The following is a 71932-nucleotide window of genomic DNA, read 5'->3' on the forward strand; positions in this document are numbered from 1 at the left end:
TTCCTATCCCTGTAATAGCTACTTTTTGCTTATTTCCGAACCAAACGATACTTAAGAGAAAATATATATAATAGTTGTTTATTTATAACTTTCTTTTTCCTTTCAACCAAACCATTGTAATGATTTTTTTTTTTATAAATCAAACACTACAAAATGTTAAATTTATTTTCTTCCAAATTTTTTTTACCAATTTTTTTTTTTTTCAAAGTTTTAGAGAACCAAACAGCCCCTTGACTATAAAGAGATGAAAGTTTGGGTGGTTTTGATCAAGAATTTAAGTATCATGGCACGGGATCGTGTTGAAAACTTGTTAGCACTGTACGGCACAGTGCGTGTCAGACCGTGCAGATTCGTGTCGGTCACAAAAAATATATATGTGCCGACACGTAATGGCATGAAATATTAATTTTTTTTAGCAACAATATATATCAATTATTTATTATATACTTTTATTAAATTTTTAAAATTTTATTGAGAATATTACTAACAAATTTCAAGAATAAAAAATTTTATGTTGTGCCATCGGCACAGAAGCTGCATCGTGTTGATATTTTACTGACACGATACGATACAGTGAATACGGCTCATATTAATGGACACTTTAATTCTTGATTTTGATGCATTTAATAGATTAGTCATATTTTTCGGATTGATCAAATGTGAACTTGTGCTAGAAAATTGGATGGATTTCGGTAGACACGTCACCTTCTTTGGATTGATATGAACTTTGGGCCAGTGAGGAACTTTCTAATAATTGGTATCAAAGCCAAATGACTAAAAATGTTTGGAGGGGAATTATTGGGAGACATGTCACATACTAGTTAGTTAACAAACATTCTCTCTTTGTTTTTCTTTTTTAAGAGAGAGAGAGAAAGATAACACGTTATCAGTTTCGTTTTTTTTCAAAATAAGCTCAATTGAAAATATAAAATAATTAGATTTAAATTTTGCGTACCAATCATTAAACCTTTTTTTTTTGGAGAAAAATATAGCACGCTATCTGTTTTATTCATTAAAAGTATGAATTAACCAACATATGTGAGATAAAAAAAAAAAACTCGGCAGAAGCAAGAAAAAAAGAACCTAAAAACGTTGGCTTTTAGACAATAGAATAACCTTTTATTGGGTTTCCAAGATACTGATCTTAGCTACCGTCATCAGAGGATCTTAATAAGCATTTCTAAAAATAGCACTATTTCTTGAATCCTAGATGACCCACCGGCAAGCTATCAAAGTGATCAATCTTGTTCGAATAGGCTGTGATTTGTTCCTTAACATTCACCTATCCCACGTGCATCTCACGTTGTCCCCCAAATTCCTGTACTAAACCCCTTCTAGGGTTATCGCAATCAGGAATTTACTAACAACACATTATGTGAATAGATGATCCACTATCTCCTCTTCGACCCTAATTATTAAACTTTTATCAACCGCTTTGAGTACGATATGTTAGTTAACAATATTCTTATTAGCTAATACAGACCGGTAAAAATTTATATATAGTACCGAGTCCAGACCTAATAAATTTATTAGATTGAATGGGTTCCATTAAATATGTCATATTTTTGGGCTAATATAGATTTGAACTTGGTCAAACTCTCTAACATTACATGGAATGAATATTGTGAGATATGTTGCAATGAAACCAAAAAACCAAGATGGAAAGATTTTACTAATGAAAAATCAGACTTGTGGGAAATCAAAGAGTATAGTTTTCTGAAGCTTTTGAGTTCAAGTACAAATGTCGATTCAAAAGCTGCATAAGGTACTGAAACTCTTGTGTGAATAAAGTTGGCTCAGTCATGCAACAAAACTCTCATTTGAGTTCTGTGATGTTGACTCATCACTGATTAGTCATCTGCCATCTTAAACTTTGCCTTAAAATGCTCACCACTCAAATTTATGCAACCATGTAAGATAATAGTGAATAATAATTAAGGGATAATTGCCTATATACTCCTCAAAAATTTTGAAATATTTTATGTACCATTTTTTTTTTTTGGTTACAAATATATCCTTAGTATATTTCGCCGTTATTTAAAAATAACTCCCCTGTTAGTATCCGTTAAATTATCTCGAGTTAAATCTGAATTAAATTTCTACCCGAGTTAAAAGAAAGTCAAAATAGTTCTCGCCTCTAAAGGCAAGAAAAGTTGGTTGCGGTAGAATGATATATTTGAAAAGGCAAAAAGTCAAAACACTTCTTTTACTCCTAATTTAAGAGCAAATAAGAAAAGTTGGTGATATTAGAAGCATATATCTGAAAGGGGCAATTTCACCTGCTGTTCCTAACTCTACAAATATATTTTAAAAAATTTGAAACGTTAAAAATATATATTCTTTATATTAGCCTTCTAAATGGGTAAATAAGAAAGTCTGAAACTTCTCATATATAAGTAATTGCCCCAATAATTAACTACTTGTGATTTGTGAAAGGTTGTTGTTCACTGACAATTTTTTTTAATAATAAAATAGGTAAATTATGATAATAAATTATTATACTATAATTAAATATTTTTATATAATATATTTTAATAAATTTTTATTTATTATTATTTTTCAACTCTTTTTGTAGTATCCCTGGTGTTCAGCTTTTGAGACTTGTCGACACGCCGTGAGGGTGTCGGGACAAGTCCGAGTCTCATTGGCGCGAAATAGACGCAGAACAGACTCAGCGGGGACGCGAGAGCAGGAGTTAGCATTGAAATCTACGAAATTGCAGATTTTCTACTTGTTGTACCGGTACAACATCAGGGTTGTACCGGTACACTTTCTGTACCGGTACAGCATCGGAGGTGTACCGGTACACTTCGCCCGATTGGCGAGCAGCTGCTCTTGGGTTGCCCATTTGTACTGGTACAATCATGCGTGTACCGGTACACTTTGGTAGGTGAGAGGGTAATTCAGTCTTTTTTCACCTCGTTTGTATCACCAACCCTTCTCCCTCTCTATATATGATTGAGAGAACAGAGAGGAGAGGATTTTTACTCTCTCTCTCTCTTCTTCTTGTGCTGGACGTGAGTAGTGGAGGAGCTTGGGTGGAGTTCGGGTGTCGTCGACGTCGCGCCCCGGTGCCGTTCGAGCGGATATTCGTCGTCGTGGTGCTACGAGGAGGCCGGACGAGCGTGAATTTTCGCCGTTCTCAACGTCACACCGGTGCTAGAGTCGCCGTCGAGGTGGGTATCTAACATTCCTCCATTTATGGCCTGACCTCTCTACTTCAAGCTCACGTGCTGATTTTTACTGAATTCCAGCGTCGACCGTCGGCGTTTCGGCTCGTGCGCGACGTAGGAGTGTCGGATTGCGACAAAACTTAGTTCGTTGGATTTAAGACTTCGAGAGGAATCCACGAAGCCTAAGATTGCTGAATTTGGTGAAGGTTAGCTTGATTGAACTTCTATTTTACTCTACTGTTGTTGTATTTGGACAGAATTGACGGATTTCGATGTGTAGAGCTTGGAGATAGCTCGATTACTGGACTTGGAGGATTTCAGTTGATCCAGCAGGGATTATTATTGGTTCAAAACTCCCTTCGCTGCCAGGAGTTAACATTTGAGGTGGGTTTTCATCGGATTTACTCTTAAGTAGAGATTAGTAAAATGTATATTTTCCGATTGTTTATACTTTATACTATCTTAAATTCATTGAGTAGCATATTGGCTGAAGTTTGAATTTGAAGCATGTTTTTGAATCTAGTTAAACTATACATGTTGGATTTGAAAATTGAATTTGGAGAAAACGGGCGATTTGGACCTGTCACCTGTTTACACTATCTGATTTAACTCTAAGAGCCGTTGTAAATCTGTATCATCGCAGTATTGGTGTGATGGATACCCCAGATAGTTTAGAGTTCAGTTACGCTCATGCTTGGATGCCTAGCGTAGTTTTACAGTAGCGTTCAGACTGTTCCAAACTATTGGGTGCGGTCGGGGTTGACGGTGGACCCATATCGCCATTTTGGCGTCGGATTGTGCCGAGGGCACGTGACCTGTTGGTTGTTAGACCAGTTAGAGTCAGTTACTTGACTTAGGCTTGTGAGAGCCGGATTTAGCTTGACAAAGATACGCTGCATACTCGGTTGGGTAGCTCCCACGAGTGCCACTCCGGAGACGGGCACTGTGCTTTCCCGTTGGTGTCGTTCATGCCGATTGGACTTGCTCTCCACGGACTAGTTAGTGTGGAGGTAGGTCCCAACTGGGCGGGACGGGTGTATTCACAGTCCCTGGGACGGGTATGTTTACAGTCCCTAAAGAGATTGGGTCGGGATTGACATCACTACAATAGGTTAGTTTCGAGCATGATAGTGTAATAACTTGTAACTGTAGATTTTATTCCAACAATTATTATTATCTTTGCTCCTTTCTATAGACTTAGTGGGTGGACCAATGATGTTGAGGGCCGCACCCACTGAGGACTACTTATTTTTACAGTAGTTTTCACAACCTATTGTTACCCCGTTTTTGCAGAGCCATCGTTTTCGGCTGCTGCTGTTGCTGATCAGGATCGAGCTCAGCATCGAAGCAAGAGTGTCGCGAGTTAGAGCCCTACCAGACGAGCCGAGCTAGAGGTGCCCCTACAGCAGGTAGTTGTTTCTAATTGGAGTTCATGTACATTCAGATGTTTAACTCGCCAGTGCGAGTAGTTTGGTATCTTGGATTTGACGTATGTATATGAAACTCAGTTTGTTTTTAATTACTGGTTCTTCTGGCAGCTCTATACTACCGTTTGTAGTATTGTATGTTTTACATGTACAACTATCGCTTCGTATACAGAAAAAATTTCATTGTATACGGCGGATTTGTCAACGTGCCCGGGGAACATGTAATCCGGGGCGTGACACTTTTTAAAAAATTATTCAATCTAATCACGTGATAAAATTATTGTATATATTAGAATAATAATCCAAACTTAATTAAAATATAGTTAGAGATAAGTTTAAATTTATTATCTGATTATGATCAGAATTTGTTGTTATCCAAAGTAAAAGTTCGATTTATCATCTGTTATGACTTGATAGCTATATATAGTTAGGCATGAGTTAATTAGATAAATAAGTTACAGTAAACATGGCTACATGGGTGTTACTCAGAATATAATTATTTTTTATTAATAAAATATTAGTTTAGTTTTTTTCTTCCTTCCCTAATATTTTTTCTTCATATTATTTTGTTCTATTTTAGAACATGTGTTACATAATCGGTACTAAAGAAAATTACGCTTCCGACAGTATACACTGAATATAGGCTGCATTATTTTTTAAAACTCGGTATAAAAATTTTATTTTTGAAATTTAATTTGTTAAATGCGATCTATATATAATTTTTAAAAGGACTATATAACATAAGTTATTAATTACTTGGTTTAATCCAAACTAAATTTATTACAGTGGATTATTAATAGGTAAAACATAAATCTAACTTATAATTATGTATGAATAAGATACATCGGGTCCAAGGCTCCAAGCACCAATCTCTCTAGCTCCTCATCAACTTTTTATTTTGGATTAATTTCACACGAATCCCTACAAATATAGTAAATTATACATATATTACCACAAAGTTCAAATTTTATATATTAATTTTATAAAAATTCTAATATTTTAAAATATATCTCTCTGCTTTGTTATTGTTAAAACATATTTATTTTATAAGTGAAATGACCTTTTTGGCATCTCCCAACTATTAATTAAAGAGGGATAAAAAAATTCAATCCACTTAATTGACTAACTAAATAATTATAATAATTATACTTAATTAACTAACCCTAGATAAAATATTTTTTTAATAATTATAATGGGACGGTGAATCTAAGAGGAATAATTTGATTGATTGATGATGTTAAATCAGCAATATATCCGATGCATTTTATTTTTATTTTTTTCCAAACGGGGGAGAGCGATGAGTGTACCGTAAAGGGCGAAAACTTCTGCAGAAACATTCTTCTATTTAGTTAGAGCAAATTAAATGCCGATGCAAATTTATTTATTTAATATTAACTTGAAATCAAAATTAAAAAAATCAAGACTCCCTTAATATATGTAAAACTAAAAATTAAATAGCATTTATTTGCGAAATTAAAAATTAACAAAAATCTATTATCTTCTTCTTATACGCATATCTTACATGCCTAATTCTCCATTAAATAGCATTTATTTGCGAAAGGACCCGTGGTTTTCATGTACAATTTCCAGTGCCACAGCAATTTAATTAAGTAGCCTGTTACATTGATTTTAACAATTAATTTTATTTTCTAGGAACAAAATTAACTAGTCTCTTTATATGTATTAGGATAGAGTAGGTGGACCCAAAAAACATAGGCCCCCTTAATATCAGTGCTCATCTCAAAAGCTACTTGATCAATTTCAAAACTCTGCACATGAAAACCAACAGCTCATGACAACTCTGCATTTTATCCCTGAAAACAGAACAGTAATTATAAGTATTAAATATAAAAATATATAAAATATCGTTCTCTAACGGCTTAAGCTTTTAGAGTACAGCGATTGTTTCACATAGTATCAGGGTAGGAGGTTCTGAGTTCAATTCACGTTACTCTCCTATCATTATTAATTTTCTCCCATTTAATTCAAGTCTACATCATATAACTTGCAAAAAAGTCTCGTCCCCAGATGTAAGGGAGAGTGTTAAATATACAAATACATAAAACACTGAAAAATTAGAATATTTGAAGACATTAAAAGGGGAAAACTCCGGTGGTCCCGCGATCCCAATTTTCGGAAAATGATAAATGATACTGGCCAAGTCACACCGCACTATCAGTACGACGAATCGAGAAAACTACATATTTTTTTAGCCGATCTCAAGCAATTATTGGCGCGATAGGCAGATTCTCACTCAAGCGCGAGATCGGTCCTCCTAAAACCATGATCACAACCACCCACAACTTGGCAAATTAAATTTTATCAACCGCGATCGAGTTAGGTTCTCACGCAACACACAAGTTGGTCCTTGTTAAGAAGAGATTGATACTGATGAAATTTAGATGAGGAAATTAACAAAGTTAAACATTGTGGGGACCCTGGCACACTACATATACTTAAAGAGTTCACGTTGCGAAAGAAAAATGTCTACATGCAGATGAACTATCAGCTGCACGACTTTTAAAGAAAAAAAAATATATCGAGGACGTACGAATTATGCAGTAATATTATATTTGATAATAACAAGTTCAAAACTACTAATCGTGTTCTGATAGTTTTGCATACATATATTAATCACTTTACATCTACGTAGCTACAATATTTGGTTCTACATGTGATCACACGATTTCCACGTACATGTTCCACGGGTTTCAGCATATTTATATGGATATGTGGATTCCACGATTCGTTTCAATCTTGTCCGCTCGCGATCGGCATCAACGGCTAGTAGTGGTCCCAATTTGAACCTTAAACTGTTTAAAAAAAACTTATCATAACTCACAGCTTGGGAGTAGGGGACCAAAGCCAAATCCATTAAGACCAAAAGTTTGTGACAAAATTAAGTAGCCTCAAATAATAAGGTTTATGATATTTTTTTTTCTTCATTTATTGACATTTCAGTTTTCTTATTTCAATTTCACTAATATAGTTGAATTATCAAAAAATTATTTACATTTTAGCTGAAAATGTGCTTTTTTTTTTTTTGTTTAACTCTATGTTTTACAACTGTCTTAAAGAGTTCTAAAAATTCGAAAAAATCAACTATTTGCAGCTGAATAAAATGGGGCTGTTTTAAAAACTGTCAATTTGAATAAAAATATCAATTTAAACGAGCAAAATAATTAAATTTTACGTTAAATTATATATATATATAAGAAAAAACTCTTGCGCTTGTATCAGTGTTTTTAATTAGTTTTTATGTATAAAATATTGTGTCAATTATCTCAATAGCTCTAAAAGTTTAGAATAATTACCGAACTAATATGAGGAATAAATTGAATAAATTATCCAATAAACTGTTGATTTTATTTGGTTAATAATTGATGTCCTAAAACTGTTAATTATGAATAAAATCTCAATTTAAATGACTTATATAACTTATGTGCTAAATTACAAAACCAAAAAAAAAAACTCTTCGGCTTTTATGCTTGCTTTTAATTAATTAGTTTTTGTATAAAATTCTCTCTTAATTTGAATTGCACTTGGCCTTATTTTTCGAGAATAACTGTTGCCCAAAATTTAGAATAACTAATATGCAAAGAAAAAAAATTTGAATAAATTATCCAATGAATTGTCAAAAAAACGAAGTTCTAAACTCGGCTAATTAATTAACAACAATTTAAATCAAAATAAAGTATTAATAAAAAAAAGGAATTAATTAAGGAGGTACCAAACAGTAATTAAGATCCCAAGGAGGGCATTTTGGCAATAGTGTGAAAGTGAGGGGGTCTCCGTGCAAATGTTTAATTAGGGAGGGCGAATTGTGCGGTGGCACGTGACCGCGTCCTTTCGCATGAATCCCATTGGTGGGGCGAGCATCTTGAGAACTACGCCTGGAGCCACGTGTCCAGATCGCAGGGCCCCAACCGTACGGACGCGTCCGAGGATGCGGACCGGTCCCCAACCCTCGTACTGCGCGTGGGCCCCGCTCCTGCTCCCGGCTCGGGATTGGCCCGAGCCCAAAAAAAACCACCTCAATCGACAGCACCCTCCCCAACTAGAAAAACCATCCCCTGCGCCCGGTGTACAACCGCATCTCGTGCACCGCAATTTACCCCCCCCCCCCTCATATATGGTTGGGGCTACAAAGTCTTTTCCTTTTTCTTTTTTAACGCTTCCTCTTTTGTAGAATTATACTTAATTTTAACTAGAAATATATAGTATAAAAAAATAGTATTTACTATTTATTTTTTAGTTTTTAAATATATTTAATTTAGCAGAAGCATGTCAAATAGAATGAATCCGAGGGCTACAAAATTAATTATAAACACGATTTTTTTTTTATTAATAGTATTATTATATTAGATAATAATACTATGGAAGTAAAGAAAGGCCTCAAAAAGTCAAACAATAACCCCTATTAAAATTTGTTTATATTTTAGGTCAACTTTAAAATTATAGTATTTATATGTAAGTACCGGTCTTTGTACTATAGAGATCAAAATTGAAAGTGCACCTCTCAAAATGCTATAATAAAGGCTTTAAAAAATCAAAATTCAAATAATCAAACACGTTCTAAATTTTAGACACCTATTTCTCGTAAATCAATATAACGATTAAAACAATTTGATACTTTACTAATAGTTAGATTTTTTTTTTTAAAAAAAAAAACCTTATTTGATACTATTTTCGTTTTATATATATAGTATCATAATGGATGATAAATTGCTTGTAATTCTTTTGTTTATTCAAGATGTTTGCTCATCAACAAAAGAAAAAAAAAAAAAAANATTTCTCGTAAATCAATATAACGATTAAAACAATTTGATACTTTACTAATAGTTAGATTTTTTTTTTTAAAAAAAAAAACCTTATTTGATACTATTTTCGTTTTATATATATAGTATCATAATGGATGATAAATTGCTTGTAATTCTTTTGTTTATTCAAGATGTTTGCTCATCAACAAAAGAAAAAAAAAAAAAAACTTGAAATTTTTTTCTCCGCTTGCAATTATAACAATAAGAGGAAAGACATTCTCGCACTAGTATATCTAATAATATAGGATTAGTACTCTTAAATTTTCTCGACCTTTTATTTTATTTATGTAGGTACGTAGTACGTACATATGGTGTAGGTGGGGTGCACGAGACGTACGTATACTCCCGGCGTAAGGAATCCTACGACGCGTAGCATTATTTCTCGAGTAATTTAATAGACCCCCCCAGCCCCACATTACCCCTATCAATTACTTTTTCTTTTTTTTCTTTTTTTTCTTTTTTTTTCTGTGTGTGTGTGTGTGTGTGTTGTGTTTGCTCAATTTTTTTTCTAAGTCACTACTTTCTTTTTCTCTTTACTTCAACCGGAATGGAATGGCTCCCTTTTTTCCCCCATTACCCCTCGCCCTCTTCTTCTATTTCGACGAATAAGGAAAAAAAGGTCCCCTCTCCCTGCGCTTCCAAATAAAGAGGGCTCTTTTTGTGGGGTGAGAACAATAATACCCAGTCACTGTATCTTCTCCTCTTTTTTCTCTCTCTCTCTTTTTTCCATATTTGGTGAGGTTATCTCCTGCTCCCTCTAGCTTGCATATATATATTTGCTTCTGTACTCTATTATTATTATTATTATTATTATTATTATCATCTTCGGTTTAATTACAATTTAGTTTTTTTTCTCTCTTCGGCGTCGGCGGCGGAAGAAAAGAAGAAGAAGAAGGATGGTGAGGGGGAAGACGGAGATGAAGAGAATAGAGAACGCGACGAGCCGGCAGGTGACCTTCTCGAAGCGCCGCAACGGCCTGCTGAAGAAGGCGTTCGAGCTCTCCGTGCTCTGCGACGCCGAGGTCGCCGTCATCGTCTTCTCCCCAAAAGGAAAGCTCTACGAATTCGGCAGCGCCAGGTTCGGATCTCATTCGTTCATTCGATCGATTCTACCTCCTCCTCGCTTTTTCGATTTTTTCTTTTTTCCAAATTTTTTTTTTTTTTCGAGAAACGTACTAAATAATAGATAGATGGATAGATAGATAGAATCATCGTGGTGAAATCTAGGGTTTGGGTTTTTAAAATCTATGGGTGTTTTCCGCTCGTTGTTTTGGGCGGCCTCGAACACCGCGAATTAAGGATGGTGCTCAGTGCTCACAACAGTTTGGTTGCATGTGGAGTCTCAGAATTCTTCGTACGGTTTCAGTTCTCAGTTCGATCTCCGCATCTCTTCTCTAGAAGGATCTAGAAACATCATCTGGATCTGCAGTTTTTGATTCGTCTAACATTTACACCTTGTTTCCTTTTTTGTTTTTTTTTTTTTTTTTTTGAACCTCCTATTTCGGGAGATTATTATTCGGCGAAAGGTACATAAATTGTTGGCCTTTTCCCTCTCTTCTTGCAATTAATCAGTCTCCTTAATTATTAGACAAGTTGGAGAAATCATAGAATCACACAAAGGATTAGAGATTTAAAAGGATTACTCTTTCGGATTCGATCTAGGGTTTTTAGATAAACCTTGAGGATATATGTGTAGCAATATTGGGAGTTAAATGCTAAGTGGAGCTTAGTAATCACTGCAAGAAATGAAATAGGCCTTAAAAAAAAGAATTTCCTAAAGTTGATGGTTTTGTGTGTTTCAAGTGGTGTTTATATTGGTGAAAGAAGTACTACTGCATAAAGCATTTTTCTTCTCTATTATTTTACTTTCCTTTCCTTTGGTAAGGTACAAGAGTACCATTTCTACATTCAAAATACATGTATGTATCGGATTAGTATGTATGAGTTGCATTAAAACTGAGCTCTGGATCTTAAAAATCTGGAGTTCTTGAATAGCTCTTTGCGAAGGAACCATGAAGCCAACGCATGCGATATTGTCGGAATTTGTACGTATCGTGCATGTATATGAGATATTAATCACTCGTAACATCACAGGTAAGTAAAGAAATTTCAGTTCTTGTCCAGTAATGATGTTTTCTTTCATTGCTATATGTAGTTGTTTAGCTTGAATATGAACAGTTAGTGTACATTAACGGAAACCCAATAAATTTTCGTCTCATCCGCTACCCGACGATGTAGGGTGGTTTTATCGGGCAGCTTCTTAAGGCATATGTTAGAATTTTTGTTCCTTTGCTTTTGCATTCTTTGTCCCTCGAATAGTTGATCACTGTTGTCTTCTTAAGAAATAAGTGATTTACAGTGGTGTCTTTCGAATGATGCTTGTTTGACCGAGAACATGCATTTTTCTACGTAAACTTGTCTGTAAGTGATAATTCAGCGATACTTAGTTCCGAAAATGACAAGAATTCTCAGATGTACTGTAGCTAGTTCCGTAATCTAATCAAGACATAGTCTAATCTGCTTCCTAGTTAAGAAGTAAAGCGAGGGTTGAAAAACATAAGCTAATAAATGAATGAAAAATCCAATTTTCGGTTAAAACTATTATTTCTACACTAAATTGGTTTGTAGCTTAATCTATCTAGGTAGCTAACAGACGAGGAAAAGATTCTTACATCAGTTTATTGGCTAAAGAAGCATTTCAATGAAACAAGTTTTTTGCTGTCTATTATAGTGGATCTTGAGTTAAGTCCTCACTCTGTGAGCTTTCTCTACCTTCATTTTTCACGTCTTACTTTACGTAGAGTAGTAAACAAGATTTTTCACATATAAATACTTAAGAGTTTTGTACAAAGTGAACTGAGCTTTCTGTACTGGACCCTTTCAAAATCATGCATGTTCAAATAATGAAATGTTTACATACTGGATGAATTGCCTATCTATACTTTATAAGAATTTTATCTGGTGCAGTGATTTAAATAGCGGCCGCTATGCCCGCCATAGCGGCCGCTATAGTGGTTTTTAGGTGTTACCGCTACGCTATAATATATAAAGCGGTATATAACGCTTCGGGTTCATAGCGGCCGCTTTAGCGGCGTAGCACCTGCTAAAGCGTCCGCTATAAAGCGGTAGAAAAGTGGGCGCTATGAGTCCAAACCTTTAAAAAATACAAACGCGTTAAAATGGCTTATCGAGTCGGATCTTTAAATGAAATAAACCCCGTTTCTACGGGTTTGGAAGATAAAAAGGTAATCCGTTTTTAAAAGAGAATGATATATCGTCATCTTTTTGGTTTGCTAAATATTTTAAAGTTAATCTTAAATTCTTAATAGATAATAACATTAAATATATAGGCTTGCAATACTAAAAAAAAAATAATTAGTTGTCTTTTCTTCAAAATTATATGTATTTTATAAGAGACATGAACATATTAAATTTGCTTTTATGAAACCCGCTATGGGTTTATAGCGCCCGCTATCCGCTATTTACAACCTTGATCTAGTAAAGTGGGTTACATCCACTTTCAAGGCAAGATTTTGTTGCAAAAGTTGTTTATTGATCTTTAGGGATATATGATTATTGAAATTGAAATTCAAAATTTACAAACTTTATATTTAAATTCTATGATGATAATTCTTTTCACTCATCTTTCCTATTCTTTCCAAAATTTTCATTCATTAATTCTCTTGTTTGTATACCAATTTTCCAATATATTTTCACAAAATTTGAATTACGTTTTGTTACCATTTTTTATGGGATTGACTAATATTGAACCTCTCAAACGTAGTTGATCATTGGAAAGACGGGTTCCCCAAATTCACCCGAAATTGAGGAAGATCGTATCCTCTCTTTCATTATGTCAATCGATCAGTCAACCTCCCTATATTCCAAATTCCATCCGCTCAGTCTTGTAATTCAAGACATATTGTATATACTTTGTTTCGACCTACCTCCTCGAAGAAGCTAGCACCAAAGAAGAACTAGCTTTATGCTAACTAGATGAAAACCTTCTTGGAAGTCTCGCAGGAGGAAGGGGAAGCCACTACTTTGCAGTTATGTCTAGCATATCTGGTCTAGAAGCGTTGTTTTTTCTCTTCTTCTCTTATTGTGTCTGTTCTTGGAAAAATATCTGTTAACTCTCCTGAATTGATATTCTTATCTACACTCGTAAAAACTGTAAAATGAACTAATATCCAACAATAATACATTACGTCCACTGTATGAAGCCAGTATGCTTGCCTTTACTAACTTTTGGAAGCATTTTAATAGTATAAATAAAAGAGACAGATTCATTGATAAAATTTATAGCAAATCTAATTCCACTGCTTGGTTTGGGAGAACCTGTTATGATATGATAAGTTGGTTTCTATGTTATGACACATTCATCCACTTGGTTTGGGTGAACCTGTTATGATATGATAAGTTGGTTTCTATGTTATGACACATTCATAGTTGGTCTGATATAGCAATTGTTAACAACTGCTTGGCAAGTTTTAGATCAAATTTATAAACATAGTGCTTGGACCTTCGATAAATTGCGATATCATCTTTGAAATTTTTTTCCTTAAGTAACTTCTTGGTCTTACACTTCTTTTTTTCTTTTTTTCTTCAATGCCGTAGTACATTTCCTATCCATTTTTTTTGTTGATTGTTGTTGGCTATGCATAGCACATAACAGTTATCTTTTCAAATGATATCTTGCTCCACTTTCACTTTAGACCGAATTCCATAAAAAAAAAAAATGAACAACATCTTTATTTCATTAGTCATATTTACATAGATAGAAAATTCATTGCCTTAGCACTACTATTATTTGTGTTATATAGAGATTTGAAACATCTATAATATCATCTAACGGACGATAAACCACAACATAAAATTTCTTCTTGTTCTCTATCAAAAAGTTAAGAATAATTCACAGTTATCTTTGATTAAGAAAGGTTTGTGCTTTGAATGGGAATATGAATGATCTAGTCCGGTCTGTGCTTTGAATTGGAATATGAATGATCTATTCCTCTTTCAAATGTTTGGTTGGAGCGAACCCTATTCCGATCTCCATTCCAAAGAACATCTAATCCCACCAACGGAATTGTTCATTGCCATCCTTATTCTATTGCATTCTGAATACTTTTTTAAAAATTTATTATGACAGTGCAAACACAATCCCAAACTCATATCTTTGATACCTAAATCTAAAATATTTTGTATATTTAGTTGATTCCTAATTGTAAGCTAGATTTATTATATATTTAGAGTTAAACATTGGAGAATGAGGTATTTGTAAATGTGTTTATTTTATAAATAGACCATAAGCTGAAGGGTACTTGGAGAATATATCTATGAGATAGATTTTTGGTGGGACTTGGTGGGACTAATTCAAGGTGGATTTGGGATCGCTTGATTTTTTTTTTTCCCTCCTTCTCATGTCTCAATTTTGCTTTGATGGTAAAAATGTGCTTTGTTACTATCTCTTATCTTTCACTAGCTCCCACTCGTCGGCACATATGGCAGATTCACCAATTTTGATTTTTTTTTTTTTTTTTTTGCATCTATAATATCGAGCGACAACACCAGTGGAGCAAAACTCCTTTGACTAGTGGCAGCAATGTTTCCTTACTAGGAAACAACATGAAAACTTTGATGTACTGAGCTAAAAAAGTTGATGTGAATAGAAAGATATCTATAGATGCTGCAGTACGAGTTGTAAGAAGCTCTACTTGTTAAGGAAACGGAGCTTAACTCAAATGAAGAGTGTTCTAACAAAATAAAAAAAAAATGAAGATTTGATCTAATTTGTTCTTCATTTGATTTGAATAGTAATTTTCTATCTGATCCCAAATTAGTGTCATAATTAAATACAGTTGTCATTTCACAATTGATAAATTGCTCAAATTGCATAAACATGCCATATATCCTTTTGTTAAAAGAAAGCTTTGAATATTTTAGACGACTCTGGAATATTATGAAAACTTAAAAGAGTATTTATTTATACATTCTTATGTGAATAATTTAGATTTCTAGAATTTGCAAATGGAGGTCTTCTTTCTCCTGACCAGGCTTATTTTTCCTTGATTCGAGGTCCATTTTTTGAGTTTTACCTGCTATTGTCAACTTTTTTCATTTTCTTCTCTAGCCAAATGCCTTCTATTTTATCTTTCCGGAGCTACCATCTAATTTTCTCCATGTGTGTATCAAAATTCTTCTTTCAAAATGAATAGTAACAAATTCTATGAAATTGCTTATTCTTTCATGCTGTTGGAGTTCTTGAACTTTTTTATTCGAACTTTGGTCAGGATTAGCCATTTTGAGGTCATACACTAGTTGTGAGGCATTTGCCATGAAAACCCCAAAATGATCACTTGGGTTTTTATGAAACCCCTACAGATACAAAAGAGAATACAAAATATATATCTAAGAAAAGATTGATGAACCTCAGATAAGAATTGCAACTTCTCTTTTTGCATTTAATAGCTCCAACCCTAATTCTTTTCTTTTTCTTGTAAATCTCTCTCATTCTCTCTAGATCTCAAAATATGCCAGCACTTGCATCATTTTCCAAGGGTAGCATCACTTTTTGCCCCTTGAACCACACTAAGTGCCTTATAAAATAAGTTAAAGGTACCATTACTTGAAATTAGACTTGTTCGAAGTGTAAAGTAAAAGTCCAAGTTGTTGTCTGCTATTTTCTTTAGAAGAACCATAGCAATTAAGTTGTGGTACAGCTAGCCAAATTACAACTCTACAAGGATTGCCATGTGAGATGGCACCGCCTGGCATGGCTGGTATATGTTGCCTGTGCTACCTATGCTGACCTATAAATTAGGATGTGTGCCAAGACATGCCTGCATGCCGCGCCATGCTGATGGCCATTAACACAACCTGTGTAGCATGATAATCTTTGATACTTTGTAATTGCATACCAAAAACTCTATTTATGCTACCAAAAGAAGTCACATCATTACTAATTTTAAAGAATACATGCAATTTTTATAAACAGTATCTATGAAGAATATAGAATGTAGTAGTAATAAGGGAGTTTATATTTAGGTCTCTTACTTATAAGACAATTCTTAAAGGTCACTAAGTTTTGGTCTTTCAAATAAGCTCCTAAATTGTAAGAATTTTCTCTTATAAAAGTCCTTGTTGATCATCTTTTTAGTACAACTTTAGTCATTGAACTTGACACATTTATAAGGTTTAGAAGGGTAGAGTGCCATGTGAGGGAAAAATTCTAAAGTATGGAAGTGACACCATATTGTCTATGTCTCCAATTAATTAAATTTGCCCCCGAGGTTTACCTGTTCCATCATGATTTTTTTGAATTTTTTTTTAAAAAAAGTTAATACTTTTCTCTCAATAGAAGGGATTTAATTGGTTTGAAACACAATGACGTGGTGCCATTGCCACATAGAAGACCACCTCCTCATGTGAGGAGAGGGTGTTTTTTGTTTTTTGCTGAGAAATAGGTTAACCTAGTGTATCAAGAGAATAGGGTTAATTTCTTCTGTGCCCTCCCAGAATGTTATAATTTTATAAATGCTCCTCTAAATTGGGAGATATCATGAGTGCCCTTGTATGCATAAGAGAGCTGGGTATTGATAATAGAAGATTTAGGGTTTAGGGTATTAGTGATAGTTCTATTTGTTAAGAGGGGGACTGGTGATAAATTTGTATGTTTAGAGGGATATTGGTGATATTTCTAACTTTGAAAGGGCATCTATGTTATTTTGAAGTTTTAGAGGGGTAGGTTTGAAATTGTTGCAAAGTGAAAATAGGGAAGTATGTAGAAAAACAAAGTGTACATAATAGATATGTACAACATACCATAATTGCAAGGTCAACAATAAAAAGAAACGTAGCCCAGCTAAACTAATATGTGCAACTATCTTAAAAAAGTACATGTACATGCAGGCCAAAGTTGACAACACTTTCAAAAATTCAAAAACAAATTCAAAATTCAAATCACTTAACCCACCAAAAGAAGGTAGATTCGCCACTCCTTGGAGAATCAAATTTGACCTAAAAATTGCAAACAATAACCTACAATCACCAGAAAAAGTCGATACTAGCAAATCATCATTGGGAAGAAAGACTAATATGAGAGGGGATCATCCGGGAAGATAAACCTGCAAGCTCTTGAGATTTGGTGAAAGCTATTCTGGGGATCATCCGAGGATCGATAGGGGCTTTGGTCAGAGTGTGGTAGCTGAGGATAAGAAAGGACTATAGGGCAAGAGACAAGAAATAAAAGGACTCTAATAAAAATAGAAAAGGCAGGAAGGGAAGAAGAAAGGTAGGATGGATGTACTAAAGGAAAAAAGGCAAGATCGAAGGAAATAAGAAGAACGGGAACCAAGGGAAAAGGATCATGAATAGGAGAAAGATGAGGAGGAGGAGAAGGACGAGGAGGAGGAGGACCAAAAGAGAGCGATGGAGCACCGACACTGGAAAGTGGGAGACAGGGTTGGTAAGGAAAAACAACAACATATGAAAAGAACATAGTGTGGATCATAAGCGCTAAACTACCATTTCAAAAGCATGTGCTGGTAGAAAGGGTGCACCAATCGCATCTACGGGCTCAACCACAGTACTCACGGGCCTCGACCTAACAAAACTTATTTATTGTTGGGTCTCTTGCCATTAGATCTATTGTGGAGCATATCCCCACTCAACTTATGAGACTCAACCCGACTCGACTTATTAGTCTCCCAAGCTTATTGTTAGGAGGTAGGAATTTGACTTATTTCAACGAACACACCCTAACCCCTCAACCCCCTTCCCCTTCCGCAACCATCACCACCTACACTATTAAAGCAACATGTAAGAATCAAACATGTGTCATTAGCTTGGATACCACTTGTTGATCGTAAGTGCTAACTAATAATTCTAAAAGCGCATGATGATAGGAACGCACCCATCGTATTTAAGGGCTCAGCCATAGTACTCACGGATTTTGATCTAACTCAAGTCACCTAAACGTTGGGTCTATTGTTGGGTCTCTGACCATTAGGTCTATTGTGGACCGTAACGCCACTCAACTTGTTGGGCTCAATCTAACTAAACTTATTAATCTTTTGGGTCTATAGTTATGGGCAGAAAGTTGGACTTATTTTAATCAATACATAGAAGGAAAGCTATACCCAGCTGTTGGCAGAGAAAATGTAAAGGAAGGGGTGGCAGGAAAAGAGAAAGAGAAGGGAGGAAAGGAGACGAAAGGCCAAGAATAGCTAAGAATGTGAGGGGGGAGCATGAGCACTAGGAATCTCGCCCTGCATCCCACTGAACTGGCGAAGCTTTGCAAGGTGATCTAGGCTAAGGCATTCGAAGGCATATCATAGGCTCGCGACAAGCGACAATGCGATGACTTATGACTAGGCAATTAAAATACCTATTACGGGTGGAGAGAATGAANTAACCCACCAAAAGAAGGTAGATTCGCCACTCCTTGGAGAATCAAATTTGACCTAAAAATTGCAAACAATAACCTACAATCACCAGAAAAAGTCGTTACTAGCAAATCATCATTGGGAAGAAAGACTAATATGAGAGGGGATCATCCGGGAAGATAAAATCGCAAGCTCTTGAGATTTGGTGAAAGCTATTCTGGGGATCATCCGAGGATCGATAGGGGCTTTGGTCAGAGTGAGGCAGCTGAGGATAAGAAAGGACTAATAGGGCAAGAGACAAGAAATAAAAGGACTCTAATAAAAATAGAAAAGGCAGGAAGGGAAGAAGAAAGGTAGGATGGAGGTACTAAAGGAAAAAAGGCAAGATCGAAGGAAATAAGAGGAACGGGAACCAAGGGAAAAGGATCATGAATAGGAGGAAGATGAGGAGGAGGAGAAGGACGAGGAGGAGGAGGACCAAAAGAGAGCGATGGGGCACCGACACTGGAAAGTGGGAGATAGGGTTGGTAAGGAAAAACAACAACATATGAAAAGAAAATAGTGTGGATCATAAGCGCTAAACTACTATTTCAAAAGCATGTGTTGGTAGAAAGGGTGCACCAATCGCATCTACAGGCTCAACCACAGTACTCACGGGCTTCGACCTAACAAAACTTATTTATTGTTGGGTCTCTTGCCATTAGATCTATTGTGGAGCATATCCCCACTCAACTTATGAGGCTCAACCCGACTCGACTAATTAGTCTCCTAGGCTTATTGTTAGGAGGTAGGAATTTGACTTATTTCAACCAACACACCCTAACCCCTCAACCCCCTTCCCTTTCCGCAACCATCACCACATGCACTATTAAAGCAGCATGTAAGAATCAAACATGTGTCATTAGCTTGGATACCACTTGTTGATCGTAAGTGCTAACTAATAATTCTAAATGCACATGATGATAGGAATGTACCCATCGTATTTAAGGGCTCAGCCACAGTGCTCACGGATTTTGACCTAACTCAAGTCACCTGAACGTTGGGTCTATTGTTGGGTCTCTGACCTTTAGGTCTATTGTGGACCGTAACCCCACTCAACTTGTTGGGCTCAATCTAATTCAACTTGTTGGGTTCAATCTAACTCAACATATTAATCTTTTGGGTCTATAGTTATGGGCAAAAAGTTAGACTTATTTTAATCAATACATAGAAGGAAAGCTATACCCAGCTATTGGCAGAGAAAATGTAAAGGGTTGGTAGGAAAAGAGAAAGAGAAGGGAGGAAAGGAGATGAAAGGCCAAGAATAGCTGAGAAGGTGAGGGGGGAGCATGAGCACCAGGAATTAATCTCACCCTGCATCCTACTGAACTGGCGAAGCTTTGCAAGGTGACCTAGGCTAAGGCATTCGAAGGCATCTCTTAGGCTCGCGACAAGCGACAATGCGATGACTTATGACTAGGCAATTAAAATACCTATTATGGGTGAACAGAATAAAAGGAGGTAAGTCAAGATCGCAATTCAAAGAAGGCAAGGGGCACAACACGAAGGTATGAGGACCCCTCCAACTATATTGGCAAAGCTGCGGGGGTAGTGTCCAACGAGAAGTGCCCGGGCCCAGTATCGAAGCTTCCTCTTCCTTTCTCTCTCTCTCTCTCTCTCTCTCTCTGAGGTAAAATTTTAATAAAGGCGTGTACTTATATCATTTATACAAGTAATAAAAGGATACAAGTTAAAATTGTTAACGGAACATTTGATTCCTCATAAATATGCTCACAGGGGACTTCTATGAAAGAAGAACTGAAAACCCAGGGACTTATATAAAAGGATGAAAAGATAAGAACTTGTTTGGCCTGCATATTGATTACCTCTAGTACTACATGATGTCATTTGAATAAATAGCATCTTCAGACATTAGAAAATTGATAGGTTATATGAAGGATACTACTGAAAAGTTCTTGTAGCACTTGTTTTATTTTTGGGAATATGTTGCCCAACTTTGTGCTGAACAAAGTAGGATTAACCAATCCCCCCATTAGGAATTTGTGAATAAAGGGCTAGTTGTTGTCTTTGCTATTGAAGAAGAAAAGACCTAATTAGATAACATAAAAGAAAGTTCTTTGACTACTAATATTTAATAGTAGAAAGTATTTTTCTAAATCATTTGAGGTGTACAATCTTGAATTTAACATGTTTCTGCTGTGCTTTTGATTATTCAGCATGCAGAAAACGATCGACCGCTATAGAACATACTCAAAAAACGATTGTGATAAGGGAGCAGTAGAGCAAAATATACAGGTATGATTGCTGGCTCTGCACTTCTCACATTTCCAATATCAGTCAGATTTACATTATTTTCTACTATAATAGTTGTCTCTAACTTCTTTTGTAAAGAATTCAACACGACTGAACATTAGGGTTCAAAATCCAGATCAATGAGTGAAAAACATCATTTATATTACAAATATTGAAGAACTAAGACCTTCTTCATTGGATGAATCTGCTTGTCATTTGACGTTCAAATTATGAGTTTTCGAACTTACCAGTTAACATTGATCTAAATTTTGCTGAGGGTGAGTGATTAATAATTTGGAAAGAAATCCAAGATCCCCTCCAGTACTCAGGTCCAATTGCAAATTGCCATCCAGATATATGAAGTTAAAATTCCCTAAGGAATGATTAATCATTTCAATCTACCATCAAACCTGAATTTTCATCAAGTTCTCCAACCATCATCGGCACATGACTCTCGTTTGATAGGGATAAAATATGCTAGATCCCTTGAACTTTACGTAGGTTATAGATCATCATCCAAATCTTATACTTTTAATGCTATTAGAAAGCCTTAAAAAAAAAAATTTCTTTATTGGATAGTCATGTGCTGATGACAGCTGAAAAATATTAATGGAAACGAGGGCTGGATGGTTAATGAAAACAAATTGATTCCTCACATTTTTTTAACAAAAATCAAAATTCATGCTTTGACGTTAATTCTAGAGCTGGTGTCCAATCAAGCCTAAGTTCGAGAGGTGCGGAGTGGGTCCTAAGCATTTTCCCTTAATATTTTCTCGTGTGTTTAATTTGAGCACCTGGAGAACTTGGATGGATCAGATCAGAGGAATTCATTAAAAAACTCCAGATGACAAGCACTATTATTCTATTAATAGAATTCCTATGATGTATCTCTGAAGTTTGAAGTGCAGCTAACGAATTTCATCGGTTGTTCTCAATAGTAAGCATGAATGAAGAACATATGCATATATATTGAGAAGGCCTAATTCATCCAGGTTTCAACAGTTCAATTGTGAATTGACAATGTAAATCATTCATTATATCTCGTTATGTCAGTATGTCTTGTGCTAAATTTTTTCTGAAAAGTGAATTGGCTCTCTGCAGCAATTGAAGTTTCAAATTACAATCATGTCGAAGAAGCTTGAATCTCTTGAAGCCTCCAAAAAGTAAGAATGTTACTCGACAGCCTTCTTTTATCGTGAATTAATAGCTCTTGGACTCTATCAATTGATTCATTGAGTTGTTAAACGTAAATTGATAATCTTTCATTTTTCTCTTCTACTCTTCTTATTGCACTGTTCAAACATTTGCAAATAAAATTACATTATGAGAGCTTGGTATCTCTAATCTCGGCAAAAATGACTATTGTTGCTGCAGGAAGCTTCTAGGTGAAAATTTAGATTCGTGTTGTGTTGAAGAGCTGCATGAATTGGAAAGTACCATCGAGAAGAGCCTGCATAGAATCAGAGGAAGAAAGGTAAAGATGTGAGCTTAAATAGCACTCGAGCCATCACGAGATTGGCATTAATTTTGGTTTTGTTTTATGTTACATGAAACTACAGATAAAGTTCCTGGAAGAGCAGATTGCACAGCTTAAAGAGAAGGTATCCTTATAATTTCTTCTCTGTCATAAATCGAAGGGACGGGTAACATAATTGATTATTACATGTAATAAGTTCTTTCGATTTCATTTTGTATCTAAAGCAGGAGAAAATGTTGCAAAAGAAGAATGAAGCATTACGCGAACAGGTATAACATCTCAGCATGAATGAATATTCATTATTAATTTTCCGCCTACCTTCTACAAGGGAAACCAAGATTACTTGACAAACTGAAGCATATTCAGTTTGACGAAATGTACACCACTATGTCATGAAAAGCAAAACTAGGTTATGTCGACAACTAATTTGATCTTTTAATCTATATCAAGTGCATGTTTCAGAATCAGGTACCGTTAGCTACACTCAGGGATGTTGCCCCACACAGAGACGCCGCGAATCACCCTATGGACGTGGAGACCGAGCTGTGTATAGGATGGCCGAGAACGCGAGAGGAGCCATGAAAGACTGCGAGACTAGGTCACAAATACCACATTCACCAATGCTTCAAGAAAAAAAAAAAACAACAAAATATTGTTACAGACCGGTGCTGAATAATCAGCCAGGGTAATTCGCTAAGTTATGCTGTTGTGTAGCCTAATTAATTGTGGCAGAGGAAATGAATAACAATAATGTTGTATATGCTTACATATTCTTAGAAGATGCATGTCTTCGTTCCGCCGAATCGAGCCTGTAGCAGTTTAATTCTCATCAAAGCACTTTAATTCTAATTTATCTCTCTACAACTATTCTTTTTTCTTTTTCTTTTTTAAATGTCAATTTAGATAAGCAAATGTCCCATCTATACCTGATGTTTGCTCAGCCCCAGGATGTCATAGCCTTTTCATTCTTGAAAGTGCAGAAGCTGAATCCTGTTTCCTAGGTTTTCGCTGGTAACTTTTCTTTCCACCTCTTTTTTTGTTTTGTTTTTTGTTTTTTTTTTTCTAATCGTATTTACTTATACTATTACAAAGTAATTTCTTGGTGATCCTAAGAGGTATTGTCTCCTTACATGCATGCATACGTACGTACTACGTATACATTCATACCTATGGACGTGCATGCATGTGCACTTACACTTATATTACATGCATGCATGCACGCATATATATACATACGTGCATACATGCACACCCTTTCCTCATCCTCTTGCATGTTTAGTATTCTTATCATTATCAGAATGATGCAGTGCTTTAGCCTGTGGGCTCGATCATATCAAATTCAATTGGAAATTCTACACTGGCCGTATGCAAACTTTGACATTGGGTGAGAGCCATGTGAGGTGAAAGTCGCAAGCTTCGACGGTTACGCGACCGTAACGGAGCTTGGCGACTCCTCAAATGGTCTGTACAAAGCACAGATGCACCACAATGTTCGCGGGAAGCGGCTTCGTAGATAGGGACTATATATGGCAGTTGCAATCCACGAGCACAAGCGCACGGCTAAAGTTGTGCCTCACAGGCCATAATCAAATCGGTCGAAGCTCCAATTTCTTGGCAAATGCTCGAAAATAGGACTTTGAGTGAGATCGTGAGTCCGACTCCCGAGCTCCAATTTCTGGGCAAATGCTCGAAAATAGGACTTTGAGTGAGATCGTGAGTCCGACTCCCGAGTTTGAGCTCGAGATAACAAAACTAGCACTGCTCAGTGTTTCTGTTTTAAGCACCTGCTCCGTTTAGACGTAAACTCCAATTAAACAAAAATATGCAAGTTTTTCTATAATTGAACAAAAATATGAATTAAATTGTAAATTTAATATATAAAGTAAAAGTCTAATTTGATAGCACCAAAGGCTCGGTGCTATTAATAGTATAGTAACCAGACTCTATCTTTTTTACTCTGAAATTATCAAAATTAGCTCTGAAAATATTAATTCTCCTATTTATATACCTATCTAATGTATAAATGTATCTAATCTTATTTAAAATAGTTATCATCACAACTAAATTTAAATTTTATAATTAAATAAAATTTTAAAAATATTTGTGTGCGGCATGGAATTGCGGAATCCTAGGAAGATGGGGTGCACGTGGACCTGCGTGTGGACCGGGTGCAGCCAATATTTTTTTCACTGCGGCAATGGATACTCCCAAGTCTTTGGATTTTCACTAACAATACATTATAAGCTATTATAATTAATACAATTGTAAAATAATACAGCGGTTATAATTAATACAATTGTAAAATAATACAGCGGTTCACATTACGTGTATAAATTAGTTAAAAATTTATCAGTCGAGGAAAAATAAATTATAAGCAACATTTGTATATCATACACTACATATTAGTAATAAAGCACAAATTTTAACTACAATTAGGGCGTGTTTGGTTTGCTTCTTTTTCACCCTGGAATCGGAATTGGAATGGGTGAATCCGTTTGTGGGTGTTTGGTACGCAGGAGTTCCATTCCGATTCCGATTCCCGAGTGGAATGGAAATCCCTCAATCACCTTTTTTTTTCAATCCGGCCTAGGCCGGATTGGAAGTTGAATCCAGACGGAATGGATATTTATTCGAATTAAATTTATTTTTTCAACTTTTTTAATTAAAATATGAGTTAAATTTTAAAAATTAAATATATAATTTTAAATTTTAATTTGAACTTAAATTAAAAATTAAAATTTAATCAAGTATTTNATAAATTATAAGCAACATTTTTATATCATATATTTATCGACTATTATTTTTATCATATATTTCATTCTTACTATTTACAATGTATACAATAATTTTTGTATAAGAATTAAGAACTACCTTTCTAAATTAAAAGTGTACGTTTATGATTGACGAAAAAAGAAGATGAACTAGATGCAAGTAATATTATGTCTTTATCTATAATAAAGACTAAAATAATATTATTGTTAAAAATTAAGTTATGGATATTGAAATCATAAGTCTAAGGATCAAAATGAAACATGACTAAAAATTCAGAAAATAGAATTGCAATTTAATTATCCTTTTATAACCAATTAACATATTTGTAAAATTATGAAAAATATTATCAGTACATCCACACAGGATTGTAAATTTTACATCCTTACATCCAAAGATTTAAAAAACCTTTTTAATTTTTCAATTAAAAAAATGATTAAACAAGTGAGCCGGTTCAGACCATAAAGAGCATAGAATTTAAAATATATGCTGCTTTTGATTACATATATATAAACTAATAAATCAAAATACTTTATATTATATTTACTATTATATATATACATGCATTAATAATTTATAAGAGCAATAATATTTAGAAAAATTACCACAGTGCTCATTCTAGTTAAGCACCACATCCAAGTATGGCAGAGTAATTAGAGTGCACATTAATAATATCAACCAATCTCATCAACCAATACATACATAAAATTAGGAATAATTGCTTGAAAATATCCGATTTATCCATATTTTTTTTTTCTTTCTAAAATACCCCTCATATGTTCCACCGTTATTACAAAATACCCCCGCAGTTATCTTCTGTTAATTAAGCTAACTTGGGTTAAACGTGAGTTAAACATCTACCACAATTAAAAAAATTTAAAATACCAATTTTGTCCTTAACTTAAGGGCAAATAAGAAATGTTGGTGACGGTACAGAGGTATATTAGAAAAGACCAAAAGTCAAAATATTTTTTGTGCCCCTGACTTGAAGGACAAATAAGAAAGTCAGTGATGGTGGAAGGATATATTTGAAAGGGCAAAATAGTAATTTTACAGAGATAACAGAGTTAATTAACAGATTTTAACTGTATATTAGAAATAAGTTGAAACGTAGAAAAGATATTTTCAATATTACCCTTCTAAGAGAGGTAAATCGAAAAGTCGAAATCTTTTCAGAGGTATATAAGCAATTGCCCTATAAAACTAAAATGTAGATACAATCTATATCTCAGTTGCTATAATTCAGCGCTTATAAATTTTTTTTAAAAAATAAAAGATACAGAGACACATCATTGGTGCGTCTTAATACATTTCGAAGCGAATGGACGGCAAAATTGCCTTGTGCAAATGGAAAAAAAAAAAAAAAATTCTGCGAACTAAACTACTAGGAAGAACCTAGCAAGAGGCGCGCCTGTTATCGTGGAAACCACACCCCACCAGGCGTCTCCGGGCTCCTGCGCTGCGGCGACGTCGGCTGCAGCGGGGAGCGGCACAGCGGGCACGTGGCGCGGCCCGTCTCGGCCCACCGATCGATGCACGCCGCGTGGAACGCGTGGTCGCAGTTCCCCAGCTCCCTCACCCTGTGCTCCCCCGCAAACTCCTCCAAGCAAACCACGCAAACGGCATTTTCCTCCTCCTCCTCCTCCTCCTCCGCCGCCGCAGCGGTGAGCTGTTTGAGCTGCTGCTGCTGCTTCTTTGAGAAGATTTCGAAGTAGTGCACGACGCGGAGGGTCTCCGTAACGGCGGCGGAAGGAGAAGCGGTGGTCGCGGGGGAAGGAGGATGCGGCAGCGGCAGCAGCAGCGGCAGCGGCAGGTCGGCGGCGGTGGTGGTCGGCGATGTTGCTTGGAGGTAGAGGGCGTAGTCGTCCCAGGGAGGGAGGAGCGTTGCATGGGGGTAGGGCTTGAGGCCGAGGACGTGGAGGAGGTACGAGAATGAGAAGCTGAAGCAGTCGAGGAGGAGGAGGAACAACACCAGGGGCTTCGGGAGCATCATCACGTAGCTGGAGCAGGGGAGAAACCCCATGGAATGGAATGGAATGGAATTAATTAAACGCAATTTGCTTAATTGGAACCGTGACTGTGAGTTCTACACTACTACTTATATATATATATAGTAGGAGCTTGGAAAAGTTATTTTGTTATTACTTTTTTTCTTTTTTTCTCCTAGGTAGGTAAAAATAAAATTGCATATAAGGAGACCCCCTGTATTATGCGCAGTTCTGAAATGGCCCCTCCATAATAATATTTTGAGTTTAATCAATCAACTTATAAATTTTACTATCAATAATAGTTTAGGCATCTACTTCATTACGATCTATATAGGTGAGGGGGTTGTACATTTTTAAATACGTGTGTGTGTGTTACCGTGTCACAAGAATGTTCTATTGCTGGAGGGTCAAGCAAGTCATTGGAAAGACACGGCCGACCTGCTACAGCTTTCCTACGCTTTGTACCAGAAATAGCTGCAATTCTCCTACTAGTTAATTTGTTGCCCCAACCAACGTGAACACGCACAGAGCAACATAAAAAATAATAATAATAAGAGTCTGGCTATGGTGCTTGTAAAATTATCAAGTATTTGGTGCTTGTAAATTTTTTATCGTTAGATCTACGCCTTTGATCATTTTCACCCGTTAGATTATACTATTCAACCAACCACCCACTCAACCATAGGGGGCCCACATCATCTTAACCGCACATTCCTTAATCCAAGGGCTAAAAACTTACAAGTACCAATGACTTATATTTTTAAAAACATAGAAGCTCAATTCATAATAATAATAATAATAATAATAATAATAATAATAATATCAGGAGCTCCTCATTCAAGTTTTTTTTTTTTTTTTTTTTTTTTTTTGAGAGAGATAGATAGTACGCTATCCGTTTCGTTTATTTCATTTAGAAATAAACTTAGCTAGAAATGTAAATTAACTAGGATTCAAACTTGGATCTCGGATACCAACCACCAAGCCCTTTACCACCACTTGCTCTAGAAACGGCGGGTCTCATTCAAGTTTATTGATTCCGCTTTAAGTGGTCGTCTAATATGATGCAAAAATTTGAAGAAATTTTTTTTAGATTAGAGTAAACCTCTAAAATTTGAACGTAGAGTGAATTATACGGCTCACTTAGTTATTTTAATGGAAACTCGGTGAGAACACATCCCGTGTAACATTGTACTGATGGGTTCCATTTCTACGCATATAGCCTCTGTGGTTTTATTTTATTCAGCCACTTATTTTTAAACTACTCGTTTGATAGATAAATAATATTAAAAAATTATAAAATTTTATTTTTAAATACTTTTAGTAAGATAGATCAAGTCAAATAAAGTTGATCGTCGATTTAGAAGTCGCATCATCGAAAACAACTTGATCGCACGGTAGCTTCCGTAATATAGCAGCCGGATGCTAGAACACACTTACATTAATCATGATATGTACTGTTGAAAGTATTTAAATATTAAATTTATTAATTTGTCAACATCATTAATTTACTTAATAAATAAAAGGCTTTAAAATTAAAAATTTTAATAGCTGATGTGATAGGTTTGTAAATTTACCTATGCAAAATAATTCAAATTAAGTAAAATTTTGCTAACAAATTCTTTTCGCTATATAAAATAAAATCAATACCTTGTTTTGAATTTAGTGTTGTATATCATCATTGTTTATAAAATTTTTATTTTCCATTGTTCATTTTAAGACTATTTATTGTTTATTAAATAATTCTGAAAATTTACAAGATTTAAACTCCACATGCTTTTAATAATGTAAGTCATGCCTAAGGAAGTTAACCATCTATCATCGGAAATGAAGTAAAAATATCAAAACCTCAATACTTCCAAAGTATTGCAATTGGACTCCATATAATAATTAGTAATTGATTTATTATCATGAGTTCAGCTACTATATTATCGATAGTACCAAGCGTTTGGTATTATCGAGTTTTCCACCGTTAGATCTATTCCTTTGATTATTTTCATTCGTTAAATCATACTATTCAACCAACAACATACTTAATCTTAAGGGACCACTATCATTCTAACCACACATCCCTTCATTTAAGGCCGAAAACCTACCTTGGCTCAACTAAGAGTCGTCATACACTTTCGGCTGGTGATTGGCTCTGTCAAGATTCGAATGACAAGATGACAGACTATGGCAGGATAGACAAGTATTACATCGTCCGATGATCTTAGACTGTGTGCTTGACAGGGCTGACAAGAACGTCAGTGTTTATTATTATAATTTTCAAACATGACATTCAATTCAATAAAACATCAATTTCGAAATGCTGATTTACTCCTAAGAGTATACCTTTTATGAGGTGATCTATAACGTTGCACTTGCATTACATCCTCATGCATGATTCAGAACTTAACTGTGAGAGGTTATTTCATGCAATTTTAATAAACCACGTTCCATAAAATTGTGTTCCTTCTAAAGTTACCTATCTCGCTTTATAAAGTACTCATGCCCATATATATATATATATATATATATATATAGCAAGGCTGCTGTGCTCTCAGGAGCACGGAGGCCTCCGTGCTCCTGAGCCGTTTTCGATGATGGAATTTTCGAATCGACGATCGGCTCCGTTAGACTTGATCTAGCGCATTTGAAGTTTCTAGAAAATAATTTTTGCGATTTTTCGATATCATTTACCTAGCAATCGAAAGGATTCAAAATCAATAATTTTTAACGGCTGAAAATAAAAATCCTATAAAAAGTGGTGATATAGCATTAAAATTTTCGATCAGAAATATAGATCTTGTTGTAGATAGAATAAAGAATTTTCTACCAAAATTTCATCTGATTTGAATACTTCTACACCGTTAAATTTGAAAACGGCATATATCAATCATTAAAAATTATGGATTTTGAATCCTTTCGATCACTAGGTAAATGATATCGAAAAATCGCAAAAATTATTTTCTAGAAACTTCAAATGCGCTAGATCAAGTCTAACGGAGCCGATCGTCGATTCGAAAATTCCATCATCGAAAACGGCTCAGGAGCACGGAGGCCTCTGTGCTCCTGAGAGCACAGCAGCCATGCTCTATATATATATATATATATATATATATGTTTTGCTCCATCAGATTTAATTTTCATATATAATATTTAATTGACTAAATTTTTGTGCCATACCATACACATACCATACACTATTCCAACCAATAAAGCTACAACTACACGACTACAATTTGAGTGGTTATTGACTCGCTTATACCACTAACTCCACACTAATTAGACTAAGTAAAGAAATAAATTAAACTAAGTAAGAGACAAAGCAGTTAAGCTAAGTACAGAAATATAAGCAATTGCTTTGAGTAGGGAGTTAATAAATTAAGCAGTTACATTTTATCTATCTCTTTTTAACTACCATATCAAAAAGCAACCCTAATGCACAACAAATTAGGTAAGAAATAAGTATTAGTTGAGAACAAGGATTTGGGGAATTCGACAGCGTCAGAGGTCGCGACAGATAGAGATGGAATAGTACGAATTCACTACAAAGAGGGTCTCAAATTGCAATCATAACTCACTAATGTTTGGAAGAGAGAATTAATAGTCGCTATTTTGGTCCTCCGAATCCAGAACAAGATTGAATAGAACAAAAATAAGGAAATGGTATTGGTTAAGAGTTAGGATTTCGCGATTCAGTTAAGAAGATTGTTATCAAGAAAGATGAAAGCTCGAATGGTAAGTGACTGAAAGTTGTTTCTTGAAAAGCAATTCCCAAAAAACCAACAATGCATTGCAAACAAAAATAACAGAGAAACAAAAGAATACCTTGATTCCCCTTAACTTCACATTTTACAGGAATTATTATTATATTTAAGATCATAAATTGAACTGTAACTAAAGATGCCAGCATAATGCTCTAACATCATCAAAACCTCAACGGAAAACAGAAACTGGGTAGAAACTAGTCGAGTAAGCAAGCAAAGCATGATATTATGACATGCATGCAAACAGCAGCAACACATAAAGAGGAAAATTGCTGAGCTTCAGATATCAGAATCTTTTTACATAACTATAAAAAATGCATTTTGCTACCTCTTCAGAACAAATAACTTGCGATAACTTCCCAAGCCTAATCAATGTCTATCTCCCATAAAGATTAATCCATGCTTATATTTGCCCAAATATCGCATGCACCCAGCCATTGTATGAACAAGTGATGTTCTTATGCCCTTATTCCGATTTCTATCTTCTTCGACTCTTTTTTCTCTCTTAGGTTATTTTTATTTCTTGAACTAGTTTAATCTCGAAACGCGAACATACATCATAGTCATAGGAGAGTTTAGAATACATCTACATGAATAGCTTTTCAAATGGCCCCTTTGAATGACTACACTTCTTTTCCTCTTTCAACGAGTAACATCATTTCCTACAAATTTCTATTTTCCAAACTCAAGAAGAAGAGAAATTTTCCTTTGATCCGAAAATTCATTCCTTTGAGTTAAAGAAGAGGAAAAGAAAGATAGCAGGAAAGGACTATGCGGATAGTAAGCAAGCAGATTTAATGAAGAAAGACTCGACATTGCTGCAAAAGAAAATATATATAGAATTCTACATGCTATTGACATTACTAATTAGGTGACAAACATATAGATATGAGTGAAACTTGTCGCTGACCCATGTACACGCTATAAGACGAGAGATATCCTCCTGTTATACCGAAGAAGTATGTATATGCTATAAGTAGAGCAGCAAAAAGCAAATCGCTCTATTTATTTTTACAGCGTACGAGGTATAAAGCAAGAGAGCGATGGCGGGAATACGGTTTTTCTTTCCATGTGTATACGTATAATTTGGTCTCCTTTTTAACCTTTGTCGGTGCCTTAATGACGACAGAGTGGATAATTCATAAACAGCCGCAAATTCTGTTACTGCAGAACATGTCATACACACAGTATCAAGCAATTCCAAGCTCTCTCCAATGACTTAAATCAAATCGATGACAATTAAAATCAACAGGCAAATCCACAAACTAAGCAGGTAGACAGATTACTAGTACCTGATTCAAGAAGTATGCATGCTTCCCTGCAGTTTAGAACGTCTACTGGGCACAACAGAAGCCCTACAGCAACTTATATACGTAGTTAAAGCAACCGAACTTCTACTTTGGTAAAAAAGCATGATCCTATTGCATTTCAAGAACAAGTAGGGACAATTCTGCACCAAGATGGGCCGTAAACAATCCGATTTACAAAGCATACATTCATTGACTCCAAAGCGAAGAATCGTAAGAAGTGCGCTCCAATTCTACTACTATTCAATTCAATAACAATTCACACTCAGACGATTTAACACCTCATCCAAATAGCAATCTCATCTTAGCAGTACGAACACAATAGTTAAGTGTCCTAAGCATAAAGATGTAATATTTGGAAGGAATGAAATACCTTGTGGACGGAGATGTGGTTGTCGTTGTTGTCGTCGTCGTTGGTGGTCAGACCCTGAGCATCTGGACTTTGTTGGCGAAGGCGATGGCGATCCAGTCGGGGTGGGCGGCGGACCACTGGAGCTGGTTGATCTCGGCGCCGGCGGTGTAGAGCATGGCGGGGTCGATGGCGNGTCGTCGTCGTTGGTGGTCAGACCCTGAGCATCTGGACTTTGTTGGCGAAGGCGATGGCGATCCAGTCGGGGTGGGCGGCGGACCAGTGGCCGTCGTCGGCGGCGGAGCAGAGGGAGCGGGGGGCGGCGGGGGACCAGGCGACGGCGTTGACGGGGGCGGCGTGGCGGTGGAGGTCGGCGACGGGGACGGCGGGGGAGCGGATGTCGAGGACGACGACGCGGGCGCTGTCCATGAGGACGGCGGCCATGTAGCGGCGGTCGACCTTGTTCCAGGCGAGGCGGAGGAGCGGGGTGTCGGGGCGGGGGCTCTCGTAGATGATGGTGGAGTGCTCCTTGTCGCGGAGGTCGAAGACGCGGACGGAGCCGTCGGCGGAGACGGAGGCGAACACGGCGGCCTCGCCCCAGGCGATGTCGTACACCTCCTTGTCGTGGGCGATGAGCTGCGTCTCCACGGCGCCGCGCTCCACGTCCCACACCGTGCACGTCGTGTCGATGGAGCAGGTGCCCACGCGCCGGGGCTCGGCCTCGTTCCAGTCGAAGGACGTGAGCGGCGCGCAGAAGTCGCTCGACTTGCTGTTGCTGAGGACGCACCGGAGCTCCACGGCGGGGGATAGCGACGGCGACGACGCGGGGTCGGCGGGGAGGCGCCAGAGGCGGAGGAAGTCGGAGGAGGAGGCGAGGAGGGGTTGGGAGGGGCTGGGGTGGAAGAGGAGCTTCGTCGGCGGGTAGGGGTGCTCGAAGGAGAGGCCGGGGTCGGCGCGGAACGAGAGCGAGTCCTCGTCGAAGGAGACGATGTCGACGCGGTTGGAGTAGTCCTCGACGAAGGATCCCAGGGCGAGGCGAGGCGAGGACGACGACGAAGCAGCAGCAGCAGCGGAGGAGGAGGAGGAGGACGAGGGAGCGAAGGCCATGGCGTAGACGGGGTGGGGGGACTCGAAGGTGTAGACGAAGGGGTTGGTGGAGAGAGGGGACTCCTGGGTCGAGCTCTGCTGCTCCATGGCTCCCACGACGACGATGGGAGGAGGAGGAGGAGGAGGAGGAGGAGGAATCAAGCGAGGACGACGAGCAAATTAAGAATAAGAGCAAGGGGGGATTTTTTCTGCAAAAGCAACGCATCCGACGGTCAACGAGCCGGCTTGGTCAACCGGCACGTGCCACGGGGGAGTGGCGCCCACCATGGGTTTGCTTAAATCTCGGCCGTTCATCTGATAGGGCATTTACCTACGGATTGCGAGTTCGACTCAATATTTGGCTCACTCAAGCTCGACTCGAAATTAAATGAGCCGAGCTTGAACAAAAAAAAAGGCTCGAAATTTATTTTAAGTCGAGCTTGAGTATTACTCGACTCGTTCGAATTAGGCTCGAAAAGCTCGAATATATATATATATATATATATATATATATACACTATGTTATCGAAAGTATAGAAGATCTGGTGCTTTCGATTTTTTGATTTTTAAATCAACTAATTATTTTTTTGAATTAATACTATTATTATCTTGTAGGGACCACCCAATCTTATGGGATATTATTTAATCCTAGGGAGGATCGCAATCATCCCAATCATACAATTCTTAATCAAAGGGTCAAAAATTCCAAAACATCAAATCCTCTATATTTAATAGCATATGTAGTTCTCCACACGTATATATATATTATATACTATACTATATTATATATATATATATATATAGATATATATATTATATATATATATATATATATAAAAATATATAATATATAATTATGTTTAATTATTATAGGTGATGTGAAATATTCTGAATTTAGTTTAAAATTGGACAATATTGTTGGCCATAAAACAAACCATAGAACAATAAAAGAGCAAAATTTTACTAAATTTATGTATTTTCCTTTCTTTTTTCTTTCACATAGTTACATATGATTGGTTATGTTTAATCAAATTATCTAATAATTTAATTATTATGTTGACTGAAAATGAAAATTAAATAATGTGGAGATTGTAAGGCGGAAAAAAAAGACATGTGAGGCTGAAAGATTAGATATTCACTCATTAATTTTTTTATGATATATAACCAATATTTTATGAAAATATTTTATACCTTTGAACTATTAGCCATATTTTGATCAAATTATAGATAATCATTTTATACAATTAAAACTATGATCGGTATGATGTTGAGATTTCACGCGGCTCGAGGGCTCGAGCTCCTCCGACTCGAAATTAGTCATCGCTCGAGCTCGGCTTGAATTAAATTTAATCCCATTTGAGTTTATAATTAAACTGAATTAATTTCAAAAGTCGATATTTGAGCCTAAGATAAGCTCGCTGCGAGCTCGGCTCGTTTCCACCCACTACCTCGACCGACCTCCCTCGGAGTTTTATACGGGGGGGGGGGAGGGGGGAGAGGGGGCAATTACACTTCAACCTTCTAAGATTTTAAAATTGAAAAAATTTTAAATACCACATATGTGATTTCAATTTTTTTTCACTTTAATATCTTATAGTTTAAAATATATCACTTTAGAATCATGTGGTTTCGATTTTCTCTTTTCATTATCCTCCAAATTATTTTTTTCGTTAAATTAGCGACAAAGTTAAAATCATATTGTACTAAAATAAAATTTTGGTAAACTATAGGGTACTAAAATAAATATTCGATAAATTATAGGTGAGGTATATGAAGTTTTTTATATGTATGATTTAACAGAGAGTTAAAGAAAGTGGCGACAAAAATAAAAGAAAAAAATCAAACCATAAAATATGAAAATTATACACTTTAAACCACATAATACTAAAGTGAGAAAATATAAAACTACAGGAATGATATTTAAAGTTCAACATTTAAAATATTATGAAGACGTCTCAATACATATAAATCTATTACCAATGCTTAAGCCTTAAAAATAAGACATCTAGGTTTTTTTATTTGAAAACCATACTTCAAAATGTTCTGCTTTTTAATTTTAGTATTATTTACTTAAAAATAAATGCAACGTTATATTTGTGTTTTAACTAGTATAATTATACTATATATATAAATGAGTGAAAGACAAGATAAGTTTTGATTTCATAAAAAAAAATCCGTCCTCAAAATAATGTATTTTGTTGAGTACGGGCTTTTGTCGGTAAAGAGGAATCACAAATGATTCAAGTAAAATTTTTTGTATGAATTTTTGGATCTCTCATTATTTAATCTAAGTAAGAATTATAGATTTAATTGTACTAATTTCAAAAGTCGAGCTAGATATTATAATAAATTAAAATTTGAGGATTAAAATTAATGGTTATAATATCCAACTACTATAACTAAATGCAATAAAACTACATCTAATTGTCAAAAAATTAAAAAAAAAAAATTACAAGAAGTCAAATGACTAAAATGTAGTTGATCTTTAATTTGAGAGCACATGGGTAGACCATTTCTGGGGTTCTACTTAAAAAAAGATTGTGGCATGATCACTCTCTTTCAAAGACCTGGTATTTTGCACAAGCAAAATAAATAATTTTTTTTAGAAAAAATCATTCATGGTGAATGAAAAAAATAAGGACAAATTTTACTTTGTCTCATTGGTTTAGTTTATTTTATTATTTTATTATTTTATGGTTTATATTTAATTATTCTGTGTTTAGCTTTTTTTTTGTCATCTTGATATTCAAAAAATTATGCTTAATTATTTTGTAGTTATAAAGAAATTGTACTTTGCTATTTTATTAGTAATTGATTTTTGAATAAAAATATACACAAAATTATAAATAGTTAAGTACAACTTTTTGAATCATATAATGATAAGTACAATAAGCTAAATCATTTTGGGTGCAAATTGAAATTTACCAAAAATATATATATATTTAACTCTTTATTCCTTTTCTTTCTTTTTTTGTTGATTTCTTTTCTTTTCATTTTATGGGTGTAGAACTTTTTTTATTGAAATAATTATCTATATACCTCTCAAAACTTGGAAAATATCTTATTTACCTATAATTTTTTTTTTCTTTTCAATATACTTCTCATATGTTTCTCTGTTATTCCAAAATACTCATGCGGTACTACTTGTTAAGTTAACTTGGTTAAACATAAGTTAAATATCAACAAGAGTTAAAAATAAAAAATAAAATGTCTCTTTTGCTCTTAACTTAAGAGCAAATAAGAAATATTAGTGATGCTAAAAGAATATATTTGAAAAAATAAAAAATAAAAAAAAATTTTGTGTCCCTAACTTAAGAAGAAATAAGAAAAAAATGTGACGGTGGAAGGGTATATTCGAAAAGGTAAAATAGTAATTTTATATAGATAACGAAATTTAACTCTAAAAATATATTTAAAATATATTAAATCGTAAAAAAAATATTTTTAATATTAATTTTCTAAAAAAATAAATTAAAAAGTCGAAAATTTTTCAATTGAACGGACAACGAGCACGGAAGGTAAGTTCACAAATGGCACAGACTCTTACGGCGATAGTTTGTGACTTTGACAAAACAAATAGACAATAGACCCTTTATAGTTTAGAAGGTACTTGGCTTTTATGTTAGTTAATTCGCGAATTATTGACGAATTATCCATGATTTTTTGAAAAAATGAATTAAATGGTCGAATTCATATTTTTTGAAAAATTCGAAAAAAAACATGATTTTTTGATAAAAAATACTTGTTCGCGTATTATACGCATAAGCTGAATTATTCAGCCTAAAAAACGCGTTGCGCCCGCACGCGCTCCAGCACGCGCTGATGGGCCGGCTGGCCCAAAACAGAAAAATACAGAAAAAAAAAAAAAAAAAAAAAAAAAAAATCTTTCTGAATTTTTTACTTAATTAGCTTAATTTTGTAGCTATTTATTCTTATATTCTTAAGAAATATGAATATTTATGCTAATAGCATAAATCTTGAGAGAAAAAAAATTTAATTTAATAGCCGAATTTTTTATCCCAAATTTTTAATTGGCGAACGTATATTATCCGTATAAATCACGTATCCGAATAATTGATGAATCCATTTTTTAGCCATATTTTTCAACGAATTTAAAATTAGAAGACGAATTTTATTCGAATTATACCCGTACCGAATTTTTGCCGAATCTGAATTAACTAACTATACTTGGCTCCAAGTGCGGCTAGGATGCTTATGGAAATACGGAGGGCTCCGTGCTTTCACTTTGTTTTCGATATTCGGACTTTCGAATTGACGATCGGCTCCATTAGACTTGATCTAGAGTATTTGAAGTATCTGGAAAATAAATTTTGCGATTTTTCGATATCATTTGCCTAGTAATCGAAGTGGCTCAAAATCAACGGCTGAAAATAAAAATCTTACAAAATATGATGATATGACAATAAAATTTTAGATCAAAGTTATTGATCTTGTTTTATATAGTATAAAGAATTTTCTATCAAAATTTCATGTGATTTAGATATTTCTACACCGTTAAACTTACAACCGGCTCACCACGGCCGTTAAAATTATTGATTTTGAGCAACTTCGATCACTAGTCAAATGATATCAAAAATCACAAAATTTATTTTCTAGGTACTTCAAATATTCTAGATCAACTCTAAGGGAGCCGATCGTCGATTCGAAAATCCGAACATCGAAAATAATTTGGAAGCTTCTCTCAGCATACCAGCCCACTCCTTGGCTCCTCTAAAAGGCATGATTTTTTTTTTTCTTTTTTTTGTAACTCTTTTGAATCCATTCAATCTCGCTCGGTTGTGCCAGTAAAGCCAATAAATCGAAGGAAAAAAATGCTGATGCACAAGCTATGACTATGAGAGACCGACCGTAAGTTTACATACGATGCAAACTCGCAACTTTATTATCTATTTAGAAAAAATTAAAAGGATGTGTTTGGTTTCTCAAAAATACATAAAAATTTATTTTTTTTAAAAAAAATAAGATTTTTTTTTGAGTTTTTAAGATATAGAATTGGAAAAATAAAATTACAACTTTTGTATAAAATCTGAAGTTTTTAGAAAAAATAACATTTTTCAAAAAATGTAAACAGATAAAAAAAAAAATATTATTTCAACCAAAATTTATTTTCTAGGATAGTTTGCAATGAAACAAACACTTCCCTAGGAGAAAAGCCGATGTAAAATCGAATGATCATGTGACGTCAACACTGTTAACACTTCTGTCAAACCTGCTGTCCATATAGCAAGTAGTAAAGGATTTGATGATTGATATCCGTGGTCCCAAATTTGAATCCTAGTTGATTTATATTTCTAGCTAATTTTATTTTTAAATGAAATAAACGAAACGGATAGCGTGCTACCTATCTCTCTGAAAAAAAAAAAAAAACACTTCTATCAAAAATTTTAAGGGCTTTCTTTATGTTTAGCATCCTCAAAAAATATATATATATATATAAATAGTCCTAGTAAATTTATATTTATATATATATATAGTTCTCTCTTTGCCACGTGAGTGTCACGTTGACAATTTTAAGTTGAACGTAATGAATCAATCACCGTATTCATATTCACACTTTAATCTTTTTTTTTAACTTAAGAATAATAAAAAATATAAAAAGAATGTGGCGATTAAATCATTGTGTTCAATTTAATAACACCATTAGACACTTACATGGCAATGAAATGACTATTTATATAAATATAAATTTGTTAGGATAATACGTAAAAAAAAAAAAAAGAAAAAGTTTTGCGGGCACTAAATTAAAAAAAAATCCAAAATTTAAATTATTGGATCTTATTTAATTTTCTTTCCTCTATTTCTTAAATACTTTATCCTTTCCACTCTCCCCCCATCCTCTCTCTCTCTCTCTCTTTCTCTCTCTCTCTCTCTCTCTCTCTCTACTCCCGCGGCCACAGCCATGGCGACCCCCCTCTCCCTCCCTCACCTCTCCTCCCCCTTCTCCACCAAAACCTCGCTCTCCTCCTTCCTCCCCCGCTTCTCCTCCCCCTCCCTCTCCTCCTCTTCTTCTCCTTCGTCCACGTCTCTCCGCAGAGGACGCTCTCCCACGGCCACTCCGAGGCCCCTCACCGTCAAATCCATGGCGCCTCCGAAGCCCGGGGGGAAACCCAAGAAGGGTATCTCTCAAATGTGTTTCCTTCGTTTTCCCTGATAGCTGTTTCATCCTTGCTCCTGTTCGTGCCCTCAAGGTGTTTGTTGTTTTGTCGCAGTGGTGGGAATCGTAAAACTCGCTCTGGAGGCGGGTAAGGCGACTCCTGCGCCCCCAGTGGGGCCGGCGCTCGGGTCGAAGGGCGTGAACATCATGGCGTTTTGCAAGGAGTACAATGCCAAGACCGCGGACAAGGCCGGATACGTGATTCCGGTGGAAATCACAGTATTTGATGTGAGCTACCACTTGGTTATGAGAATTAAGGAAATTTTGCTTTTGATTTTCTCTCTAAGCATCTTGTGTAAAGATTCTAACTTTGGTAGCTTTTGTTTAAAGTTTCTTCTTTATTGCAGTAGATTTACTAATCTACGTTGTCTATGAACAGGATAAGAGCTTTACCTTCATTTTGAAGACTCCCCCTGCCTCAGTTTTGCTCCTTAAGGCTGCAGGTTTGTTTTTTTAATGAAAATATGACGGAGCTGTATATGTTCTTCTTTATAATCTTTAAAAATGTTCTGCAAATACTTGTTTTTATAAACCATTGATATGCTATTTGAAATGCGTGTTATCAACTTGTTTTAGGTTTATTATACATGTTGTGTTCCTTACCGAAAGATACTGCATATGCTCATCGGAAAGTTACGCTCTTCTATGATTTAGCATATTATTAACTAGAACAGGTTTAATGCGTTCCCGTATGTGTTAGCATCTCTTTGTCAATTCTTGCTTAACTTTGTTAGCGGATTATCGACATTCCTCACAATTTAATGCTTCAGTGACTTCCAATGTTTTATGGAGAAGGATCAAGATAACAAAAGATTAGTTTGGATTAAGGAATAAGCGCACCAAAGTTTGCAACCTGGACAGTACTATTCAGAAAGAGAAGTATATAACGTTTGATTTTCCGGTAAACCAGTTATCATCCTCTATAATTGAACGAATTCAATCCTTTGAGGATGTGAAGTAATGGAGATCTAAGGAGGCAAAACTTTTTTTTTAAGTTGGTAGTATGTGATTTTTTTCTTCTTCTTCTGATGTTTAGCTTGATTTTATGGCAGTCGATCATGGATACATAATGCATACATTAGCAATGCATCTAATTCATAATTTTTTTTCTATTCATTCTAGCATCCTTTGTATTGAATCATATGCTGAACAATGCCCTTTTAGGAAATGATAGATATCGTTAAAGGAAGTAGGAGACTAGTTTTTGCAGCATATTGGGGATTCTGTTTTGAGCTTCAGCTTGAATCCTCTGGATGGATTTAAAAGCCCGGGAGTCACTTTAAAAAGTATATTTAACCAACAATTCATCGGAAGCCCCAGTTTGCAAAACTTGCTTTCATTTCAAATTCCCGCCACAGCCAGGAATTCTAACATATTGTTTTACAAACTTCTTGTCTCTACTTCGCAATTATCATATTCCAAAATCTTGGATAAATTCTGATTAAATACGCTGTGATACATATAAATATGATTGTTACCCAAACTCTGCCATATATTAGTGAGAGATGCCATGGAAGATATGGCGCGTTCTCTGATTTCTTTTGCTGCTAATTTCTTTTGCTGTTCGAGATGCTTAATCAGGTGCTGAGAAGGGTTCAAAAGAGCCGAAGCGAGAGAAGGTTGGGAAGGTAACAATCGAGCAGCTGCGTGCGATAGCAACGGAGAAGTTGCCGGATTTGAACTGCAAGAGTATCGAGTCGGCCATGAGGATCATAGCAGGCACTGCAGCCAATATGGGCATCGACGTCGAGCCGCCAGTTCTCGAGCCAAAGAAGAAAGCTATTGTATTATAGCCTATTCGCTGCCTTGTCATTTCCTCATCAATTTTCCTATAATAGTGGATGAAACAGTAGATTGTGTATTCGAAAGTTGCGCGGTGAAGCTGCTTCATTGGTCTTCAGATATTTCATGCTGCTTATCATTTATAGAGTTGATAATCTATCAGTAGCTTATACATGGCACAGCACTATTGGGCTTGATGTACAGGCTATATGAAGAGCCTCGGTTAGCGCTTGGTGTGGAGATATCATATAACGAAAGTTATTCCCGCTATTCTTTTGTAATAAAAAGAAAAATGTTTGCGAAATGGGATTGCGGGGGATAACTGAGAACAGTTATTGCAGGTCTTGCTTAGAATAGCTGTACATCTTATTATACATAAGCTTCCAAGTTGAAGATTCAGTTTGGTTCTGTACGGTTTGATTTTTCAGATTTTTTCTTTTTACTCCATTTTGGTTCCTTTTTTTAAAAGAATAACCAGTTTTTCTTCAAAATCTGACCGGACCAAAAAGGCTCTCTAAAGCTGATCATGATATGAGACAAGGTTTTAAGTGTCCGTCGGCACGGGTCGTATTCATCATGCCAACAAGATACTGGCACGATACAGATTTTGTGCCGATGGCACATTTCATAACTCTCTATTCTTTAAATTAATAAATAATTTTTTTAATAAAGTTCAAAAAATATGATAAAAATACATAATAAATAGTTAGAATATTCTGTTGCTAAAGAAAATAAATATTTCATGTTATTATGTGTCGGCACATAAAAATTTTTTTGACCGACACGTATCGGTACGGCTCGGCACACATCGAGCTGTACTGTACCGGCAAATTTTCGGCACGATTTTGTGCCACGGCATCTAAATCTTTGATATGAGAGCATGCGCATCATAGGCGAAATTTGTTTTTATCTAATCTCTTTTTNTTATTTTGTCATAATCATATTAAAATTTATATAAAAAATGTTAAGATATCCAAAATTTCAAATAAAGAAGCTTGGAAGTTGGAACATCCTTTTCACAATCACTCTTGATAGTATGTAAAGAAAGAGTTCTATATTTTATTTTTGCCGGAATTAGAAAAATAATAAGGACCAGCCACATAACATAACCATCCAAACTAATTACTCTTGTCCTATTTTCTCATCTCTCCATGGATTAATTTCCATGCTCCCCTCCAAAAAAAAAAAAAGAAAAAAGAAAAAAGAAAAAAAAAGAAAAAGAAAAAGAAAAAGAAAAATCCTTTACCTATTCAGTGGCATCATCAACCAATCACAGCACGCCACATCAGACAGGCAAATTTGTATACCGTTATCCATTTGCGTACCAGCGATTGGTTGGGCCCTTCGGCGATTCGCCCCATCGGCCCATCCTCGCGCCGCATAAAAATAATAATTTTTAAATAAATAAATTAATTAATAAGAAAACTCACACGCAGAGCATTTTCTAGCGCGCCATGGCCTCCTCCTCCGCCGCCGCCGCCGCCGCAGCCACCTGCGCCCACCGCTCGCCGGCGTTGGCCGGCGCGAAGGCCCCCGCTCGCCGCCACGCCGCGCGACGCGTCCGCCTCCCGCCGCTTCCGCCGCCGCGCAGCGCCGCGTGCCCTGGACTCCTACAAACTGCCTCCTGCGGTGAGTGTGCCCTCCAGGTGTTCGATTCTTTGTCCCAGAGAAAATGTTGCTCGGATCGTGAACTCGGATTCGAATACGGATGCTACATTTCAAAGCACTCAATTTGTTTGCTTTTGGAGGAATCTAGTTCCAAAGTGTTTGGAGTGTGCGCATCGGGACGCCATGGCTCAAAACCTTATCTTTTCAAAATTAGTCAACAATTACATCGATTGAATGAATATCGACACATGGCACGATACTATGCCGTATTGTGCCGGCAAGTGCTCAGTATGATCCCGTACCATGACACTTAAATCCTTGTGTATTGCCTGTTTGTTTGCGATTTGCCAATAGAGCTTTTATGTAATTGCAAGTAGGGAAATAACGTCTACCCTAAGTCTCATCGCACCTCTCCCTTGCGCAATTTAGGTCATGGAAATGCAAGAAATGTCCTTGCAAAGGCAACAGGAGAATCACCGGCTGAAGCTACGACTGAGTTTCCCGAAATTGTGAAACCCGTGCAGGAATTGGTCAGTTTTTTAGGTTTTGTTTTGATTCGTAGGCATATCGACTATAATAACTCTTCTTTTTAGACAGTGGGACAAACTTGAAGATAAGTATGCCGTGGCTTCGCTAGCTGTTGCCAGTATTATCGGATTGTGGACTGCCGCTGGAGTGATTTCGGTACTAAAAAGTTTTTGATCCAATTATCAGTATGATGATGATTGCATCAGACAAGTGATGCCGAATCAAATGGTTTGATGCGGGGTTTCTTTGTTTCTGATGATCAGTAATTTTAGATTTCTTTTTTTCTCTTTTATCTTTTTCCTTCTGGGAAGAACTTTAAAGAAGGGCTAACATACGCAGGCAATTGATCGACTCCCTGTTGTCCCCGGCATTCTTGAGCTTGTTGGAATTGGTTACACAGGGGTGAGTTCTTACTTCCTGCAAATATGATCTTCTTATATATAAATTATTGTCACTAATGACTGTGCATTTTAAGTTTTTTTTTTTTGTTCCTATTATCATCTATAATCTTGCGAATAATTCAGTATCCTGCTGAATGTGTACTACATTTGTAACTTCATGAAGACAAATTATTTTGCATGATGGAAACTAAAATATATAAATTTGGAGCCTATACATCTGCATCTCATTGACAAAATGAAGTTAGAAAAGGCCGCCATTGAGAGACATACTCTAGATATCAACTTAAAAGTGGAAGCAGAAACAGAAGTCGCTCGTTGGATTATGCGCTTATGTTAACTGCTATTTGCTGTTGTCGCAGTGGTTTGCATACCAAAACCTGATCTTCACACCTGACAGGTATACTCTTAGCCCTTTTCTTCTTTCTCTTTTTTTACTTCAGATCCTTTAGTACTAATACCATATGAAGACACCTCTATGGCCACACCATGAAAAGAAATATGTCCATGATTTTGCAGCTACCTGGCATTCTGGTTTTAAATGCCCTGTATAGCTATTTTGTAAAGGAATAATTTGCTACAGAATCTTCTTTTTTTTTTTTGAGTTATGGTCGCCATATCCTTAAGGAGGATTTTCTATATGGCGGCAGCCTGTCGCATTCTCTAAATTGGAAAGCTGATATGATCAACAAAGGATAGAAGTAAACAGTTACTATCTAAAAATGAATAAATATACGGTTCTTCTGTAGTAACTATGTTGAAATTTTCATCATCTGAAACTTTGGACAAATTGTAATTGTAATCATGATTCTTATGCTGAATGGATTACAGGGAAGCTTTGATAGCAAAGATAAAGGGCGTCTATGAGAACATAATCGGGAGCAGCTAACGGATGAGCATCAATAGATTGGTGGCATCAGAAACACTAAATGCTGTCGAATGAATGCCAATTCTTATCCACTGGGAGATCATTGTGTGAGAGGGAAGGAAAAAAGTTGTAGTCTTTCATGGTTTATTCTGTTGTATGGCATAACCTTCTAAAACTATACAATCCGTTTAATGATTGTGCTATGTGCTTATTTTCCATTTCATATTGTGTTTCAGTGGCTTGGATCGGTGAAGTGAATGCTGATCTGTTTGTTAATCTTTTCATATTGTCGACAATGAATAAGAAAATAAGAATTTCTATCAAGAATAACACTGCTTGTATTTGTTGTAATTGTTCCTTCAATAGACAAAACTCTGGTGCCTTCCCCCAATAGGGACATTTCTCTGACTGATTCTACCATCCTAGAATGTGGATTTCGGAAAAAAGAAAAGATGACTTTGATTGCTTTTCCTGATCCGAAATCCTCTTCTTTTCGACACTATTCTTCCATATTTTGAGCCAAGCTAGTCTCTCTATCAGAAAATTGGTTGATCTATGTCTTCATGTGAAGACAGAGATCTGATTGCTCCCTTACATACTGGAAGAAGTTCTGAAAACTCAAAAGCCTTAATTCAAGAGATGTAAGCAAATTAATCTCAAATATACCGTCGACAATCTGATAAGGTTGGCTACATCTCTTCTAAAGTGGAAATGCCACTAATGAAACTTGCAGATACTGTTTAATTCGAAGCGCAATGTACACAAAACATTTAATAGGAATTAGGTCAATGAAAAATCAAGCTATTTTTTGTGAGGTGGAGAATGAGCCTAGTTCTTAGATTATAAAGATAGATATGTCTGCATGGTCAATCAAAGCAAGCACACTTCTTTGACATCTATTATTTATAAAACAATCTACATGTGAAGAAATATGATAACTAGTAATATACATTATAGATTGTAAAATCACATTTAGGCAATGAAGATCATGCTCTTTGCTGCAGCTACAGTAAACAGCATTAAAATCACATTTAGGCAATGAAGATTATGCTCTTTGCTGCAGCTACAGTAAACAGCATTAGCATACACAATCATGTGAGTTAGATACTCAAATTGTGGCAAGAAAATTGCCACAGTGGCTACTTTGCAAAGCCATTGATGAACCACTCCTTTTGTGAGAAAAAAGCCGCATGCTTATGAAAAGGAGTGTATGTACTATGTCTTATTAAGTAGAGCATATGGAAATTGTTAAAAATTTAGAACCATTTTAATATGATGTTAATGAGCTTCACCTATAATGCCAGTCTATTAGTTTACTTTCAAAGCTATCCATAAACTCACCGTTCCTAGCGCAAGTGGTAAGGATTTGGTGATTGGTACCCGAGGTCCCAAATTCAAATTCTAGTTGATTCATATTTCCAATTAAGTTTATTTATAAATAAAACAAATGAAGTAGATACCATACAACCTATCTCTAAAAAAAAAAAAAAAAAAAAAACTGCCCATAAAACAAAGAACACTAAAACAACACGGTAAATTATAGCAAAAAAAAGCTTTTTATGATATAAAACCTCCTTTTTGACACCTATAATGTACATACGCTATAGTGTTTCATTCAACTTTAGTTAGTGTAGGAGTTTTTTTATTAAATCAAATATTATGTGGTATAATTGGTGATTGATTGAATTATTTGATGTATGATTGATCTGCGACATGTAGGGACATGATATATCCCAACTGTTTCAATTCTGACCACCACTACAACTTAAATCATGCAGTTGCTTACCTTCCTTACAGCCTATTTAAATTTTTATTTTTTAATTTAAATATTTACAACACTAAGAAAGTTCTGCGAGAAGCTTACTTTTCGTTACTTCTGTGAAATTATTGACGTTTAAGTTGCTAGACAACCATGTCTCATTAAGTGACCTGATTAAATAGGTATAGATTTTATTTTATTTTATTTTTTTTGCCAGATTAAAATTCCAATGCTTCTGCTGCATCATGAAGCAGAAGTGAGATCTCGAGTGAGAGGTCCCAATTTGCTTCTTCTAATTCTATAAAGAAAGAAGTTAGCGGTGTCATCTGTAATATTTCTCGTCGTAACACAAGTCAAATAGCACTCTCGTCGAACAATACTAAACAGATTGCTAATTTAGTTCTAAATTAATTTCGCGTTTGAGAGAACACATTTCCCTTCATACGTTCAAAAATGACCGAAGTGAACGGTATTCAGAAGCTTTTGCATTAACGCCACAAATTCATGATAGCAACAACGTCACGTGCCAAGGTGGCCTCGCGAGTCTCTTCTCAGCCACGAGTTCCCCCCGCCACGTCACCCCCCGCGCGGGTCCCACCTCGACAACGGGGCGGGTTTGTGGGTGCGCTTTCGCACGCCCGCTTCGCGCCTCCACAGCCTCAAATTCCAAAAAGCCGCTTCTGTGGCTAAGAAAAGCGCTTCCCAAAAAGCGCGAGAGCCCCAGAGCCCACCACTATCCTTCCGCCACGTGTCACCCCCTCCCCACCTCCCTGGCCCCTTCCCAGCCCCAAGTTCGCAGGGGTCCTGGGGACCCTCCCCACTGTTTCCCCCCCTCGTAGTATTTATGACCCCGAATTTGATTCGCGACACTTTCCCTTCGCGGCAAGAACACGAGGCTGAGCAAACTCGTGGCTGTGATCGCTCGAGCTTCTCCAAGCAAGAGAGAGAGAGAGAGAGAGAGAGAGAGTTGAGGTGGAGAGTACGCGAGGTGCTCTAGGGTTTAGGTTTTGCCGAATCAGTTAGGCCACCGTCTCCTCCCTACATCCATATGAATACCCCCTGCGAAACCCTAGCCATCGACGTTCCTCGGCTCTTCGACGCCGAGTGAGAAGAGCTCGCTCCCGAAGGTGCGCTTTTTTGCCTCGGTTCAATTCCCGCTCGTTCTTGCTACTGTTGAACTGTGCTATTGTGCTGTGCGGCGCTCTATGCAGTGCGTGCGAGAAGAGAAATGAGGTGTTGTTGTCGCGTTATCGAACGATCGGTCGTGGATAAGAACGCGGCGGCTGCGCTCTCTTTCGATGATTTCGAGTTAAAAGAAGTTGAATTTGAGAGGGGACTTATTTCCTAACTTGATGAATCGCGGCGATGGAGACGTGCTCTGCCGGGGAGGACATAACCGCAAAGGTCTTCTTTGTAACCATGGTTATTAGTGTGTGATTTGGTTTGTTTTGATGTTTTTATTTGGTTTTTGTTGATAGAGGAGGAAGCCGTACACGATTACGAAGCAGCGGGAGAAGTGGACAGAGGAGGAGCACAACAAGTTTCTGAAAGCCCTGAAACTTTATGGCAGGGCGTGGCAGCGCATACAAGGTAAATTTCGAAAAGAATTTCATGTATCATATAATAAACTCTGTTTGTGCTTCGCAAGTTCTTTTTTTTGCTACAAGAATTGAAGGCATCATGTTAGAACTTGTAGATTGTAAAGAGGAGGATCAGATAAACTGACGAGAGTACTTCGCTACAGGAGAGTTAAAATATGTGATTCATTCCTAATCTTTTTTTTCGCATTATTTTATCGATAACAACTGGCATAGCTGATTCGTGGAAAAATTTACATCGATACATTGTGCATGTACAGTTTCTGCTGTCACATAAATCACGAGTTATTGTGTTTCTTAGTAAAATCCCAAAAGAACTGATATATGAGCTTTTAATCATCAAAAGGAAATTGAAAAACTTCCCGACACTTGCTGCTAGGGTTTACGTTGCGAGGGATTGTCTTGCCTTGTCTAACCTTGCAGTATCCCAGATGCAAATGACCAATTATAGTTTCCTTCCGTTTATATGGATTTAGCATGTAGGTTTATCTTAATACCTAACTATTATTCACATCTGCACACTGCCGGGTTCGTACTAACATGCTGTGGGTACGCGGTGTGCCGTGAGTTCAAAGTGTGACAAGGCGCGTGTTTGGTGGAGCTTGCCTAATCACATGTTCACGACCAGGTAGTTCACACCAAATTTTTCCATGTTAAGAGCTTATCTCTATATAACGATCTCTGAAACCCTGTTTAAGAGAAAGGTCTGCCCATATTGTGTGGTTTATAGTGGACATACTAATTAAAGAACCGGCAAAATGAAATAAGTTAACAAAGTAGTAATTTTGAGCCAAGATTTTGGCAAATCGCAGTGTGTTTCTGCCTAGTCTGTTTTAGTCAAAACTAGCGAGACTTAGCTAAGCTAAAATTTGGAATCAAGAAAAGCATATGTTTTGTTTCCCTAGCATGGTAATTCACTATGTGGAAGAGGATATAAACCTCAAAGAAGAGATTTGAAGATCTTTAACATTTGAAACACTCCTTTAGAGCTTAATTAGTCATTTTTACAAATTTATTTCATATTGCAAAATTTTCTCAACTTCTTTTACTTGATTTGTACACTGTTGCCTCCTTTTCAATGTAAGTACCATGTAGTCGTAATTGATCTTCACGTAATGGAATTCTTATTTTAAACATCACATTCTACAAGTTTGTGCTGTGTTTACGCTTACATAAGCGACCAATATTCTCTCTATGTGGCCTTTGAGCTAAAATTAAATTTGTCAGGCTGCTAACGTGTAATATAATTTATGCAAACGGGGATAAATAGAGTGTAACAAATCCATATGGATAGAGGTAATATAATATCTATGAAGAAACCCCAGGCACCAGGCCTCAGGTTTAATATATTAGGTTCTTGGATGGGTTGTTTCCAGGGTGTGTGGCCTACAGGGAAGTTTAAAAAACAAAGGACAGGGAAGTTTAAAAAACAAAGGACAAAAAAAGACTGATAGTCAAATATATTAAGAATCCTAGTGAATTACAAGATTAGAGTATTTGTACTCAACTATCAACTGTGTTTTCATATTTGTGGTGTCTAGAATTTTTGTATTGACAACAAAATATGCAAGCCTCTAAATGCAACAAAGTTTGTTGTTTTTCTTTTGATATTCCTCTCTTTTTTATTTTGTTTCTTTCATATTTTTGGTCTTCGGGAAAAATGCCGAAACCAATCTGAAATTGTTAAAATTGTTGAAATTGTCAAAAAGTGATATACACTACTCTCGGCTGAAACTGCTAGAGAAACCATACCCCACTTTGGCCCATTAATTGCTTCTTTTCTCTTTGGTTTTACCTTTAAATTGTTTAGATATATAGTTTCTTTAAAAAAAAAAAGAAAAAAGACATACATCCTCTCTATATCTTGTTTGATAGAGAATGTTTTTATCGACGATCAGTAAATTGAAATATTAGATTTTCAGGCTTCATTGTTTTATATTTGTCCTGCAGTTGCTTGCTATACTATATTGGTAACTTAGTTTTACTGTTTTGTATCTTGATGTCCACTTTACAGAACACATTGGTACAAAGACGGCTGTCCAAATCAGGAGTCATGCACAAAAGTTTTTCTCAAAGGTTAGAAAGAAATTTCCTCTTGCTTACACTGCATTTACTTCAGAGTTTGTTTACTTGTTTATACCTTGACCAAAAATATAATTTAATTTCAATTATTTCACTGTTGTTATTTGTTGTTATTTCTAGTTTACTGTTTTTTATTGTCTCACAATTAGAATAGTGAAGAACAAGTTACATGTTTGCTATCTTTGACGATTCTGAAACTATACTCATTTGTTTACTTGTTTATACCTTGACCAAAAATATAATTTAATTTCAATTATTTCACTGTTGTTATTTGTTGTTATTTCTAGTTTACTGTTTTTTATTGTCTCACAATTAGAATAGTGAAGAACAAGTTACATGTTTGCTATCTTTGACAACTGTGAATGAATTGATATCTTGATAAATCAAGTTACAAATGAGTATAGTTTCAGAATCTTATCTAGGCAGCTTAGAAGTTGGGTTTAGATCAGCTTACTCTGCAACGAGACTGATGAAACCCCATTTTAAAGTCTATCTCATAAATTAACTGAACTCAAACAAGTGGTTATATAGAGGACTTAGTTCAGCTCACCCAAAAATATTGGCTCGTGTCAAGTGCTATGCTACCCTCACTTAAACATGTTGTTTACGGCTTAAACGCAATCAGAGACTAAAAGCTGATCCTGCTGATTTGAGCCTGAGCAGCCTGAGATTTGGTTTTCGTTTTTAGACCTGGCAGAGCATACCTCCACTTTGGAAAGCAGAAAATAATGCTGCACTGTTCCAAAATATCTGTAAATGGATGAAATATTAAATTAAAGTATTTTTCCTTGAAAAACAAAATTAGTTAAACAGATTAAGAAGCAACTTTATTTCATTTACAAATTAGAGATTAATTCTTACAGAATATTGAGATGAACAGCATACTTAAGGGGCTGCTTGGTTGGACAGATTTAGTAAAGTTGGCTCTCTACACATTCTTAAATGAGTTTTATCAAATTACTCCATGCATTCTTCTCATCAAGCCATTCTTAATGAGCTCCATGAAGTTGTTGTATAACGAAACATTATGTCCTCGTTAGTAAAGATGATTTAATTGAGCTGCAGTTGGAGAAAGAAGCTCTAACAAAAGGAACTCCTGTGGGGCAAAGTCATGACATAGAAATCCCTCCTCCACGCCCCAAAAGGAAATCAACTTGCCCGTATCCTCGAAATACTGCTGCAGGTTCCCTCTCTCCACTTGAAGAAGCAAATGATGGAAAAGCATTACATTCCACTCCTCTCAGAAGTGGCAAACAGGTGCTTTGTGTTGACGTCGATACTTCTCATGAGGTAAATTTCTCCAGATTTAGACTTTTTTGTCCCTTTTTTTCTGGAATAATATTAATGCTGATACATCTTAATCATAACTAGAAGCTTCCTGCGACAGAAGCACACCAAAGGAAAAAACAGCCATCTGAAGCTGGCAGCAGCTCAGAAGTATTTCACCTTTGCCAGGTATTGAAAATATTACCTTTTGTAAACGCTTGGACTAGAAAAATATGGTTTTTTAACATTGGTTTAGTTATGATTATTCCTTCAAGTTCGATCAACATTAGATTTCAGCTGCATAGTAGCTGCATAGTTCAATTGCGACAATTTATCGTCCAAAGAATGTTTTGCGTAACAATAAAGTCCTATTAATACTGTCTAAAAAATGTGACACAACAACACCATCATTAGATTTTGCTTTGTTAGAGTTGACACTTTTGACAATGAAATTGAAATCGAGGTCAAACTTCATTGACGAGTTAACTTTGAAATTGGAGTCATACTTTGAGGATGAGTTGTGATAATTGTGACTTTAAGAGTAGGCTCAAGATTATTAGTATTCCCAAGACACGTTCTTTGAATTAAATGGGTGGAGGTTTTCTTTTAGATGTGGGTGTGTTTGGTTCCACGTAAAACTGTGGAAAAAAAAATTTCGGTGGAAAATTTTTTTTATGTCGTTTAGGGCATGTTTGTGTCAGCGAAAGTGGACTTTGGGTTGAAGTGGAGTTCGGTGAAAACTACTTCTCCACTGTTTGTTTTGTAGTTATGGAAGTGAAATTTATTAGTTCTGCTGTTTGTTTGATAGGAAGTGTATGATATAAAATTATAATTTATGTATAAATAAGAAATAATTTAATAAATAAAAATAATATACTTATATTTTTATATAATTAAAATTTAATTTAAAGCAACTAAATTTTTTTATATATATAAATTATAGTAATACAACAATAAAATTATAAAGTAAAAAAATATTAATATTTAATTAATCAATTTTTATTATATTTTAATTGTACAAATTAAATTAAAAATATTAAAACTTGACTAATCAATTTTTATCATATTTTAAATATGCCAAATGAATAAAAGAATAATTAGAACCATAATTAAATATATTTAAATATAACTACTATCTTTACCTTTAATATTATTTTAGTTTTTTTTTTTCACCTTCCTTCACCATAATTGACTTCGACCCACGATAGGCCGAAGTCAATTACGCCGTTTTAGGTTAACCGGAGTTTTGGCTGTAATTGTTTTACAGCGAACCAAACAACGGAAGTGGTCAGTTTTCACCGAAAATCACCTCCTCCCTCCCACTTCCACCCTACTTCCTTGCAAACAAACAGACCCTTAGTGTTTGGTTTGTAGGAAAAGAAAAATACTTTTCCATGACGGTTGTTTGGTTAAAAGGAAAAAAATAGATGAAAGACTATTCAATATATTTTTTTTATTGTAAATATTATTAATATATAATAATTAATATACGATATATATTATTATTATTATTATTTTTATAGATTAAATATATTTAAAATTATAAAATATATATTACATAAAATATAAGAATTATATATTTAGAAATATTAATAAATAATTATAAATTTATAAATAAAATATTATATAATTATACCTCTATATAAAAATAAAATACTATATATATATATATATATATATATATATATAGGTCGTGGCTACTATACTATTATGAGTATTGGAGACCTTGTACTCATAAGTTGTTTTCAATGGACAATGGAGCTTCCGAATCGACAATCCACTCCGTTAAATATGATCTAGACTATTTGAAACTTTTAGAAAATAAATTTCGTAAATTTTCAAAATCATAATAAAATCCGTCAAGTGGGCATAAAATGAACGGTCAAAATCAAACGACGTTCTAAAAAAGGATGATCGGATCGTTCAATTCAAGATCGGAGTTATTGATCTTTATATATGTAGTGAATAGAATTTTCTATCAAAAATTCAACAAATTTCGATTCTTTTACACCGTTAAACTAGCAAGTATCCCATACCGACCGTTAAAAATTGTCACATTTGTGACCTCTTGATCGTAAGGTAAATGATGTCGAAAAATTATAAAATTTGATTTCTAGAAGTTTTAAATGCTGTAAATAACGTTTAACGGTGTGGATCGTCGATTCGGACGCTCTATCATCGAAAACAACTTATGAGTACGAGGGCGATCGTACTCATAATAGTATAGTAGCCGGACCCTCTCTATATATATATATAGAATTAGGCTACTATACTATTTATAGTACCGGAGCTCCGGTACTATAGTCTTATTTTCGATCTTAGGGTGTTCAAATTAACGATCCACACTGTTAAATATGATCTAGGGTATATGAAGTTCTTAAGAATAAAATTTTAGTTTTTTTTTACATTGTTTATTTAGTAAATAAATTATGTCAAAATGGACGGTGGAAATTGAATAATCTTTAAAATTTGAGCATAGAACTTTTAAATTCAAGATCAAGAATGTTAACCTTAATCTAGATAGTTTAAAGTATTTTCTATCAAAATTTGAAGAAATTTAGATTCTTCTACACCGTTAAACTCCAAACTCGCCATAGTAGCCGATGAAAATTGACAATTTTGAAATGGTTTGATCATAAAGTAAACTATGTTGCAAAAGTATAAAATTTTATTTCTAAAAACTTTAAATACCCTAGATCAGTTTTAACAGTGTGGATCGTTGATTTGAACACCCTAAGATCGAAAACGAGACTATAGTATCTGAGCCCCAGTATTATAGATAGTATAGGAGACTAGCTCTATATATATATATATATATATATATAATGAGAGGGAGGTCTACAGTGGACCTCCCTTTCACGCGGTCCACGAGGCCGAAGTGGCCTAGTGGACCGCGACGAGGCCGAAGTGGTCTCGTGGATTGCGCAAAAACGTGGCCATGAGCCGCGCTTTTTCCTTCGCCCTTTTCGTTTTCCGTCGCTCGCCCGCGGAAAACGAAATGGAGGATTTTCTCCAAATATGTAAAACTAGGTTTCACCGAAATTTTTTTTTACATCCAACAAAACACTTGGAAAACATTTTTCAACTGAAAAATTGTTTTCAGCCTATTTTAACATGGAACCAAACATAGCCTAAGTGCACCAGAAAACTATAACCAGTCCCATCTCTCTCCAAACCTAATGCAACTTCCTAGGAAGAGAGTGATTGAGAGTAGATGTGCCTCATGGCATTCGGACTCGGAATTATTTGATTTGTTATTATGTGAGACAACCAATTTTTCCTAAAAGTTTAAGCTACAAGAGAGTAGTGTTTTAATATAATTATATTAATACACTCCACACAGGTTGCTCCGGGTGCTTCCATCTCCTCAGCGAACAAGAGCTCATCAAACACTTGTACTTTTAAGCACTATATTCCCCTTGTGGAAGGAGGAGATGAGAAAACCGCTCAAAGCGAAACGTCTCAGAACTTCCAAGAAAAGCAGGAACAGGTGAAGAGTGCTTCCTACACAGATGCTGATAATCATGGTCAAAACGGAGTTTACGTGAACTGGAAGGAGAAATTAACTTACAAAAAGAAGCTGGACGTGAGAGAGCAGCGAACAATTCGTGGCCCACTTCTGAACAACGATCTGCGAGGAGCTCAATGCTACTCGAAGCATGTCCCGGAGCAATTCATGAGCCGCAAGAACAATGAGAGCAGCAAGCAATCTAATTTTTCTGGTAACTATGCTCCTACGAAAACCGACGTTCAAGTTAACACATCTCAAACAAATCCTACTACCGTGCCTGAGCATAATCACAACATGAACTCTACTACGATGCCTTCTGCTGATCAACCATGTTCAGTATTTGTGCCTTTTACACAATCGGGCAGCAACCAAGATGCTTCTAGAACCTTTCTGTCGCCCTCATCTTCGAGTCTCATGGTATCTAACTTGCTGCATAATCCAGCAATTCATGCAGTAGCCAGCCTCGCAGCTTCATATTGGTCGTCGAACAACTCAAATGCCTCAAGCAGTTCAACCCTAGAAAATAATGGGGCAGTGCCAAATGCACAAGTGAACTCGTCCCCGAGCATGGTGGCAATGGCTGCCGCCACCGTGGCAGCGGCATCTGCCTGGTGGACGAGTAATGGTCTGTTGCCGCTCTTCCCTCCTGTTCAGCCTGCCTTCATTTTTCCTCCAATGCAAACTATGCCAATCTCCGCAATGGACATGACTCGAGCTCCAGAGCATAAAGAGGAAAAGAAGGATGATAGAGGTCACAAGCTTACACAGCACAATGCGGTTTCTAAAGCATTATCATCAGAGTCAGATGAAAGTAGAAGAGATGAAACATTGCGGCAAGCTGCGCTGAAATCTATGATAACTAATAAGCCTAAATCCAGACTTCACGACTCCGATAAAGCGGCGTTAAGGACTCCAATTCGCTCTTCTAATGGTTCTAACACGCCTTCAAGCGGTGATGTAGAAACTGACGGTATGAAAAGGAAACTGCAAAGGGAGGTCAAGGACAAAGATGAGCAAATACATCTTGTTAAAAATCATCTCCCTGAGGAGACGAGCAATTACCAGAATTCTAGCAAAGAAATGCTTGATGATTCACGCAAGGTCTCTGGATAAGTTTTCTATATTTCTGATTGTTCCTCATTCTTTGGTTGAAAACCTGTGTTCAACACTAATCCTCCAATATCCTCTTCCTTTTCCCAGGGTCGACCTGCCTCTCTGGAGCTGTTTACTGGCGAAAACTTGCGAAAAATTCCTTCACTGCCGCCACAGAGCGAAGATAAAGAAGCCACTGCCTTGATGGTGGACCTCATTGGGGAAGCATTTCGATTGAGTACTAAAGTTACGGCCGAACCTGAAGAGCATTCTAAAATGAACGAAATTGAACGCGTGAAGCTGAAGTCGAGTCGAAGAGCATTCAAGCCTTACAAGAGATGTTCGGTGGAAGTAGACAACCAAGCAACAACAAATGAAGATAGCTCTGACAAGAGATTACGTCTGGGGGGATAAACATTACGACGACGGTTTGCATGCGAAAATATGCATTATTTGTAGTTTGGGTTCTTCTCTACAAATAATAATTTGTGTTAGATTTTTAGAAATAATTTGCGTTATATTGTAGTTTAATTTAGTTGTTCTATCTTTGGTGCTTCCTTTCGACTGATCATAATTACAATCCTTTTTGGAGATATTGAACATAACATGATTGCTGAGGGGGGCAAACTCTTGCCTTTTAGGACTATTTGTGCACGTCGTAACGAAGTTTGCATAACCTCTTTAATCATAACAATACATCATATTGTTTTGCATTTCCTTTTTTCTCACTTTGCCTGTGTACTCCTATGACAAATTCTTTTTAAAAAAAAAAAATTAAAGAAACAAAAAAAAAAATTATTTGTTGTCAAATAAACAGCTTGAAGTATTGTAAGTAATTCATCATCTACTCCTACGCTGTTTTACGTATTAAATTTTATTATAATATATATAAAAAAAGAAAGCAATGCCAAATGGGATATTGATTTTCGAGAATAGCATAACCTCCTAACCATGGTAATGGTAATGTAACATTTCCGTTAGTTGAGAATCCATAGTGATTTCACAAATTCCTCAAGAACTTTAATCACTTTGCAACTTGCATTCAAGATAATAATCTAAAATTTTAAAACAAAAAGAATCACAAATTCTGAACAGAACGACCCTAAATGGATAAACTGAAGGCAATTTCAAAAGTTTAATTTTACTGTGCAACCCTTTAGTTTGATTAATTTGAATTAGTCAATGATATTTTCACTCCAAAATTTAAACTAATTATTTATTTTAATAATTTTATAATTATCAGAATGGTATGAAATATACTAACTTGTAAAAATAAAAAAAATTTATTTAAATTTTAAAGCAAAAATATTATTGACCAATTCAAATCAATTAAACTGAAATGTTGGATAATAAAATTAAAATGGTAGAACGTCAAAAGTCGTGTCAAAATAATTTATAATTTAAATAAATTTTATACATTTATTTTTTTTAATATTTGCATGCTAAATTTACGGTATAAAATATTATTTATTAAAAAAAAGGAAAAGAATGTTGGTTGGAGTTGCGCTGAAAATGCATTTTTTCTTGTAGCGTAAGAAAAACCCCGCGATGGACAAGAATTGCAGAAGAAGTCCTGAGACTGTCCGCAGTCCCCTCGCAAAGTCGCAGCTGCCAGCCCTCCCCTGTCAAAAAGAAATCCGACAGACATCCTTAAATTCGGGGGATGCGATCCTGCCCTCCTCGGCGAAACACAAAACAGCGAATCCAACAGCCATACATACTCCTTTGTGGGGCCCACCAACCACCGCTAATTAGCGACTGTGCTGCCAACAAAAAAAAAATATGGGTGAAAAACAATTTTCAAAGCACGATCATTTTATTCGTCATCCTTTATTATATAGGCGACATAAGTTTAAAATTACGTAAACGACGTATAAGGTAATCTCCGGACGGACCGTTTCTTTGACTGCATGATAAGGCTAACAATCTAACTCGATCTTTGACGGCATGATAAGGCTAGCAATCCAACTCGGCAATCGCAAGCTAGCTACTGCTCGAAATGAGATCAAAATGGATTGCTCGTTTAATAAATGAGTCGAATGCTAAGCTAAATTTTTCAGCTCGAAATCTTAACGGCCCGAATATGAGCTAGGGCAAGTTTGCTTATGTTCAACTCAATATAGCTCATAGTCTCGTTCATCTGTAATTCAGGTTGTAATCTTTGAAGTTGAACACGAGTTGAGGGGGTGGCAGGAGAGAATTTCCTAGCCTCGCGCGAAGCTGCCGCCGCTCCCTCTATTTCTACTTCGCCCATGGAGGGTCGGGGCAGTGGGGCGAGGCGGTGGTGGCGGCGTAGATCTAAGATGGAGGGTGAGGGAGGAGGAAGGGGTTGGAATGGAAAAGGAGGAGCTCTGATGGGGAAAGGACAAAAGAAAGAAAAAAGAGAAAAACGGGGACTGCTTCTAACGTAGCAGTCCGTTACATCTCTCCTCCATTAAATCTGACACGAATCTCAGAGCAGATCTGATGAAGGAGAACTAATGACTAGTGCAGCTACTATACTCATAAGAGTATAGTAACTGCACTCTATATCTATAATAGTCTTATGTGTTATTAGGAGTATGAATGTTTTCGTACTACTAAGCCATTTTCGATGATGGGACTTCTGAATCGACGATCAACTCCGTTAGACTTGATTTAGCATATTTAAATTACTTAGAAAATAAATTTTGTGATTCTTTGATATTATTTATTTTGTGATTAAAATGACTGAGAATCAATGGTTGAAAATAAAATTTCACAAAAAGATATAAGATAGTACTAAAATTTTTATCAGAGATATTAATCTTGTTGTAAGTAGTATATAAAAAATTTTTATTAAAATTTCATCTGATTTGAATACTTCTGTTAATTAAACTTGCAAACGGCACAAATCAACCATTAAAAATTGTTGATTGTGAAACTTTTTGATCTCTATATAAATGATATCAAAAAATCGTAAATTTTTTTTTTCTAGATAGTTCAAATATACTAGATCAAGTTTAATGGAATCGATTGTTGATTCGAAAACTCCATCATCAAAAACGGCTTAGAACCACGCCTTTATACTCCTAATAGTATACAAAACCTACTCTCTCTCTCTCTCTCTCTATATATATATATAAGCTAGGGCTACTATACTTGTATGAGTATAGGTCCCTTTATACTCATAAGATTTCGATCATTGGATAAAGGGATGTGTGGTTAGGATGATAGTGGTATCCGGCTAGGATAATAATGATTCCCTAAGGTTGAGTGGGTTGTTTGTTGAATAATATAATTTAACGGGTGTAAATGGTCAAAGAAGTAGATCTAATGACTAAAAATTTATGAGTACAAAAGGGTCTATATTTATAAAAGTATAGTAGCCGAACTCTCTCTCTATATATCTATATATATAGAGAACTAGGCTGGTATACTATAGGTAGTACGGAGGTCTTCGAGCTACTAAGTTGTTTTCGATGATACGGCTTTTAAATCAATGATTGAATTCATTAAATTTGATCTGCACTATTAAAAATATTTAGAAACTAAATTTCATAATTTTTTGATATTATTTTCAGCCATTCATTTTAAGACTAATCATTTACTAGGCAAATGAAGTCAAACAGTTATAAAATTTGATTTCTATAGTTCTAATAATTATTTAGATCATGCCTAATAGAGCCGATCGTCAAATCGGATGTCCCATCATTAAAAACAACTTACAAGCACGAAAACCTCCATACTTTCGAATGCGCAGGACTCTCTCTCTATATATATATATTACGACTTCTACTATTTGAATTTTAGTGCACCTAAAATATAAAAACACCTATATTTTGTGAATTTTATTTATTAGGTTCAAATTTTAATTTTTCAAAATTTATATTCAATTTTTTGCTCAGTAGTAAGGCCGGCAATGTAGCTTCCTGTTCGCGAGCCATTTAACTTGTTAATAAACAAGCGAATACAAAACTATATCTTTTTAGTTCGATATTTTATTAAGCCGGCTCTAGCTCGCTCGTGTTCGGCTCGTTGTCGACCGAAGAAGAGTTAGAAATTTTTGGTGGAGAAATATGTTTGCTGTGTGGGTCAGCAGAGCATTTTCCTGACAACAAAAATGCCTCAAAACTTGCATCGCCAGCCCAGCAGTCGCAGCACGCAGTCGCGCATCTGAAACGACCTCCAACATTCAATGCCCCCTCAATCACCGTACGTAAGGGACAAAAAAATAAATAAATACATAATCGTACCATGTGTACTACTCTGGTTTCTAATCTTTTATTTTTTATTTAAAATTAATTATATATATATACCTTTCAAAAATTTTAAAATATTTTATATATTTTAATTTTTTTAAATATATGTTTCGTGTATTTCTTTGTTATTCATAAATAACTCTACACTGTAAATACGGTTAAGTTATCTCGGATTAAATTCAAATTAAATTTCTATCAGAATTAAAAATAAATTAAAATAATTTTTTATCTATAATTAAAAGATAAATAAAAAAATTAGTGATAATAGAAAGGTATATTTGAAATGACAAAAAGTCAAAATATTTTTTTTTTCACTACTTAAAGGACAAATAAGAAAAATTGATAACCGTAAAAATATATATTTAAAAGAGCAAAATAATAATTTTATAAAAATAATGATTAATTCTAACAGTTCACTAATAAAATATAACTGTAGAAATATATTTGAAAGAAAGCGTACGTTTTATATTAGCCTTTTAAATAGGGAAGAAAATAATAAAGTTTGAAACTTTTCGGTGGATATAAGCAATTGCCTCTTTCTTAATTCAAAATTTATAATCTTTGAAATTAATTGTACAAACGATTCCTATTATTTTTTATTTTTTTTGAAGTTTGGTCTCAAATCCCTTCTTTAATATTCGTGTGCCCATTGTACCAAACTCAATCTCATTAAAATTTTTTTATGTATTGTTTTCCTTTTAAAACATGCGCTATTCGTGAGTGAATCGTAATTAGTATCGAACTTTTTCATAAAACTAAAAAGTTAAGAGATTGATATAAATTTGGAAGGTTAGGATTTAATTAAAATAAAATACAAAGGATAGGAATCCAACTATCCAAGCCTGGAAAAAGAAAAACAAAAGTAGGGGCTAAAGTGAAAAATGGTTAAGGTTAGCGGCGCGTGGTGCAATTAACCAAAAGATCCTCAGGTATCAAGAAATTGTTGGATGTACCAGGTGCACCACGTCATTCGTGAACCATCCAAAATTAATTCTTGTACCTAGCCCGTGTGGTCGTGGAATTTAATATATATTTTTTAAATGACATAACGCTTACACAAAATAATATTATTTCGTATGAAAATACTATATTGTTAGGTACCATGAGGTTTTAGAAAAGGTCAAAAATATAAAAAACCACCGCTTTTTTACTCTCTCTTTTCGACTGTTAAAAATTTATATATTTTTAAAATTTAAAAAATATTTTCAGTGGGTATTCGATTAATGGAGAGGACAAAATAACTAAATTATCCTTATTTTTTTATAAAAAATAATTTTTTAATATATTTTTGTTATTTTGAAGAATACTTTCGATATAAATTATTAAAATGGACGAAATAGTGATGAAACCATGACGGAGGAGGTTTAAATGCAATAATTTAAAATGTTGAAAAGATAATATATAGATTTCTGGAAGTTAGAAAGGTAAAGTAAAAAAACATGTACTTAATTTTAAGAGAATTTTTTATAATTTAACCTTTAGGAAAATATATAGATCTCATTTTTTTTGGTTATTTTTATGTTAAGATTGTAGGATTTAGATCATGTTGGTGCATAATTATCTCATTCGATATAACTTTATAATTTATTTCAGAAGTTTGTATATATTGGCAAATGTGCAGAATTGAATACTATATTCAACATTTAAATTATTTTTTTGTATAACATAAATCACCATATACATAAAATATGCTATGCTATGAAATCATGAATGTCAAAAACTTTTAAAGAGTAAAAATTAATTAATTAATTTTTTTATAATAATACTTGAATAAGTTATGTTTGGATAGCTCACTTCAACTTTCAAACAAGACTTGGTTGGGTGACAAATATGTCATTGTCTTTTTGTTTTTTACTTTATTTGTGAAGCCAAGAAATTCCCTTGAGGACCATTAGGTTACCTTATTGTAAGGCATATATAGCCTTTTGCCTTTTCTTAGAATCTCATAGCTTTTCTCTCCATGGCCAATCCTACTTTTGTTTGATGTCAAATTGCAAAGATTAATTCTCATCTCTTTGCATCCTCTTTTAATCCATTTGGACTCGCATAATTTCCTTCTTTAATTCGCTTTGTTTCCCGATTATTTTTTATCCCTCAAAATTCAAATCAGAAACGATGATGTCTCTGCTATTTACATAATCACTTTCTTTTCTTTTGATTCATCTTATAATCAATATTACTGTTTAAAACAGTTGATCGGTATTTCGAATTATATGTCACTTAGTGAAAAAAAAATAAAATTAGACGAATTTTTAGAGAAAAACCTACCAATTTATTCATAGATAAAACAAATTAATAATAGTAACCTAATGGTCCATTCCAAAGATTTTAGTTAGAACAAGGTGCCCCTTAAGATTTATCTCTTTTTGATAGAATCCCATTTAGCCACTATATATGGAATCACAGCCAAAAGTTTTCTTTAGAAAAATGTGCCTTAAAATATGCATATCTCTAAGAAAGCATATTTCACCCTTTTGATTGCCTTTTTTGTATAAATATAAACTTCCCAAATAATATTACCTTTATTATTATGTATAATAAACTACAACTTTATCTCATTGCCTCTTTTGATTATACTAAGCAAAATTAATTGCCTATGTCAATGTGAAAGATGCCTTGCTCTTCTATAATTGTGTAGCTAGGAGATTAAGATATCTTAAGCCAATACTTTTTAAGGTTCTGCGACCGATATGTAAATTCTATAATAAACTCAGATAAAAATATAAGGTAATTACAATTCGAACTCGAAGTCTCGGATACTAACTATCAATTTCTTAGACAATTATGTTAGATACAGTCGGTAGTATGTATAGTTCTGTTTGTTAACAAAAATGTACAATCAACATGTTATGCTGTTAAAAATTATATTGAAATCTCAAAATGTAACTATCTATAGTAAAAATTCTAAGCATTTAAACCTAACTTTCGATACTCCTTTTTGAGCAAATGTAAATTTTGACGCCCAACCACTTGAATAATTAAACATTTATGTATCATATAATTTTGCATAACTAATAAAATTCTTAATCCTTGATTGTTTTTTGAAAGTTTGATAAATACAGTTCTATATTTGTTTAAGTACTGCGATGCTTATTGATGGATATTGGAGAGTTAATGCTTTGTATAGGATAAATCAATCAATTTGAGTATGGATTCTTACAAAATATTTATTAAATAAAACATATCAAATTACTAAAAATATATAACACTTAAATATTGTTTAACTAATACATTGTATAAAAAATTAAATATGTTTAACCTATTTAATTAAATTTAGAATGTATTAAATACACCAAAGTTAGTATCTATATTTAGAAATAAATTAAAAATACTAGCTATAATAATATACCATATTATTTTGCAGGACCAATGATTTTGTGGAACGGGAAATATAGTATTCTCGTCTCCGTCTTAGAAAATTTTCTGCGTCTTCATCCCTATGGCTGCGTTTGGTTCGGGTATAAGTAAGAACTGCTAGTTCGAGTGATAGGTATAAGTTCAGGTATAAGAAGGAATTAGACCAATTTTGCGTTTGGATGAAAATTGAGTTGTTCCTAGGAATAAGTTAAATAGTGTTTGGATAGTTAGATTGGAACAAGAGGAATAAAAGTTATAATTTATTTGAAATTAAAATTATATTATGTAATTAGTTAACATCAAAATATTACTGAAAAATAAATAAGAAATTAATTATTAATAATTAATTATAAATAATAATAATTAATAATAATTAATTATAAATAATAAATTATTAATAACGATTATCTAATTAATAATAATTATTATTATTATTAATTATTAATAAATAATAATAATTATTAATTATTCTTATTAATTAATTATAAATAATAAATTATTAATAATATTGATTATCTAATTATTAATAATAATTAATATTAATATTAATTAATAAATAATAATAATTAATAAATAATAATTATTATTATTAATAATTAATTATAAATAATAAATTAATAATAACATCGATTATCTAATTATTAAGAATAATAATAATTAATTAATTATTAATAAATAATAATATTAATTTATTAATTATTAATTATAAATAATATATTAATAATAATATCGATTATCATTAAGAATAATAATTATTAATAAAAAATTAATAAATATTATTAATTATTAATAATTAATTATAAATAATAAATTAATAATAATTATTATTTAATTATTAATAATTAATTATAAATAATAAATTAATAATAATATCCATTATCATTAAGAATAATAATTGTTAATAATTATTAAATAAATAATCATAAATATTATTGATTATTAATAATTAATTATAAGTAATAAATTAATAATAATAATTATCTAATTATTAATAATTAATTATAAATAATAAATTAATAATAATATTGATTATCTAATTATTAAGAATAATAATTATTAATTAATAATGATTAATAAATAATAATAATAATAGTTAATTATTAATAATTAATTATAAATAATAAATTAATAATAATATCCATTATCATTAAGAATAATAATTGTTAATAATTATTAAATAAATAATCATAAATATTATTGATTATTAATAATTAATTATAAATAATAAATTAATAATAATAATTATCTAATTATTAATAATTAATTATAAATAATATATTAATTAATTATTTAATTATTTAAGTAATAAATAATAATTTAAATATATTAATTAGATTAATTAATAATTTACTGTCATTAAAATTAAATTTAGATTTTAATTAACCTTGTTCTCATCAAGGAACAAGTTTGTTCCACGAAACAGGTAGAACAGCAATTCCAGTCTTATACCAGCTTGTTCCAGATTCTCGGAAACTACTGTCTCCGGAAACCAAACATACTAATTTGGGAACAAAGGCAGGAACAAGAGCTTATTCCCCCCGTTATTTTCGAACCAAACGCTACCCATAAGAATAAAACATTTTCATTTTTGTTCTATTTGGGACCGATCCTCGTACATTTGAAGATATGCAAGATAGGAATGTATATTTGTTCGTGAGCTCAATTAAAAAATTCACTTTATTTGTTAACTTAACAAAAGTATATTATTAATAATATATAAAAGCAATTAGTGCCGCACTGATAATCTGAAAATAAAATAACACTTGGATTCTGCAATTGTTATTAATAAAGTTAATATTGAGAATGCTACAGTTAATTAATCATTAATAAGATATTTTATTTGCAATTAATTAAATAAAAATTCCCATGTATGTAATAGTGCACATTAAAAAGGAAATGTACGATCTCGGAACACGAAAGCGTACGGTACTTTCTCAACGGAAGTGTTAAAAAAAAAAAGGGACAGGAGGCATCAAACGACAGAGAACAGCCCACGTGGCGAGATCAGGACCACCGGATGACCAGGGGACAGTTTCCCTGTACTAACGTAGCGCAAACCCCACTTCTCTCAACCCACGGTCTCCCGCGCGTTGACCGAGAAATTATGGCTGCACCCGGTGTATTAGTACGCTTTATGGATCTTTTATAATAATTAATGATTTGGCAAAATTTTGCACAGACCCTCTGGGGGGAAAAATTCTAGAATGCAACGGGTATATTAGTGACGTGGCGTAACAAACTAATCAAATTAATCCTTTTAAGAATATATGTCCCATCATGATTGTAAAAAAATATTTTTATTGTACTTTTGTTTGAAAAGAATGAATGTGATTGGCTTGTTATTGATGACGTGGTGTAAGTGTGACAGTGTAGAATTCCTCCTCTGGGGGACTCAAATTTCTAAATTTAAAATAGGGGGTAAATTTTTTATTATAAATGTAGAAATTATGTAGCCTTCTCGGAGACTCAAATTTCACACATACTCTTTTAGCTGACTAAATATTCATATAATATAAACGTAGAAACGATGCAATAGTGCTGTGATTGGTGATGACAAAATAAAATTGAGTCAATAAAATTGCAGGAAAATTGAGGTTCATGATAATTTTCTATATTTGAAAGGGTATTTATGATATTTTAACTTTTGTAGGGATATTCATAAAATTTATAAGTTATCTTAAAAATGGTACATGATGTATACCCCACCCATCAAACGTGAGATGATTTTTACTAATCACGTTAATGTGACTACTGAAAAAGTCCCCACCCTAGGATAGTAAAAAGTTTAGAATGTACTGATTATATTATTAATGTAACATTTCTAACCAATCAGACTGCCTTTCTTGGGTTCACCTATCCCATCATGGTTATTAGAAAAATATTTTTATTATACTTCTCTCAACGAGACATGTGATTTACAAATTATTGATGATATGGTGTAAATGTGACACAACAGACTTTTTTTTAGGATAGATGAGGTGTACATATATACCTCTTTTGGGGTGTACAAATATTTTTATTCGGATTAAAAAAGAGTTAAGCACTAATTAACTTAATAAAATGATGGTTGTTTTTTTCTTAACAATTCATTGTAGGCAAAATATCAATATATTTTACCTTCTAAACTGTTTGTTTTATAACAATAGCAGGACTTTTTAATTTTTCATTAGGTGTATTATATCAGTTTTATTTGATTAATTTTTTTAAAAAATATGTTAAATTTAAGTTTACTAAATTCTTAACTTGTTTGGAGATAAAATAAAATTTTTGAAATAGTTCATTCAATATGAATGTAAATTTTACTAATAAATGGATTTGATTTTTTTTTTTTGATATCTACAAGGGCATTGATAATATTTTGAACTTTCAAAGAGCATTCATGAAAATTACCATTTNAGTATTTATCCAAAAAACTCTCGTTTCAAAGATTTAAAATATCCTTTTTTCTATGAACATGTAAGATTTACTCCATATATTACATGTGAAGTGGGCACTCTATAGAAAATGATCGATGTAGCTATACTGATTACCTTTTTAAAATGAGAGTTTACTTGCCTTATACGTAGTATGTGGGAAAAACCCCACGTATATATTGTAACGGGTAAAATAAAATCTTATTATTGTTATTTTCTCTATCAAAAGACTTACGGGAATACAATTTACCATTAAAAGTACTTACGAGAAACTTTCAAGTTTTATAATAGTTACGGGAACATCTATAGTTTTTTTTTTTTAGTTTAGGTAAATAATCATTTTAAATGTAAGTATAACTTACTTGATAAAGTTTTTAAAATAAAATAGAGGTTTGTTCAATTCTTAAATCATTTGAATTTAAATTGTATAAAAAATTTTTTTAATTAGTTTATTTTGACTATATTATGTGGATTACTTTTTAATTTTTCAGGACGATAACAATATTTTGTTTGTCAAATCTTCCATTTTATATAACTATAAAACGGATGTTACTTAACAATTCTTTTTTTGTTGGTAGTAAAATAATTCAATTAATCACGAATTGAGAAAAAATTAGGCTTATTTTTATAAACATGTGGGGTTTTCTCCATATATACATGTGGAGTAGATAGGATTTTTTTTCAGACAACACAGTGTAAATGTGGTATAGTAGTTATTAAACATTTAGTGTACAGAGCAACTCTCTTCATATTATTTTTATAAAAAGATTATTGGTACTACCCTATCCACTTGGGTTCTTTCCGTCAGACTAACCAATCTTTACAATGTAATTATTATATTAGTCATGTAAGATTTGAAAAATGATAGGATCCCACCCCTGAAAAAGTCATCAGTGTAATTGCACTAATCATTTTTAGTAGAGTGCAAACTACCCACCCCATATGTAGTACATGGTAAAAATTCTATTGAATATTTAAAATACTTATAGGGATGTTTTCAATTTTATAGTATTTATGGGAAAGTTTATATCTTTTAATAGTACTTGGAGTTAAAAGGACGTTAAAATAACTGAGTTAAAATAAAACAGTAGTGGTTAGTGTCGTGATAACGTAGCAAAGATGCAAATATAATATACTTATAAATCAGTCGATTTTCTCATACACACTTTAAACTCAGAGGCTCTTCCGATGTATTAAAGATGTAAATATTATTTTTTAAATGGGGGATAAAATTTAAATCTTTAAACTCAGGGGGTCTCCTCCTTAAGATGTGACAGTGTGAATGTGGTGCAGTAGTTATTGTTCGGTTAGTGTAAGTAAGAAAAGTTTGTTTTCATGTTATTTTTATAAAAAAATGTTAGTACTACCCTGTATATAAGAATTTTCCTAATTAAACTAATCAAACAATGCGGTGCAGTGATTATATGGGCAACGTAAGATCTTAAAAAGGGGGGTCTCCCAGACACGTTTTAAAACGGTTTAGTAATTAATAATATTTTCTAGGTATTTCGCATGATTATGTGGCCCACGTCGGTATTAAAGAGCCAGTTGCGCGCCCTCTGGCACCCAACTCTCTTCACCCCAAACGCGATGCAATCATGTCCCTTTGACAGGGGACCAGTAGGCCACCAGGACTAGAGCGGTGCACCCGACAAGAGACAGCAAACTACGGAGGACAGGGAAAAAAAAAAATTGTGAAGGCAACTCTTTCATGGCATGCGAAAGCACAAGGCTCTAGCATGTAAAGGAAAAATTACACGTGATAATGTATGTACCCTTAAAAATAAATTAATTAACGTTTATTTTATAGAATAATTACTAATTAATTGACATCGTAAGAGTTATAATTGAAATAATTATTGTTAACGTCTTAGGTTCACAATAAAATAAAAGTCTAATAGTCACGCCGTGATTAACGAAAATATATAATAATTATTATATGAAAACAATTCAATTGTTTATTTCACTTAAAAAATTAACTCGAGTGCTTGTTTATATGTAAGGATAGAACGTATAGAAGTTTACATGCTCCTAGCCAGGGTTTATCTTGTTTTTACTTTTACAAAATAAGAATACCCATCGCAAACCAAGCTTTTATTGCCCCCCTTATTCGAGAACAAGGACGGAAACAAGGGTTTAATCATACAAACCAAAGGCCTCTGTCATCAAAGGCTCTTAGACCTTGTTCGACCATATTCTGACCTTAACGACAAGATGGACAAAGCACCTTGTTTGAACAAGGAACTACTCTTGTTCCAATTAATTTTAGATTTAAATTAAAATTACTGTCATTTAATAATTAATTAGATTAATTATATAAATTTAATAATAAATAATGAATTTATTAAAAAAAAAAAGAACTCTGATGTTATTTAGGCATTAAATAACTTTTTATTAGTCACATTGATGTAGCTAGTAAAAGCTATCGCACCGGTGAAGTGTACATTATATACCTCATTTAGAATGTACAAGTACCTTTTTTCAAGTACCTTTTTTTCTAGAGTTTTTTTTGCATTTAGCCCCTTGGCAAATTTTTTTTTTAAAATAGTTTTGTCAAAATTTAATTTGCAAAAATGGTCCTAGGCCTGCCACGCAGGCGCCACGTCAGCACCACACGGGCGGGGCTAGGGGGCGGTAGTTAAGTTAAACACGGTGAATGGTTCACCTTGTTTGGTACGTATTTTTTGTATATTAAAAAGAGGAATAGGAAATTTGTATTCATTTTCTTCTATTTTTCAAAAATCTGAACCCGAACCCGAACCCGAAAATCAAATTAAAATTCAAACCCGGATCCGAACCCGACGGATTTTAAAAGTTCATATCCATATTCATATCTGACCAAAAACTTGAAACCCGAACCTGAATCCAGCGGATTTTAAAAATCTATACCGTTGGATAAAGATCTAAGAAATAAAAATTATTATATTTTTTATATATTGTATAAATAAATAAAAATAAATTATGTATATATATACTTATTAATTTATTCGGGTTTGAAGTTCGAATAATATTTCGGCACTAATCCATAGTTTATTGAACGATCACGTATCTTATATCCTCTTTTCATAAAAATACGTACTATAACACAGATGACTATTCAACCGTGTTTGAACCGGGTTAAGTGGTTCATCCGTGTCACTTAAACACGTGTCCGCCTGCCGGGGGCTGACGTGGCGCTGCGTGGCAGGTACCCCAGGACCATTTTTAGCAACTTAATTTTGACAGGCGCTAATTTTACAAATAAAACATTTGCACGGGGCTAAATGTATAAAAAGCTTTTTCCTATAAAATTTGGAAATTTGCCATTTCAAAAAAGCGCTATTTATTGAAAAAAAAAAACTCTGATGTATTTAGGTCGCTTAAATAATTTTAAAATAATAATATCCAAAGGGACGGTTAATCTTAGGGATTCTCATAAGGGTATTGGATGTCCGAAATTTATTCGAAGCGAACCCGAGTGAAACGGCATATTCCGAATGCTAATGAATTTGGATTCAGATTATGGATATCAAAAATAAATAATTCGACGGAATCTGGATTGGATATGATTTTGGACTGATAATCGACCCAGAAGCCGATTTATTTTGTATTAATATAATATATATATATTAAAATTTTTGATGTATATATTTGAATTTGTATTTTAAAATTCATAGTTTAGTATAATATATTTTGAAATATTTGAAAAAATAAAATAATTGTTTCGGGTTCAAATTTTCGAGTTCTGCGTTCGGGTTCGGGTTCGAATTTTTCGTTGGTTCGGGTTTGGATATCTGGATTTGTCTAAAATCCGTCGGGTGTTGAGATTGGGGTTCGGGTGTTGCGTCTCGGGTTGTGGAATCGGTCGGCGTTCGGATTGTGTTGAAAATCGCCCGAATCGACCGTTTGACATGCTCTAGTTAGATCATAAATTTAGCATTCAAAATTTAGCATTCTTGGTGCTTGTAATTATTTAGTCATTGGATTAAAAAATATGGTTAGGATGACGTGGGCCCCCTAGGATTGAGTGGAGTGGTTGGTTGAATATAGATATAATCTAACGGTTGAAAATGATCAAAGACATAAATCTAATGTAAAAAAATTTTATAAGGCACCAATGTTTCATGCTTTTACAAGCATCATATCTGAACTATTATTATATATATATATATATATATATATATATATATTATATATATTATATAAATATATAATTTCAGAAGTATAAAAGTTATTGTTTCCGAATTTTTTGATTCTTAGACTAAAAATTATAGACTGAGATCACAGTGGTCCTCATAGGAGTTTAGTAATTTCCGAAGAGAATAATATTAATTTAAAGATAGAAATGATAAAAAAAAATGATTCAAAAATGTAAAAATGAGCACCACGTAAGTGCAGATTTCGAGGACTTTTTTTAAATAACCCTCTAAAATTTTTAAAATTTGCGCGAATAACCCACTCAATTTTTATTTGTAA

The 71932-nt window shown here is 34.3% G+C and overlaps 6 protein-coding genes across 21 annotated transcripts; 4 read left to right on the forward strand and 2 right to left on the reverse strand.

Moving 5' to 3' along the window:
* On the forward strand, positions 9930-23433 carry LOC109714009 (MADS-box transcription factor 50-like). 12 transcript variants are annotated; one of them, XM_020238372.1, is made up of 8 exons: positions 9930-10085; positions 10310-10498; positions 21020-21098; positions 22197-22258; positions 22470-22569; positions 22655-22696; positions 22797-22841; positions 23023-23433. In XM_020238372.1, exons 2-8 carry the CDS (start codon positions 10317-10319, stop codon positions 23152-23154), a joined length of 642 nt encoding a protein of 213 aa, XP_020093961.1. In that variant the 5' UTR covers positions 9930-10085; positions 10310-10316; the 3' UTR covers positions 23155-23433. The 12 variants fall into 12 exon arrangements, with proteins under 12 accessions (XP_020093961.1, XP_020093964.1, XP_020093959.1 ...); XM_020238375.1 differs by having other exon boundaries at positions 9939-10160; XM_020238370.1 differs by having other exon boundaries at positions 9939-10155; positions 10299-10498.
* On the reverse strand, positions 26574-27623 carry LOC109714328 (probable E3 ubiquitin-protein ligase XERICO). The gene has a single exon (XM_020238908.1). It carries the CDS (start codon positions 27362-27364, stop codon positions 26756-26758), a length of 609 nt encoding a protein of 202 aa, XP_020094497.1. The 5' UTR covers positions 27365-27623; the 3' UTR covers positions 26574-26755.
* Positions 32474-33997, reverse strand: LOC109714541 (protein TRANSPARENT TESTA GLABRA 1-like). Its single transcript, XM_020239216.1, has 2 exons — positions 32997-33997; positions 32474-32929 (listed from the first exon to the last, which is right to left on the reverse strand). The coding sequence occupies exons 1-2, from the start codon at positions 33926-33928 to the stop codon at positions 32806-32808; spliced, it is 1056 nt and encodes a 351-aa protein (XP_020094805.1). The 5' UTR covers positions 33929-33997; the 3' UTR covers positions 32474-32805.
* On the forward strand, positions 39689-42110 carry LOC109714509 (50S ribosomal protein L11, chloroplastic). Its single transcript, XM_020239180.1, has 4 exons — positions 39689-39957; positions 40051-40223; positions 40375-40438; positions 41577-42110. The coding sequence occupies exons 1-4, from the start codon at positions 39741-39743 to the stop codon at positions 41786-41788; spliced, it is 666 nt and encodes a 221-aa protein (XP_020094769.1). The 5' UTR covers positions 39689-39740; the 3' UTR covers positions 41789-42110.
* On the forward strand, positions 43109-45503 carry LOC109713604 (protein CURVATURE THYLAKOID 1B, chloroplastic-like). Of its 2 annotated transcripts, none has more exons than XM_020237743.1 (6): positions 43109-43406; positions 43815-43915; positions 43983-44069; positions 44253-44315; positions 44674-44711; positions 45143-45503. In XM_020237743.1, exons 1-6 carry the CDS (start codon positions 43232-43234, stop codon positions 45198-45200), a joined length of 522 nt encoding a protein of 173 aa, XP_020093332.1. In that variant the 5' UTR covers positions 43109-43231; the 3' UTR covers positions 45201-45503. The 2 variants fall into 2 exon arrangements, with proteins under 2 accessions (XP_020093332.1, XP_020093333.1); XM_020237744.1 differs by lacking the exon at positions 43109-43406 and adding an exon at positions 43445-43673.
* Positions 47799-57183, forward strand: LOC109714145 (protein LHY-like). 4 transcript variants are annotated; one of them, XM_020238597.1, is made up of 8 exons: positions 47799-48065; positions 48150-48342; positions 48417-48528; positions 50551-50612; positions 51664-51908; positions 51990-52073; positions 55228-56496; positions 56596-57183. In XM_020238597.1, exons 2-8 carry the CDS (start codon positions 48291-48293, stop codon positions 56899-56901), a joined length of 2130 nt encoding a protein of 709 aa, XP_020094186.1. In that variant the 5' UTR covers positions 47799-48065; positions 48150-48290; the 3' UTR covers positions 56902-57183. The 4 variants fall into 4 exon arrangements, with proteins under 4 accessions (XP_020094186.1, XP_020094185.1, XP_020094187.1 ...); XM_020238596.1 differs by having other exon boundaries at positions 47799-48342; XM_020238598.1 differs by having other exon boundaries at positions 47799-48342; positions 51993-52073.

The sequence above is a fragment of the Ananas comosus genome, linkage group 8 (genome assembly GCF_001540865.1).
Source record: "Ananas comosus cultivar F153 linkage group 8, ASM154086v1, whole genome shotgun sequence".
NCBI classification, from domain to species: domain Eukaryota; kingdom Viridiplantae; phylum Streptophyta; class Magnoliopsida; order Poales; family Bromeliaceae; genus Ananas; species Ananas comosus.

Coding starts and splice junctions, on each gene's coding strand:
- LOC109714328 (XM_020238908.1), bottom strand. CDS start 27,364: ATGGGGTTTCTCCCCTGCTCCAGCTACGTGATGATGCTCCCGAAGCCC.
- LOC109714009 (XM_020238372.1), top strand. CDS start 10,317: ATGGTGAGGGGGAAGACGGAGATGAAGAGAATAGAGAACGCGACGAGC. Junction 10,499..21,019: donor TACGAATTCGGCAGCGCCAG/GTTCGGATCTCA, acceptor TTGATTATTCAG/CATGCAGAAAACGATCGACC. Junction 22,259..22,469: donor TCTCTTGAAGCCTCCAAAAA/GTAAGAATGTTA, acceptor TTGTTGCTGCAG/GAAGCTTCTAGGTGAAAATT.
- LOC109714541 (XM_020239216.1), bottom strand. CDS start 33,928: ATGGAGCAGCAGAGCTCGACCCAGGAGTCCCCTCTCTCCACCAACCCC.
- LOC109714509 (XM_020239180.1), top strand. CDS start 39,741: ATGGCGACCCCCCTCTCCCTCCCTCACCTCTCCTCCCCCTTCTCCACC. Junction 39,958..40,050: donor CGGGGGGAAACCCAAGAAGG/GTATCTCTCAAA, acceptor GTTTTGTCGCAG/TGGTGGGAATCGTAAAACTC. Junction 40,224..40,374: donor TGGAAATCACAGTATTTGAT/GTGAGCTACCAC, acceptor GTCTATGAACAG/GATAAGAGCTTTACCTTCAT.
- LOC109714145 (XM_020238596.1), top strand. CDS start 48,291: ATGAATCGCGGCGATGGAGACGTGCTCTGCCGGGGAGGACATAACCGC. Junction 48,343..48,416: donor GGGAGGACATAACCGCAAAG/GTCTTCTTTGTA, acceptor TTTTGTTGATAG/AGGAGGAAGCCGTACACGAT. Junction 51,909..51,989: donor ACGTCGATACTTCTCATGAG/GTAAATTTCTCC, acceptor AATCATAACTAG/AAGCTTCCTGCGACAGAAGC.
- LOC109713604 (XM_020237743.1), top strand. CDS start 43,232: ATGGCCTCCTCCTCCGCCGCCGCCGCCGCCGCAGCCACCTGCGCCCAC. Junction 43,916..43,982: donor TGAAACCCGTGCAGGAATTG/GTCAGTTTTTTA, acceptor CTTTTTAGACAG/TGGGACAAACTTGAAGATAA. Junction 44,316..44,673: donor TTGGAATTGGTTACACAGGG/GTGAGTTCTTAC, acceptor CTGTTGTCGCAG/TGGTTTGCATACCAAAACCT.